Source organism: Larus michahellis, chromosome 18 (genome assembly GCF_964199755.1).
Source record: "Larus michahellis chromosome 18, bLarMic1.1, whole genome shotgun sequence".
NCBI classification, from domain to species: Eukaryota; Metazoa; Chordata; class Aves; order Charadriiformes; family Laridae; genus Larus; species Larus michahellis.
The window spans coordinates 8,927,068-8,999,156 of NC_133913.1; positions in this window are offsets into that span (position 1 = coordinate 8,927,068).

A 72,089-nucleotide genomic window follows, 5' to 3' on the forward strand; every position below is an offset into this window, starting at 1 on the left:
TCTGAGAACGCAGAGGAATGGTCTTCAGAGACCAACAGCTCCAGCAGGGCCTCCTCCGCGCAGACACCCCTGGGCAGCGACATCTCCTGGAGCACCATCAGCTCCCCAAAGAGCAACATCTCCTCTGAGAGCGACATCTCCCCAGAGCGTGACATCTCCCTAAAGAGTAACATCTTCTCTGCGTTCAACATCTCACCAGACAGCAACATCTCATCAAAAAGTGACACCTCCTCAGGGCGTGACATCTCCCTGGAGAGCAACATCTTCTCTGCGTTCAACAGCTCGCCAAAGAGCAACGTCTCCTCAAAAAGCAACACCTCAGAGCATGACATCTCCCCAGCGTTCAACATCTCCCCAAAGAGTAACCTCTGCTCAGAGCGTGACATCTCCCTAGAGCGCGACATCTTCTCTACATTCAACATCTCCCCAGGGAGCAACATCTCCTCTGAGAGTGACATCTCCCCAAAGAGCAACATCTTCTCTGCGTTCAACATCTTGCCAAAGAGCAACATCTCATCAAAAAGTGACACCTCCTCGGGCTTGACATGTCCCCAGAGAGCAACATCTCTGTGTTCAACATCTCCCCAAAGAGCAACATCTCTCCAGAACGTGACATCTCCCCAGAGAGCAACATCTTCTCTGCGTTCAACATCTCGCCAAAGAGCAACATCTCCTTGGAGTGTGACTTCTCCCCAGAGAGCAACATCTTCTCAGCGTTCAACATCTCCCCAAAGGGCAACATCTTCTCAGAGTGCGACATCTCCCCAAAGATCCACATCTCCCCAGAGCGCAACTTCTCCCTAAAGAGTGGCATGTCCTCAGAGCACAACATCATCTCCTCAAAGAGTGACACCTCCTGCAGCAGCGACACCTCCTGGGAGAGCGACGTCCCCACCAGCCCCTCTGCTGTCCCCCACAGCCAAGTCCTCGGGGACGCGGCCGGCCACCTTGCAGTGCCCCACGAGGTGCCCCTTGAGGAGGCCCTGAGGCTCTTTGACTGCAACCCCAGTGGCACTGGCACACCTGCCCCGCTTTGCCACGTCGCCTCCCTCTCGCTGCCCGAGGAGCTGCTAACGCCCAACTACAGCACGGAGGAGACCATGGAGGCTGTCAGCATCCTGGAAGAATTCCTCTCCAGGACAGAGTCCCATGAGCTGTGCGGGGACATGGGGATGGAGCTGCTGCCAGCCCAGCTCATGGCAGCAGAGAAGCGGGGGACGAAGCGGGGGACGAAGCGGGGGACGAAGCTCCCCGTTGCCACCACCCAGCAAGCGCAGGGCTCTGGCAGGCAGCCCAGGGTTGGCAGGGGGGAAGAGACACCCCCCGTGAGGAGATGGAAATGATGAGCGGCAGAGAGAGGGTGCATTTAGGGGGTGAGGGGCAGATTTAAGGGAGGGGACTGTATCTGGGGGGGGTAGTGTGTTTCGGGGGGTGGGGAGAGGGACATGTTTAGGGGACGGGGGGTTAGAGTAGCTTCGATAGGACCTTTTCTCCTGTGTTTTTCCATTAAAAGTTGTTTCTACAGCCCCGATCCATGCCTGTCTGGGAGGGCAGGGAGCACGGGGAACAGTGGGAATGGGCCCCCACCAGGTGCCACAGCCCTGCTGAAAGGGTATTTTAATTCATACTTGTCCCTTGTTTAACTTGGACATGCAAGCAGCTCAACATTTTCTGACTTACTTCTCCCTGTATACACATGACACTCTCCTGCAATCAGCCTTTCCTTTTCTCCTGACTTGGCCTTTCCCAGCGAGTTCTTGGCTAGTGGTTTTCTTCAAAGCTGCTTTAGTGCCATCTCACACCAAGCACCCCACACTTGTCACCTCACTCTGTCTTTCAGTCTGAACTCCCACCCACACACCAAACACAAGCACAGACTTTGCACTCCAGCCACTCTCATGAGCACCAGCCCCTGCTCGCTGCATTAGCAGCACAGCCTCCTTAATACACCCACCAGGAACGTGTGGCAGCACCAAACATCTGCAGTGAGCTTTGTGCTGGCTACAGCCCATGCCAGAGAACAGGGGGCTTTCTCCCACGGCTCCTCCATCCATCCTGCAGCCTGCCCACAGCAGGAAGAAGGCACAACGGCCTCAGCAAAGGAGGAGCAAAAAACAGTTCCTCCCATGGGCCACCAGCAGCCGAAACACAAAGCCCTCTCACACCTCTGCTGGGCTGAGCTTGAAAATCCTCCCAAGGGGTAACGTGGAAAACCCTGTTGCCAGAGCAGCCACAACAGAATTCTGCCCACGGGACAGCTTCAAGCACATTTACACCTCTGCGCAATGGGAGACGGCTGAGCCCTGAGCAACCAGGCCTTGCATTTACTGCTTCAAAAAACCCCACATTAAAAAAGCCCACACCAAGCGCCCTGCATCTCTGCAGAGAGCTCCACCTTCTCCAGCTGAGAGCCAGCAGGAGGCAGAAGAGCCAAAGCCCCAAAGCACAGAACCCCTCAGAGGTCACCAGATGGGGGCCTCTAGGGGGGTTGTTCTGTCTCTCGAGCCAGGATGAGCCCTGCTCCCCCGGCACAGCAGCTGCTGCTCACCCCGAACGCCTCACAGGTCAGCACCCAGGAGGTGCCCGAAAACACAGGCCCTCAGGAGCCACAACACGGGACGACACCTCTCCCCGGTGCAAGGCCCACACACCGGCCGCGCCGCGCCGCCCCTCCCCACACGGACAGCCCCTCCCCCGGGTGTCCTGCCCCCACGGCCAGGCCCTTCCTGAGGGCCGCCCCCAGCCCACAGGCCCTGCTCCCCCGCAGAGCGCTCAGAGCCTCCCACAGCCGGACGGACACTGACCTCAGCGGCGCTGCGACCCCTCACACAGCCCGCCCGGCCACCGCCCCCGGCCCGGCCACACACAAACCCCGGCCCCGCCGCCGCTCTGAGGCGGCCTGGCCGCCACCGGGCCTTTTATACCCGCCCCGCACACGCGCCCCCCTCACGTGGCCAGCCCGGCCCCTGCCCTCATCCCCGCGTGCGGCAGCATGGCGGCGGCGGCCCCCGGTGAGTGCTGGCCCACGACGGCCCCGGCCCCGGCCCCGGCCCTGCCCCGCCGGCCCCCCGGTACGTGCCCGGGCCCCCTCATAACCCCCCCCGGTACGTGCCTGGGCCCCCTCATAACCCCCCGCTACGTGTCCGTGTGAGAAATGCTCCTTATCCAACACCAACGGCTCAGGCCGTGAACGATACAAAGCACGTTGTATTTGAACATTCCCACAAGAACGGGTGACCTAACAAGCAGGCACACTTTTGGTTCTTGAAACACATGTTTTTATTTCCTAATCCCTGGTCGAATTTTCCCTCCCATTTCCCATTGGTTGGGTACTCCGGGGTTCACAGCCTCTCCGGAGCGCCTCAGATCCTTCCCGGATGTCCTGCCCTCTCTTTACTTCTCCTTATGTTACACCTAGAGGGATTATCTGACTAGTTTATTTCTTTCCTTTTTGGTAAAAGATTGCTCAATGTCATTAGCCCTGGTTAAATGTTTGACTCCCCTTCTAGACACTAATCCAGTAGGAATCAGTTTGTCCTTTTGTCTGTGTGATAAGAGATGTTCTACAAGCCTTTGCTGAAGCCTCTTTGTCTTAGTCATTCCCTTATTGTGTCACCTCTGATGGAAACGGCTTTTCTCCTCTGAAAAAGCAATACCTGCCTTTCTTACAACTTCTCCCTTTCCTTTTTCATAATCTTATTGTCTTTTGCATTTCTAGGGCATGGTTCCATATGAAGCCTCTAGACCTGACAGCATGATGTTACATTCTTCTTCTTCTTGAGAGGTTTTATTTTCTTCTAGATGAAGCATTTTTCCAGGGTATGGGGGAGGGTCTACTTCCATTCGTTTCGTTAGGGCAGTTTCAATCAATCACTGAACTAATCCTCGCACACAGGGAATGATACAGCATCCTACAGCCACTAACATTCCCGCTACCATTAAAAGAGAAGTTAATATTGATACCACCATACCTTTCCATTTCCCAAACCAGGAATCCAGCCAACCTGTCCGTGAGGTGTCTGTTCCAGAGTTCTCAGCTAACTCATCAGCTAGACTGGTGAGCCCTGGAAGGGCTTTAGTTATAGTACCGTCTGGAGCTGGATTGTTTGGGATGAAGGTACAGCGCCGATTCCCTAACATTACACACACCCCTCCCTTCCCCGCTAAGACCATGTCCAGGGCGATCCTATTTTCCCATGCCATTCGGCCGGTTGCATCCAATTGTTCCGCTATTCCCTTTTAAAGTATCTCTGGTATAATTAATAAAACTCTGTTGGTTATAGTAAATGTAATTTATCCAATCTACATTTCTGTTTATAGTTACCCACCAGAAAAAGACAAATTCGAATCCTGGTCCTATCTGATTCCTTGCTTTGTGTTCATCTGGGACCCCTCTAGGGACTCCAATGGGATCTCTCTCTAGATCCGTTCATCAAGGGATACACCTCAACTTCTTTTTACTCTATTGCCTGAGCTCAGGGATCCTGTTCCTTTTTCAAATGCTAGGGTGAATGGTGTTGCCAATTGTACCATTCCACATGTACCTTTCCAGTTAGCCGGCAACACAGATCGCAAAGTCCTCCCTCCACAATACCACCAGAGATCCGCCCGAGGCACTCGTAACGCTGAGCCGTTTCCTTTCACATCCTTGGTCACATTCAGAGTTTCAGTGCACAGGGTAAATCTCCCCCCAGGTTTGGCAGCATTCACGCCCTGCCGTGAGAGGCACGCTGGACGGTTCCCAATTGCTGTGGAAAATTTAACGTCTCTAGACTCCAAGGCAGGAAACAGTAAGGAAAGTGAATGACAAGTCTCATTTCCCCAGGCGGTCTTTTCTTGGTATAATGCTATCATACACCACATCCCTATGGAATCTTTCGTCCACCCTAAGGGAAAAGGGACGATCTGTGCTGGGGGCCTTTCTGAGGCACAAGCAGACCAATTGCTTTGGTTCAAACTACTAACAGTATATTTTACCCATTCTACCCAAGCATTTGTCTCACCGTACCCTGTCTCAATCCCAAATGTTTGTCTAAGACCTTTAATCTCAGCAACCGTTACCAAAGCTGGATCATTCGGTGGTTCCCACTGTTGTATTACTGGGAGTTTAGTAGTCATAGTTGTCCCTTCTGCTTAACTGCTATTTTCCAGTACGTCTATTCTAAATCTTCCCTTTGGATCTCTTCCAGACACATCTGCTGCTATTCCATACATTAGGTTAGCCGTATCATCCCCCTGGGTTACAGTAATCCACAGAGGATTACATTCAAAAAGGCCACGCTCTGGGGAAGGTGGTCCTTTGTAAAAATGTATTTTCTTTTTGAGAGGGTAATAATAAGAAGGCTTGATCCACTTATCAATGGCCCACCCTCCAATTTGGGTGGTCCACCACAACTTCACTCCATCGGTCACAAGGTGCAGCCTCGTGATATCCCTCTGTGACCCTCCAAATTTCTGGGCACGGGTACTTGTTTTCACCACTCAACCATCTTTGGGCCTCTAGATCCCCACACTCCAGTACTTGTCAGGCATCAAAGCGTATGGTCTGTGGGGTATTTCCTTTAGTGATATTTATGATAAGTCTAACCGGCTAATCTGGGTGTGCACTTCGTATGTGATCTAGGTGTACAACACCGCCCCTATGACTAGCATCATCACAAAATGCTTCTTAAAATTCATGCCGTACACAGATTTATATCTCCCGACTGGATCATCCTGCCCCAACCCATGGCTTATTGTCTCTTTAGGGTTACTCGCAGCGGGCTGTCAGTAGAATGTACAGTCCACTGTTCTACCGGATCTGTTGGCGGGGGTTCAACTGGTCCTTTTAGCCGAGCGTAGTGAGTCCAACCCCTGTTGGCCGTCCTCACTTCAGTCCCAGTGGTCAGTAACACTTGGAACGGGCCTTCCCATTCTGGTTGGAGCTTGGTTTCCTTCCAGGATTGGATCAAGACCCAATCTCCCGGTCGAAAGGCATGGACTGCAAATTCCAATGGTGGTGTTTGGGCAAGAAGTCCTTTATTTCTGAGGAGAGAGAAAGAAGACGACAACCCCAGTATACAGTTCTTCTCTGTTACCCATATAAGGTAGTTCAAAAAGCATCTCACAGGGCGAGAGACCTGTATCTTTTCTAGAAGTCTGGACCCTCAACAATGCTATTGGTAAACATTTAGTCCATGGTAATTTGGTTTCTAAAATCAGTTTCGACAATGGTCTCTTAATGGTCTGGTTTGTCCTCAACTTTTCCTGATGATGGGGGATGCCAGGGGGTATGAAATTCCCACGCTATCCCTAAACTTTCCGCAATTCCTTGAAGGATTTTAGAAGTAAAATGACTGCCCTGATCTGAGTTTATATTCTCCACTAACCCGTATCTGGGAAGAATTTGTTCTAGTATTATCTTAATTACCCCTGCTGCAGTAGCTGACGCCAAGGGGTAGGCTTCCACCCATCCAGTAAGATGCTCCACCAGGACTAAAAGACCTTTTCGCCTGCCTGTTGGTGGCAGTTCAGTGAAGTCTACCTGTATACTTTGGAACGGTCTCAAGCCGGGCTCTCCTCCTCCTGAAGACTGCTTTCTCAAGGCTTCCTTGTTTGCTTTCTTACAAATAATACATCCCTCACAAATTTGTTTGGCCATTGTCTATATGCCAAAGCATCTGTACTTCCACAAAACTATTCGCACATTGCTTGTGTTCCCCAATGGCTTCCCTGTTGTAGCACCGTCACTATTTCTCTCATTGTTGGTTGACCATTTCCCTTCCATCAGGCAGAATCCATTTACCATATTTCTCCACTGCCCCTGCTTCTGTCATTGCTTCTCCTGCCCCAAGGCCGCCTCTTTTGCCACCTTGTCCACTAATCTGTTTCCCCTTGCGGTAATTGAATTGCCTCTCTGGTGACCTTTAACATGTACAACTGCTGTTTCACTTGGTATTAATATATTAGCTAACACCTGCTTTCTACGTTCTTCGTGTAAAAGCTCTTTCCCTTTGCTGTTTATTAGTCCTTGTTCTTCCCAAATTTTACCAAAGGTATGCACTACCCCAAGGGCGTAACAAGAGTCTGTATATATCGTTCCTTCCCCTTTCTCCAGTTAATTTAAGTGCCTGGTTTAAGGTATACATCTCACATGTTTGAGCGGACCACGCACTAGGTAATTTTTCAGATGCTTTTACTTGTTGGTGTCACGTTAAAAGGGCTGTAGTTTCGATACTTGTCTGTCAGAGTCCCAGGACTTTCACTGATTTACTATCAGAGTCCCACCAAAGGACTTTCACTGAATCAGATTCACAAATCATCAAAATTAGTTATTTTATTGAGAGCAACAGAACAGATTCGAGATTGCCGTTGATAAATTCGCTAACTACAATAGCGTTAATTACTTAAGGTTAATATTGCTAGCAAAAATAATGATAGTACAACAACCCGGGGTAACATTCCCCAGAGGGTGAAAGGCGCAGCGCTTACCCAGAAAGGCGTCCCTGCCTGGGGTGGAGGGAGAGAACACAGCCCATGGACTGGTCCGTCAGGTATCAAGTTTCTTCTCTCCCAATTTAACAGTCATTTTCTCCATCCTTTTATCCCCAAAATTACAAGGTTTCCCTCCCCTAGGTGACGTGTAGTATGATTTGGGTGGAGAGATGAGTGCTATAGCCATATATGTTTAGCATGATCTCTAAAATCTTCATTAGCATATACAGGGGTGTCAACTTTAATATGCATTTCACAGGTACGGAGGCAAAGGTCAATTACCAGACATGGCAGCCTCTCAAGGAAACAGAGAGCTACACAAGGTCTCTGTTATCTTGATTTTACTGTCTCTGCTGACGAAATGCAGGGCTGTCCTGGCTCCCCAAGACTACCCCGTCATTTATGTATCCTGTGAGAGCCAGACAAGTCTTCACTCCCCTGGGCTGCACAAGAGATAGCAAAGCCAGTCTGAATTGCTCTTTGAGCACAGAGACTTCACCTCATTATCCAAATTCCACAGTTGACTCACTCCATTTACCACCGCATGTCCATGACACCTCTTTCCTTCTATCACTCTTGAAGAACCGTCTACGAACAAATGGAAGACCCCCAGATAGGGGTTCTTCCCTTAAGTCAGGTCAAATCTTAGTCTGGTACTCAATTTACATCTAAGCATTCGTGTGTAAGTTCTTCATCCTTTGCCTCTCTCTCTCTCTATATATATATTTTTTTTTTTTCACAAAAAGCTAGCAGGGTTAAGGCAAGGGCTGGTAGTTAAAATCAAATCATCCTTTTCAACTAAAATTCCTTCATACTTCAGTATTCTTGAATTGGTTAGCCATTTTCCCGTGGTTTGGGCTAAAATGGTTTTTCCTTGGTGAGGGGTGCTACCTTCTATCATTCCCCTGGCCACCCTCCGGAGACCAGATCTAAGAGTTTAGATAAATAGGCCACTGGCTGCCGCTTATCCCCCCCCACTCTTGAGTTCCTAACGCAGCCCCTTTGTCTACAGTTAACAAATAGTTGAAAAGATTTCTCCAAAGAAGGTAAGGCTAAAACTGGAGCTCTGATTAGGCTGTTTTAAATCTTACACTAAATCCTCCTCTTCTGTCCAAACCAATACATTTGGTTCTTCAGCTAACAGTTTGGAATATAGTCCTTTAGTCTTTTGAGCACACCCCTCTATCCACAGTCCACAGTACCCAGTCAGCCCCAAAAATTTTCTCAGTTCCCTCTTGGTCTTTGGCAGAGGTAAGTCTACTATTCCTTTGATCCTCTCAGGATTTATAGGATTTATTTTTTTCGACTCCCTTCACTGACTAGATGTCCCAAGTACTTCACTTCTGTTTCCACGTATTGCAATTTTTTTATTATTTTTTCTTTTTTGAGACCATCAAACCTTACTGTCCCAAAAAGTTCAGTAACTCATTCGTGGCTTCTTTTACCCTGCCTTCTTCCTCCCCAGATACCAGTAATCATCCACACACTGAAGCAGGGCTACTCCCAATGGAGGGCTGAATTGTCCAAGCACTTGTTCTAACACTTGCCAAACAAATTAGGGGATTCTGTAAATCCCACAATGATAACACCCTACCGGTGAACCCCGAGCTGCTGGTAGGAGTGGCTGGGGCAGTCCTCGTCCCGTTATTCACCCCTCTTCCTCGCCCCCAAGTAACAGTCTAAGGGGTCCCACTTTGGGGATTCAATTTCTTTGTCGATTGAAACATCACCGACAGTCTGGGCTGGGAACATATAAAATGGATTTGGGCGTCCCCGAATCCTGAATCTATGCATCTTGACCCAGCAAAAAGCATATTCACCTTCTTCCAATTCCTTATTATTCCTTATTATTCGCATACATGTTTAAAGTCTGACAGACCCAGTCTTCATCAGATCCAAATTTGGGCCAAAATACACTAGGAGATCTTGTGGGTTCTTTGGTCCAAACAAATTCAAATGCAAATGCAAATGCAAACATGTCCCCCCTGGGACACCTCTGGGATCCTCTAAGACAGACACAGGACCCCTAGGACACCCCTGAGACCCTTCCCAGAATGTCCACGGCCCCTCCAGCTGCCCCCGGCCCCACCGGGATGCGGTCCGAACAAAACAAATCATTTTCTTTTTATCTTTATCCCTTGTACAAGAAGAATCATTCCAAAACCTCAACATTCTCCCCTAAAGGACTGTCTGGGGGAAAGTTCCCGGGGTCTTTCTTATTTTCCCCTTTTTCATTCCTAGGCCTAGAATCCTTATTTCCCATTCTGAACACAGACTTTCCTTACACCCCTTCCTTTCGCTTCGTCCTTCTCCAGCTGCACCCCTCGCAGGAGTACAGAACCGTGGATCCGGACTCCACACTCGCTTCGTACCGCAGTACATCTCAGTCACTCACACACGAGTCTCTTAGAACGTCCCGACCACCAAGGCAATACTTTAACAGTCCAATTTTCCTTACCTTGGTCCGTGCACGGAGTTGCCTGGTCATACTCTCTGTGCCTACTGCACCTATCCCTTCTCCCCCTGTGCTTCACAGAGTCTGCTGTCCAACTGGGTCTCGAGATCTTAGTCGATTCCTCCCGGAATCCCTGCCAACGATCCACGAGACCGTTGAAATCAACGGGATGCGTCTTCCCATCCTTCGGCGACAGGGACTCCCAAGAAGATGACTTCGGCTCCCGGACGAGCCACCAAATTGTGAGAAACAAGTTCCGGTCCGAATGAAATAGGCTCAGGCAGAATCCTCTGTGAAGCACATTTTTATCCACGTTCTTGCAAGAGCGGGTGACCTAGCAAGTAGGCACACTTCCAGTTCTTGAAACACACCTTTTTATTCCCTAATCCCAGCCAAATTTTTGCCTCCCCTGTTTCCCATTGGTTGGGTACTCCAGGGTTCACAGTCTGCCCGAGGCGCCTAAAATTCTTCCCCGGTGTCCTGCCTCTGTTTACTTCTCTTTATGCTACACCCAAAGGGATTATCTGACTAGTTTCTTTCTTTCCTTTTTGGTAAATGATTGCTCAATATCATTAGCCCTGGTTAAATGTTTGACTCCCCTTCTAGTCACTAATCCAGTAGGAATCAGTTTGTCCTTTTGTCTGTGTGATAAGAGATGTTCTACAAGCCTTTGCTGGAGCCTGTTTGTCTTAGTCATTCCCTTATCGTGTCACCTCTGATGGCAACGGCTTTTCTCCTCTGCAAAAGCAATACCTGCCTTTCTTACCCCAGGACTTGGCACGAGGATTTGCCCAAGGCCTCACACCAGGGTTTGTTCGAGGGCTCTTCAGGGGCTGGGGGGAAATGAGGGGGCGGGGGAGGTGGGTGGCGGGGGATCAGGGGCACAGGGTGGGGTGGGCGTTGATGCGTGGTGGGTATCGCACAAAGGTTTGCACGAGGGTGCGTCAGGGGCTGAGGGGGCACTTGATGGGGTGGGGGAGGGGTTTGGGGGGTTGGGAGGGGGCAGGGGGTGGGGGTGAGTAGGGGGGGGAAGTGCGTGAGGGGGGCTCGCATGAGGATTCACACAAGCCCTTGCAGGATTCACACAAGTGTTTGTAGAGGGTGGGGGAGGGGCTTGAGGGGGGACACGTGTGAGGGGGGTGGTGAGTTCACACGAAGGTTTGGGCGGGTTGAGAGGCTGGGGGAGCATTCCCAGGAGCGTTTGCACACGGGTTTGCACGAGGGTTTGCACAAAGTTTTGTGGGGAGCTGGAAGATTGGGGGGTAGGGGTGGGGTCTCACAGGAGTGTTTGCACAAGAGTTCATAGGGGGCTGGGGGGGTTGAGGGGGTGAGGGAGGGATTTGAGGGGGATTTTGGGGGGTCGGGGAGGGGGTGGATGATGGTAGATGAGCGTTTGCACGAGGATTTGTACGAGGCTTTGTAAGGAGTTTGAAGGGGTGGGGCAGGGGGTTCATGGTGGATTCGGGGGTGGGGGGAGAGGTTGGGGGTTGGCACATGAGGGGGTCGCAGGAGGATTTTCACGAGGGTTTGTAGGGGGCTGGGGGAGGTTTTTGGATGGAATGTGGGGGGTGTGGGTGGTGGGTTTGCACAAGGGTTTGGGGGGGTTCAGAGGCTGGGGAGGGGGGATGGTGGCATTTAGGGTATTTTGCACATGGACTCGCACAAGAGTTTGTAGGGTTTGTAGGGCTGGGGGTGTTTCAAGGGTGGGGGAGAGGGTGGAAGGGGAGATTTGGGGTGGGAGGGGTAGGACGTGGGGTACGGGGGGGGCTCACACAAGACCCTGCACTAGGGTTCGTAGCAGGACTGGTGGCGTGGGATTGGGATTCTGCTCGAGGCCTCGCACAAGGACTCACATGGCAGTTCCTAGGGGACTGGGGGGGTTGGGGGAGGGGCTTAGAGGGGATTGGGGCAGGGTGGGGTGGATTTGGGGGTGGGGGAGGGGTGTGGGAGCTGGGGGTGAGGCAGGAGGGGGGCTCGCCCAAAGATTTGCACGAGGGTTTGTAGGGGCTGGGGAGGGGGTTGAGGGGGGACTTAGGGCGTGGGGGAGGGGGGAGTGGGATGGACGGTGGCCCATGAGGGGGTTTTGCAGGAGGATTCGCACGAGGCCTCGCACCAGGGTTCACCGGGAGCTGGGGGTGTCGGGGGGTAGGGGAGGGGGCTCACACGAGTGTTTGCACAAGGGCTTATAGGGGTCGGGGGGGCTTGGGGGGTGGGATTTGAGGGGGAATTTGGGGGGTGTGGGAGGGGGCGGGTGATGGTGTGTGAGCGTTCGCACGAGGGCTTGTGGGGGGTGGAAGACTGGGGTGCGGGGAGGGGGCTGAGGTGGGGTTTAGGGGCTGGGGGAGTGGAGGTAGATGTCACACAAGGGGACTTTGCATGAGTGTTTGCATGAGTGTTCGTAGGGGTCTGGGGGTGTTGTGGGTAGTGGGGGGGGATTTGGGGTGTGTTGGGGGTAGGTGGGGGGGGTGGGGCAGGAGGGGGCTCACACAAGACCTTGCACGAGGGCTTACAGGGGGATGATGGTGTGAGGTTGGGATTTTGCACGAGGCCTCACACGAGGGTTCACGGGAGGCGTTTTGGGAGGGGGGGGCAGGAGGTGGGTGGTGGCGCATGAGGGGGCTGGAACGAGGCTTTGCACAAGGATTCGCACGGGGCCCTGCACGAGGGTTCACACGACAGTTCATGGGGTGCTGTAGGGGGAAGGGGCGTGGGGGAGGGGTTTGAGGGCAATTTGGAGGGTGAAGGGGGGGTTCAAGGGGGATATAGGGGGTGGTGAAGGAGGAGGCTTGCGCGAGGGTTTGCATGAGGTTTGACAGGGAGGGCTGGGGTGGTGGGGTAGGGGCGTGAGGGGGCATTTGGGGGCGGGGGAGGCGGTGGATGTCGTGCAGGGGGGTTTTGCCCGAGGGTTTGAAGGACAAGTTCCCCAAGGGCTTGTGTTAGGGAGAGCGGGGGGTGTTGGAGGATGTGGGGGACAGGGTTGAGGGGGGATTTGGGAAGGGGGGAGGGGGTTTGCACGAGGCCTTGCATGCTGATTCACACAAGGGTTCACAGGGGGCTGCGGGGGTTGGGAGAGGGGAAGTAGGGAAGAGGGGGAGGGGCTGTTGGGGGGAGGGGAGAGGGAGGTGGGCAGGGTGGGGGCTGTCACAAGGGTTTGCAGGGGGGTTGGGAGGGGTTGGAAGGTGGGGGAGGGGCTGGCAGAGATTTGGAGGTGGGGGAGGGGTGGATGATGGTACCTGAGCGTTCCCACAAGAGTTTGCAGGAGGGTTCACAAAAGGGTTCATAAGGGAGTGGGGAAGGGTGGGGGTGGGGGAGAGGAGAGAGGTTTGAGAGGTGAGGGAGGGGGCGGTGGCGCACGAGGGGGCTCGCGGTAGTATTTGCGCGAGGGCTCGCACGAGGGATCCTGCAGGGCTGGGGGTTAGAGGTCTTGGGAAAGGGGTCGAGGGGGGATTTGGGGGGGTGGTACAGGAGGGGGCTGGCAGGAGGATTCGCACCGAGGCCTTGCACAAGGATTCGTGGGGGGATTGGGGGGTGGGGGACGGGTTTGAAGGGGTATTTGGGGGTGAGGAAGGGAATGGATGTCGCGCGAGGCATTTTTGCACGAGGCCTTCAACAAGGATTTCCACGAGGGCTTGTTGTAGGGGGCTGGGGGGGAGCGGTGATTTGGGGGATGAAGGAGGGGGTTGAGGGGGGATTTGGAGGGAGGGGGAGTGCCGGGGGGGTGTGTGTGCAGGGGTCCGGAAGGAGGATTCACACGAGGGTTTCCACAAGGATTCACACAAGGGTCCCTGGGGGTGGTTGGGGTTTTGGGGAGGGGTCGAGGGTTGGACTCGGGGAGTGGGGCAGTGCACGAGGGGGCTTGCACGAGGGCTCGCACAGAGATTCACACAAAGATTCACACGAGGCCTTACATGAGGGTTTGTGGGGGGCTGGAAGATCGGGGGGGGCGGGGTGGAGGCGGGGGATGTGCAGGAGGGGCCACAATCCAACTCACTGATCTCCTGGGTCCTCCCAAACCTCTGGGTCCCCCCTGAACACCTCGGTCTCCCCAGACACCCCTGTTCCCAACCCCCTGGGTCCCCCCAAAACCCGACTCCTGGAACACCTGTGTCCCTGCCAAACCCCTGGGTCCACCCGACTCCCGGTCCACCCCCAGACCACCATCTTCTGCCTGTCCCCAACCTCCTGGGTCTCCCCAAAGTCGTGGGTTCCCCCAAACTCTTGAGTTCCCCCACAGTCACCCATCTCCCTCCCACCTCCCCAATCTCCTGTGTCACTCCAAGCCCCTTGGCTTCTCCCATAGACACTCACTTCCAACCTCCTGGGTCTCCCCAACCTCTTGTATACCCCCAAGATCCCACCTCCTCCATCTCCTGAGATCCCCCTGAAATGTCGTCACCCTCTTGGCTGACTGGGTGGTGAAGAAGGTGGGGCTGAAGGCCAACCAGACGATGCAGGTGGTGTACATGGCGAAGCCGATGGGTTTGGCTTCACTGAAGGCCTCAGAGACCCCCCGGGCTTTGACAGCATAGACGGTGCAGGTCAACATGAGAAGAAGGGCATAGGCCAAGCAGCCCAAGGTGCCACCTTTGGCTATGTCACACCTAGGGACACTATGGGCATCTTCAGGGTTGGGGGTTCAACCCATCTTCTAGTTGATGAGGGAGTGAGGAGAGCAAAGGAGGAGACAAATGGGAGCAGCCATCAGTTAGAGGCTGCTCAAGGTGAAGGTGATGACAAGTTGGGAGATGGGGCTGATGAAACGGGGAGGGGTCACCGACCATTTGTCAGGGGCGGTGGGGGGGGAGGACAATCAAGAGAAGAGCATGGGGTGCCCAGATGCCTGGGTTCCTTTTCAGACACATGGATCCACCCTCAAACATCGAGATTCCTCCCTACAGGAGGAGGAGGAACCAGCCCATATGCCTCCATCCCCTTGGTTTGCTTGAGCCTCACATGCTTGGGTCCCCTTCCCGGACACCCGGGTCCTCCAGAACTCCATCCTACATCCTTCCTGACCCTCCACCCAAACTCTTGACCCACAACCCAAAATCCTCCCCACAACGTGGACTCCTGGGTTCTTCTTGATCTCCTGTGTCCTCCAGAACTCTTGGTTTCCCCCATAACTCACCTTCCTTGAAGACAGATTAGATGTGGTTGGTCTTGGTAAGGAGCATGGGGTAGGTGGAACCCCATCCTACGTCCCTCAACCTCAACTCATGGGTTTCTCCCTGGACTCCTGTCCCCCCCGGGTCTCCCGTGTCCTCCAAAACCTCCGTGTCCCTCCATGACTCACTCTGCTTTAAGATTCTGTAGATCATGTTGGTCTTGGTGAGGAGTGTGGCGTAGGTGAGGCTCATCCCCAAGCCCAAGAAGAGTTTTGGTAGGGCGCAGGTGCCCACCCTGGGCATCCAGGAGGAGAACACTCCCTCTGGACATCTCACCCTATGTGGACATCCCACCCCACCCATCACGAGGACCCAGAGGAAGAACCTCCCCCAAGGAACCCAGATGACCATGGGAATCCACCAGGACACCATGGAGTCCCACCAGGAGATCCAGGGGAAGCACCTATAGGGTCACAGGCATCCAGGAGAAAACTCCCCCATGCACATCCCACCCCACCCACAGAGGACCCACATGTCCAGGAAGAGCACCCAGCTGACCATGGGGGGGCCCACCAGGAGAACATGGAGGGGCACACATGGGGACCCACATGACCATGGGTGGACCCACCAGGACATCGTGGTTGGGAGGGACACCCATGGGAACCCAAATGACCATGGGGGCACCCATAAGATCATGTGGGGGCTCCCATGGGACCCAGTTGACTACAGAGGGCTCCCAGAAGATCATTGCAGGGGGCTCCCATGGGGACCTAGGCATTCAGGAGGTGGCACCCAGTTGACCATGGGCCCACTCACAAGACCCTGGAGGGGCACCCATGGGGACCCAGGCATCCAGGGGGAACTCACCTGCAGGCTCAGCCCCTGCACCCACTGTCCAGTAGGTGCTGCTGCCATTGCCACCCCAGAACTATAAGATGTCATAGCACCCTGGGGCGTCCCCATTCTCATTGAAGGTCACCGACCCCACCACGCTGCCTGCACGCAGGGCTGACACCCATGGCCAGAGCAGGCTGAAGGTGCTGAGGGCCAGCAGGAGCAGGATGGCAGGGCTGGGAGGGGGAGAGAGGGGGCTTATGGGGGCACCTTGGGGGGGATCCCATGATGGGGGGGAGGCACACCCCACACGCAATGGAGGGCGCCTATCGGGGCGGGGGTGGCACCCTACTAGTGGGGGGAAGGGGGGGCTGGCACCCATGGCAGGGGACCACCCTATGGGGGTGTGGGGAGAGGGGTGGTGGCACCCTATGGGATGCGGGTGGCACTCTATAAACATGGGATGCCGGACCTGACACCCATGACAGTGTGGGGCTGGCACCCTATAGGGCAGCGGTGTCACTCTATGGGGTATGGGGGCACCCTATAGGGTAAGGGGGGTACCCATAGGGATGGGGAAGGTGGTTACACCCATAGGTATTTGAGGGGGTCCCTAAGGGCTGGGGAAGGGGACACTGGCACCCTATGGGGGAAGGGGCATCTAAGGGGTGGGGAGGGGGCTCTGGCACCTATAGGGGTGGGGGGACACCCTAGAGGGACTTGGGGGTCCTGGATGCCTGGTCCCCCCCCCATCCTGCTCCCCTGGGTCACTGCTCCTGGTTGCCTGGGTCCCCTGAGAGCTGTCACCAAACACAGGGCAGAGGTCACCCCCTCCCAGATGCCTGGGTCCCCTCCGCCAAGCTTGACCAAACTCCCGTGATCCTCTGCCCCGCCCCCCAATTAAAAGCAGCTGTTAATTACTTGGGGGGTGTTATTAGGGGTGCCCCCACAACACCTCCTGGGGGTCCTGCCGTGTGTGTGGGGGCCCTAATCCCTGCCATGGGGCTGACGGGAGATTGGGAGGGCTACTGGAACATTGAGGGGACCCAGAGGGGGTCTAAGGGGACATGGAGGGGTTGAGGGGACATTGGGGGTGGCTGGGGGGACACTGGTGGGGTCTAAGGGGACATATGGGGTTCAGAGGATACTTGGGGGAGTATGGGGGGGCTGAGGGGACATTGGGGGGGTCTAAGGGGACCCAGTGGGGACTGATGTGACATCTGGGGGGCCGAAGGGGCATGGGGGAGCTGAGGGGACATTGTGGGGCCTTGGGGGAATGAGGGGCCGCAGAGTGAGTTAAAGAGGACATGGCGGGGCTAAGGGGACATTGGCGAGGGGCTACGGGAGGCTGAGGGGACATTGGGGGGTGTCCAAGGGGACATTTTGGGTGGCTGAAGTGACATTAGCGGGGGCGAAGGGGCCTGAGGGCAGCCAGAGGGTGTTTAAAGGGACACGGGGGTGTTGAGGGGACATTGGAGAGGCTGGGCAGACGTTGGGGGCGGTGCGGCTGAGGGGACACTGGGGCGCTGAGGGGGACCCGGTGGCGCTGAGGGGGCTGTGGGTGCTCGGGGGTCTGAGGGTACCCGGGGGACGTGAGGAGGGCCCGGGGCGGGGGTGAGGGGACGCTGGGGGACCCGGGGACGCACCAGCCTGAGGACGCGGAGCCGCCGCCGCGCGCCGCTCCCGCCGAAACGCTGCCACGCGCTGCCCGCTGTGGCCATGCCCCCAGCAGTTAACGGCGGCCTGAGCCACGCCCCCACCCCGCGGCCCCACCCCCGCTTTGCGCTTTCCGGCCGCTTTCCGGCCGCACTTTCCGGCCTTGTCGCGACAGTGGCCGCCGGAGTGCGGGGGGGGACTCGGGCGTCCGCGGAGTGAGTCCCCCACACACACTCAGGGGAAACTGAGGCACGCACAAGCCTTGAGGGTGGTGGGGGGGCGTGTCCTAGAGGTCCCCAGGCATCCGGGCGACCCCCATCCCCCCTCAATCAAGGCGGTGTTGGTGCATGAGCGGCTGTTAGGAATGTTACAGTAGCTGGAGACAGCATTAGGAGCATTACGGGAGTGGGGCACCAGCAGAGGGTTAGGCTGAAGCCTGATATGAAGGCTATTAGCAGCTATTGTGAGCAGCTATTCGGGGTGTTACGGTAAGCAGGCCCCAATATTCGGGGCATTACGGGAGCTAGACCCCGCTATGACGGTAGCTCGGAGCATGGTATCAAGGCTGGAGCAGCTATAAGGGGCCTTATAGTACCTGGACCCCAATATTAGGGGTGTTAAGTTACCTAAAGCCTGCTGTTAAGATCATCTGGGTGCCTGAAGAAGCTATTAGGGGAATTATGGTATCAGGTTCCCAATACTGGGAGCGTTATGGTGGCTGTACCCCACTTTTAGGGTGTTGCATTAAGAGGCAAAATGGTTTTGGCAGGAAATAAAACCCCTTGCGTTCTAACACTCCTCACCGAGGCGGGAGGCCGGGTGCAGCTGGGTTTAAGTTCTGAGTGATGCCCAGTTCACCACTATCAGTCCAGTCACGTTTAATATATTAAACTGTTATGATTTGGAGACACTAATAGTGGGCTGCGCCTTCAGTCTAGTCGTGCTCATGAACCAGCACGGCCACTCTCGAGTCTTTGGTCGTGTTCAGTGAGAAACCAAAATGACCAGCTACTTAAACAGTGCGGTTTATTTAAGCAACAGATAGAGAGGTTCAGCCCGTTGACTGGTCCCAGAAGCCAAAGGCAGTCTGTGATGGAGTCCTCCTTGACTTGTTCACGATGGTGTCTTCCCTCATGCCGCCCCTTTCTTGGGCTATTTTTATACTATTTTTTACCTTCAAGGTGGAGTTCGAGTGACTTCAGTGTCGTGGTTTAGCCTCAGACGGCAACAAAGAACCACGTGCCGCTCTCTCCGGCCTTCCCAATACAGGAAGAATCGGAAGAAAAAGGCAAGACTCTTGGGTTGAGACAAAGGCAGTTTAACAGAACAGCAAAGGGAACAAGAAACACCAACAATAACACGGATAGAGGAATATACAAACAGGATTATGGAACCACCGCTCCCTGACCAGACGCAGGCCGCCCCAGCCCGCTCCAAGTGGCGACTTCCTGCCCCCCCTTCCCAGCAGCTCAGGGTGGGCATGGCTCACATGGCATGGAATACCAGGAAAAATTAACCCTATCCCTGCCGGAACCAGGACATTATCCACCCCTTAGTCCATACCATCTATGGTATGGCCCAGATCTTACAGGTTCCAATGAATTGCCACCACTTTCCCCTGTCATATATATACACACACATATATTTTCATGCAGATATAATGCCCTTAGTTTATGGGCCATCCCTCCAAGGTGTCCGTTGAGTTCTTTTCATCTTTGATGGAGCTTTGGGCTCCATCTGTCAGTCTCTCAGGGCAGGTGAGATGCTGGGTGTGCTGGCCTGTTGCATGCTGTATTGTCGGAGCTTGTGACGGGTGCACCCGGTGTGGCTCATGCCCACAGTCCGTGGGCTGAAGATGTAGATCTTGAGGAAGTTGCTGGGCGCCAGCTGCTGAGGTCAGTTCTTATCCCATCACCCCCGTGCCTTACTCGTAGTACAACTGATAGCAGTTATAGCAATGAGGACATACAGTGGCAGTGTTACTTAACAACACACAATTTGATTCATTGGCTATTCTCACCCAAAATCAGATCCCCATGAGGTACACATCGGACTTCCCCATCCTGCCGCATCACCCACCAAGTGCACCCAGGTCCTTGGGCAAAAGCAGTCCCACGGATGGGCTTGCCTTTGCCTGAGGCAGGACTGACCCAGACTGTCTTCCCTAACACGTTCTTCACGTGCACTACGGGGACTTTATCCCCTTCTACAGTACGTGGAAGTTTTGATTGGGCAGGGCCCGCACGATTGGTGGATCCCCTGGGGTTAACTAGCCAGGCAGCCTTTGCTAAATGTGCATCCCAATGTTTTAAAGTCCCACCACCCATTGCTCTCAGTGTAGTTTTTAACAATCCATTGTATTGTTCTATCTTCCCAGAGGCTGGTGCGTGACAGGGGATGTGATGTACCCACTCAATGCCATGCTCTTTGGCCCAGGTGTCTATGAGGCTGTTTCGGAAATGAGTCCCGTTGTCCGACTCAGTTCTCTCTGGGGTACCATGTCGCCACAGGACTTGTTTTTCAAGGCCCAGGATAGTGTTCTGGGCAGTGGCATGGGGCACAGGGTATGTTTCCAGACATCTGGTGGTTGCTTCCACCATTGTGAGCATATAGCGCTTGCCTTGGCGGGTTTGTGGCAGTGTGATATAATCAATCTGCCAGGCCTCCCCATATTTATATTTCAGCCATCGCCCTCCATACCAAAGAGGCTTCAAACGCTTGGCTTGCTTGATTGCAGCGCATGTGTCGTGGTTTAGCCTCAGACGGCAACAAAGAACCACGTGCCGCTCGCTCGCGCCTTCCTAATACAGGAAGAATCGTAAGAAAAGGCAAGACTCTTGGGTTGAGACAAAGGCAGTTTAACAGAACAGCAAAGGGAACAGGCAAACAACAACAACAACACGGATAGGGGAATATACAAACACGATTACGGAACCGCCGCTCCCCGCCGCTCGCCGGCCGGACCCGGGACGCCCCAGCCCGCTTTTAAGCAGCAACTTCCTGTCCCCTCCCCCGGCAGCTCAGGGTGGGCGTGGCTCACATGGCATGGAATACCAGGAAAAATTAACCCTATCCCCACCGGAACCAGGACATTATCCACCCCTTAGTCCATACCATCTATGCCATGCCCAGCAGGTTCCAATGAATTGCCACCACTTTCCCCTGTTTTATATATATATATATATATACACACATATAATGCCCTTAGTTTATGGGCCATGCCTCCAAAGTGTCCGTTGAGTTCTTTTAATCCACGGCTTTGGGCTCCATCTGTTAGAACAGTCTCTCAGGGCAGGTGAGATGCTGGGTGGTGCTGGCCTCTTGCATGCTGTATTGTCGGAGCTTGTGACGGGTGCACCCGGTGTGGCTCATGCCCACAGTCCGTGGGCTGAAGATGTAGATCTTGAGGAAGTTGCTGGGCGCCAGCTGCTGAGGTCAGTTCTTATCCCATCACCCCCGTGCCTTACTCGTAGTACAACTGATAGCAGTTATAGCAATGAGGACATACAGTGGCAGTGTTACTTAACAACACACAATTTGATTCATTGGCTATTCTCACCCAAAATCAGATCCCCATGAGGTACACATCGGACTTCCCCATCCTGCCGCATCACCCACCAAGTGCACCCAGGTCCTTGGGCAAAAGCAATCCCACGGATGGGCTTGCCTTTGCCTGAGGCAGGACTGACCCAGACTGTCTTCCCTAACATGTTCTTCACGTGCACTACGGGGACTTTATCCCCTTCTACAGTACATGGAAGTTTTGATTGGGCAGGGCCAGCCCCATTGGTAGATCCCCTGGTGTTAACTAGCCAGGTAGCTTTTGCTAGATGTGTATCCCAATGTTTTAAAGTCCCACCACCCATTGCTCTCAGTGTAGTTTTTAACAATCCATTGTATTGTTCTATCTTCCCAGAGGCTGGTGCGTGACAGGGGATGTGATGTACCCACTCAATGCCATGCTCTTTGGCCCAGGTGTCTATGAGGCTGTTTCGGAAATGAGTCCCGTTGTCCGACTCAGTTCTCTCTGGGGTACCATGTCGCCACAGGACTTGTTTTTCAAGGCCCAGGATAGTGTTCTGGGCAGTGGCATGGGGCACAGGGTATGTTTCCAGACATCTGGTGGTTGCTTCCACCATTGTGAGCATGTAGCGCTTGCCTTGACGGGTTTGTGGCAGTGTGATATAATCAATCTGCCAGGCCTCCCCATATTTATATTTCAGCCATCGCCCTCCATACCAAAGAGGCTTCAAACGCTTGGCTTGTTTGATCACAGCGCATGTCTCACATTCATGGATGACCTGTGCAATAGTGTCCATGGTCAAGTCCACCCCTCGGTCACGAGCCCATCTATATGTCGCGTCTCTTCCTTGATGGCCTGAGGAGTCATGGGCCCACCGAGCTATGAATAGTTCACCCTTATGTTGCCAGTCCAGATCCACCTGAGCCACTTCAATCCTAGCAGCCCAATCCACCTGCTGGTTGTTCTGATGTTCCTCCGTGGCCCTATTCTTCGGTACATGGGCATCTACGTGGCGTACTTTCACAACCAGATTCTCTATCCGGGCAGCAATATCTTTTGCCGCTGCGCTGCCAGTTGCCCTGCTTCCACTGCTGTAACCACACCCACAGAGCATTTGCCACCATCCATGAGTCAGTGTAGAGATAAAGTACTGGCCCTTTTTCTCGCTCAGCAATGTCCAAAGCCAGCTGAATGGCTTTCACCTCTGCAAACTGGCTCGATTCACCTTGTCCTTCACTGGCTTCTGCAACTTGTCGTGTAGGACTCTACACAGCAGCCTTCCACTTTCGATGCTTTCCCACAATCCGGCAGGACCCATCAGTGAACAGGGCATATTTCTTCTCATTTTCTGGCAGTTTATTATATGGTGGGGCCTCTTCCGCACGCGTCACCTCCTCCTCTGCTGACATTCCGAAATCCTTGCCTTCTGGCCAGTCCATGATCACTTCCAGAATTCCTGGGCGACTGGGGTTTCCCATTCGAGTTCGCTGCGTGATCAGTGCAATCCACTTACTCCATGTAGCATCAGTTGCATGATGTGTGGTGGGGACCCTTTCTTTGAACATCCAGCCCAGCACCGGCAGTCGAGGTGCTAAGAGGAGCTGTGCTTCTGTACCAACTACTTCTGAAGCAGCTCGAACCCCTTCATATGCTGCCAATATCTCTTTTTCTGTTGGAGTGTAGTGGGCTTCGGATCCTCGGGATCCCCGACTCCAAAACCCTAGGGGTCGACCTCGGGTCTCCCCTGGTGCTTTCTGCCAGAGGCTCCAGGTAGGGCCGTTCTCCCCGGCTGCGGTGTAGAGCACATTTTTAACATCTTGTCCTGCCCGGACTGGCCCCAGGGCCACTGCATGGACTATTTCCTGTTTGATTTGTTCAAAAGCTTGTCGTTGCTCAGGACCCCATTTAAAATCATTCTTCTTCCGGGTTACTTGATACAGAGGGCTCACAATGAGACTGTAATCTGGGATATGCATTCTCCAAAAACCCACAATGCCTAAGAAAGCTTGTGTTTCCTTTTTACTAGTTGGTGGAGACATAGCTGCTATTTTGTTGATCACATCCATTGGAATCTGACGGCGTCCGTCTTGCCATTTTATTCCTAAAAACTGGATCTCCTGCGCAGGTCCTTGACCTTACTTAGTTTTATGGCAAAACCCACTTTCAGAAGGATTTGGACTATTTTACTCCCTTTCTCAAAAACTACTTCTGCTGTGTTTCCCCATACAATGATGTCATCAATGTATTGCAGGTGTTCTGGAGCTTCACCCTGTTCCAGTGCAGTCTGGATCAGTCCATGGCAAATGGTGGGGCTGTGTTTCCACCCCTGGGGCAGTCAATTCCAGGTGTATTGGACGCCCCTCCAAGTGAAAGCGAACTGAGGCCTGCACTCTGCGACCAAAGGGATCGAGAAGAATGCATTCGCTATATCAATCGTGGCATACCACTTGGCTGCCTTGGACTCCAGTTCGTACTGGAGTTCTAGCATGTCTGGCACGGCAGTGCTTAGCCATGGCGTGACTTCATTCAGGCCACGATAGTCTACAGTTAGCCTCCACTCTCCATTAGATTTTCGCAGCGGCCATATGGGACTGTTAAAGGGTGAGTGAGTCTTGCTGATCACTCCTTGAGCCTCTAGTTGACGAATCAGCTTATGGATGGGAATCAGAGAGTCTCGGTTAGTGCGATATTGCTGCTGATGCACCATTGTGGTAGCAATCGGCACCTGTTGTTCTTCGACCCTCAACAACCCCACAACAGAAGAATCCTCCGAGAGACCAGGCAAGGTAAACAACTGTTTAACTTCCTTCGTCTCCAAGGCAGCTATGCCAAAGGCCCAACGGTACCCTTTTGGGTCCTTAAAATACCCTCTCCTGAGGTAATCTATACCAAGGATGCATGGAGCCTCTGGGCCAGTCCGAATGGGATGCTTTTGCCACTCATTCCCAGTTAGGCTCACTTCCACCTCCAGTACAGTCAACTCTTGGGATCCCCCTGTCATCCCAGAAACACAAATGGGTTCTGCCCCTCTATAGCTTGGTGGTATTAATGTACACTGTGCACCCGTGTCCACTAGAGCCTTATACTCCTGTGGGTCTGATGTGCCAGGCCATCGAATCCACACCGTCCAATAAACCCGGTTGTCCCTTTCCTCCACCTGGCCGGAGGCAGGGCCCCTCTAATACTGGTCATAGTGTCCATTACTCACTTCTTGCATAAATGACTTGGAAGTTCCCTCAAGATGATCAGAAGCAAGATCAGGCCTTCTGCTCTGTCTGGGGAATGGCCCACTGGAAACTGGGGTGGCACTTTTCCTGGAGGGATCCCCTTTTGTGGTTGTCCTTCCTTGCAACTCCTGTACCCGTGTCTGCAGGATCCAAGTAGGTTGTCCATCCGACTTCCTCATGTCCTCTCCGTGGTCACGCAGGTAGAACCACAGGGTGCCTCGTGGTGTGTACCCTCTGTACTCTCTCTCTTGAGTGGGGAAATGCCTGCTTCTAATAGCTGAGACGCTGGCCCGTGCAGGTGGGGAGTAGGAGATATTCTCTTCAAGTTGCTGGACCTTCTGCGACAGTTTCTCCACAGCCGAGACAAGGGGGGAAGAGAGACTTTCTTCATATCACCGGAGCCGGCCAGCCACCTCATCCACCGTTGGTCCCTCTTTGCCTTTCCATTCCATTACTGCCAGTGAGTTGGCATATGACGGTGGTGCGCTCCGTACAAACTTCCGCTACATGGGCCTTGTGCATTGCACCTCATCAGGGTCTATGGGTAAGTCTGCATTGTCCAAGTCATAATAAATCATCTCCCGCACGGCTAATTCTCTCAGGTACTGGATACCTCTTTCCATGGTAGTCCACTTGCTTGGTTGACATACAACATCCTCACTGAAGGGGTACCTCTCCCTCACGCCTGACAGGAGTCGTTTCCAGAGGCTGAGGGCTTGGGTCTTTTTCCCAATTACCTTGTCAATGTCGCCTTCCCTAGACAGGGATCCCAGCTGCCTGGCCTCCCTACCCTCTAATTCCAGGCTACTGGCCCCGTTATCCCAGCACCAGAGCAGCCAGGTGACAATGTGCTCACCTGAAAGTCGGCTAAAATCACGGAATCACGGAATCTTCAGAGTTGGAAGGCACCTCTAGAGATCATCTAGTCCAACTCCCCTGCTAGAGCAAGATTGCCTAAAGCACATCCCTCAGGGCTGCATCCAGGCGGGTCTTGAAAATCTCCAGAGAAGGGGACTCCACAACCTCCCTGGGCAGCCTGTTCCAGTGCTCTGTCACCCTCACCGTAAAGAAGTTTTTCCGTGTATTTGAACGGAACTTCCTATGTTCTAGCTTGTGCCCATTGCCCCTTGTCCTGTCACTGGGAACCAATGAAAAGAGCCTGGCTCCGTCCTCCTTAAACCCACCCTTTAGATACTTGTAAACATTAATCAGGTCCCCCCTCAACCTTCTCTTCTCCAGGCTAAAGAGTCCCAGCTCTTTCAGCCTTTCCTCGTAAGGGAGATGCTCCAGTCCCATAATCATCTTGGTTGCCCTTCGCTGGACTCGGTCCAGTAGTTCCCTGTCCCTCTTGAACTGGGGAGCCCAAAACTGGACGCAGTACTCCAGTTGTGGCCTCACCAGTGCAGAGCAGAGGGGGAGAATGACCTCCCTCGACCTACTGGCCACAGTCTTCCCTATGCAGCCCAGGATGCCATTGGCCTTCTTGGTGACAAGGGCACACTGCTGGCTCATGGATAATTTGCTGTCTACTAGGACCCCCAGGTCCTTCTCCTCAGAACTACTTCCCAGCATGTCTGCCCCTAACCTATACTGGTGCTTAGCATTCTTCCTCCCCAGGTGGAGGACCTTGCACTTGCTTTTGTTGAACCTCATTAGGTTCCTCTCTGCCCAGCTCTCCAGCCTGTCCAGGTCACGCTGGATGGCAGCGTGGCCCTCTGGAGTGTCAGCCATCCCTCCCAGTTTGGTATCATCAGCAAACTTGCTGAGGATACACTCTGTCCCATCATCCAGGTCATTAATAAATATACTGAACAAAATTGGTCCAAGTATTGACCCCTGAGGGACACCACTGGTTACAGGTCTCCAACTGGACTCTGTGCCGCTGACCACAACCCTCTGAGTTCTGTCACTCAGCCAGCTCTCGATCCACCTCACCGTCACCTCATCTAGCCCTTACTTCCTCAGCTTCCTAATGAGGATGTTATGGGAGACAGTGTCAAAAGCCTTGCTAAGGTCAAGGTAGATGACATCTAGGGCTCTCCCCTCATCCAGCCAACCCGTTATAACATCATAGAAAGCTATCAGATTGGTCAGGCATGATATGCCCTTGGTAAATCCATGCTGACCACTTCCAGTAACTTCCTGTTCCTCTACGTGTTTGGAGATGACATCCAGGATGAGTCGCTCCATTACCTTCCCAGGGACAGAGGTGAGACTAACCGGTCTGTAGTTCCCTGGGTCCTCCTTCTTGCCTTTTTTGAAGAATGGAGTGATGTCAGCCTTCCTCCAGTCCTCAGGCACCTCTCCTGTTCCCCATGACCTTGCAAAGACAATGGAGAGTGGTCTAGCGATAACATCTGCCAGCTCTCTCAGCACTCGCGGGTGCATCCCATCAGGGCCCATGGACTTATGAATGTCCAGCTTGGCCAAGTGGTCTCTGACCCGGTCCTCCTCAACTAAGGGAAAGTCTTCCTCTCTCCCGACCTTCCCCCTTGCCTCCAGGGTATGGGATTCGTGAGAGGCAGCTTTAGCAGTGAAGACCGAAGAAAAGAAGGCATTCAGTAACTCTGCCTTCTCTGTGTCTTCCACCACTAGGGCACCCGTCTCATTCATCAGTGGACCTATATTTTCCCTAGTCTTCCTTTTTCTGTTGATATACTGGAAAAATCTCTTCTTGTTGTCTTTAACTGCAGTGGCCAAGCTGAGTTCTGATTGAGCTTTGGCCCTTCTAATCTTCCCCCTGCATAGCTTTGTTATATCTTGATAATCCTCATAAGTTGCTAAGCCCCTTTTCCAGAGAATGTAAACCTTCCTTTTTTTTCCTGAGGCCCAGCCAGAGCTCTCTATTTAGCCAGGCTGGTCTTCTTCCCCGTCGGCTCGTTTTTCGGGACACGGGGATGGCCTTCTCCTGTGCTTCTAAGAGCACCTGCTTAAAGTATGACCAGCCTTTCTGGGCACCTTTGCTCTTCAAAACTGCCTCCCAAGGGACACTCTCAACCATGCTCCTAAACAGGTTAAGGTCTGCCCTTCGGAAATCCAAGGTGGCAGTTCTGCTGGCTCCCCGCCTCGCTTCACAAATATCAAAATCACCAAAATCTTTTTGCATATCCCGCAACTCACTCAAGGATAGGGATCGAGTGATTATCTCTGGTTCTGCCTCTTCCTCCTTCTCTCGTGATGACCCTGGTTCATCATCATCTCTTACTAAGTGAACTGATTTCTTTGTGTACTTCTTCTTCTGTATGGGGGCAACTGATACCGGCACAGGTTGGTTCCCTGGTTCAGTGGCAGTGGCTGCTATGGGGGTTGGAGTAACTGCAGTGGCTGCCACAGGAGTTGGAGTAACTGCAGTGGCTGCCGCAGGGGTTGCAGTAGCCGCAGTGTCCGTCGCAGGGGTTGCAGTAGCCGCAGTGTCTGTCGCAGGGGTTGCAGTAGCCGCAGTGTCCGTCGCAGGGGTTGCAGTAGCCGCAGTGGCTGCTGGTCTCGTTTCCATCTCTTCCCCCTGAGGGTGCTGCATAATTCTGAGCAGTGCCTGGTAGATACTGGCCAGGGCCCAGCACAATGCGGTGAGTTGTGCCTCTCTAGAATAGCCACAGCATTTTCCCTTCAAATATTCTACCACTTTATCAGGGTCCTGTAATCGTTCAGGGGTGAAATCCCAGACCATTGGAGGTGAGAATTTCTCTAGGTACCTGCCCATGTTCTCCCACATGCCGTGCCACCCCTGGCTATCCAACCTCAGAGCAGATCTCCGGGTGGTAGTCTTAAATAGTCGCTTAACCCTAAACAAGACCTGGAACGTATTCAGGAGACATAACACTAGGAACACGCTGGTTTGAGTATCCCAAGGATATTCAAAATTCTCAAAAGTTGTCACACCTGACCCGAAGGAGAAAAGGGAGGCAAAAGAGCTGGGGAAAGTGCCCCCCCCGTTTCCCCCACAGACTGGGTGTAATTATTAATAAATTCTGAGAGACGGTGTCCAATGTACGGACAGGACAGCAAAACCACATAAACACCCCAAAATAGCTGTCTGAACAGTGATGTTATCATATCATAAACAGATATCGCACAGGACAGCAGAATGATAATCCTCATCCCTCTTCCAGACACAGTAAACAGCATTGCAGGGAGTACGTAAGCCATATAGGAATTTATATAACACAGCCATGAGAACAAACCAAGCAACATGGTGACCAGCGACTATTTACCTAATAAAATAAATGCATACAAAAAAAAATATCTGTTTTTCCACATTCTAGTTGGATTCTGTCGTTATCTCAACCCTTCGAGCCCCACGTTGAGCGCCAAAAAGGGCTGTTGTGGTTTAGCCTCAGACGGCAACAACGAACCACGTGCCGCTCGCTCGGGCCTTCCCGATACAGGAAGAATCAGAAGAAAAGGCAAGACTCTTGGGTTGAGACAAAGGCAGTTTAACAGAACAGCAAAGGAAACAGGCAAACAACAACAATAACACGGATAGAGGAATATACGAACACGATTACGGAACCGCCGCTCCCCGCCGCTCACCCCGGGACGCCCCAGCCCGCTCCAAGTGGCGACTTCCTGCCCCCGCCCCCGGCAGCTCAGGGTGGGCATGGCTCACATGGCATGGAATACCAGGAAAAATTAACCCTATCCCCGCTGGAACCAGGACACTGGCCTCTCACAATTACATCCTTTCCCCAACTCCGATAACCGCGTTCTGTACCAGGAACCAAAAGATGTTTACGCCTGCTCCTCTCCTCCCATCGCTGGTTGGGGATACAGTTGGTGATGGGACTCTTACAATGTGTGTCGCTCACCAGATGCTGTCAGAACAGGAGATGAGAAAGGAATATCCTCTCTCTTTTCTACGCTGGCTTAAAATCTTTAATCAATGCCTTCACCTAGAGCCTAAGAGACAGAGAGCTTGAGGAGTCATGCAGAAAACTAGTTGGCCTGGGGTGAAACTGGGGAGACCATACCGGTAAAACCTACCGGGCAAAAGACTGGAAAATAGACCGTCAGGATAAAAGGGGAAAAGAGGGCATCCTGGTTCCGGTGAGGACAGGGTTAATTCTCCCCAGGGTCCGGCAGGGACACAGGTATTCCATCCCAAGTGAGCCATGCCTGGTCTATAGCCAGGAGCTGCCTGGGGAGGGGGCAGGAAGTCACCTCTTGGGAGCGGGCTGGGGCGCCCTGGGTCCGGTCGTTGAGCGCTGGTTCCATAATCGTGTTTGTACATTCCTCTGTCCGTGTTACTGTTGTTGTTTTCTTGTTCCCTTTGCTGTTCTGTTAAACTGCCTTTGTCTCAACCCATGAGCTTTGCCTTTTTCTTCTGATTCCTCCCCATGGTGGGGGGAGTTTGAGAGAGTGGCAGGTGGTTCTTTGTTGCCGTCTGAGGCCAAGCCATGACAGAGGGACTAGAAGGTTCAGCTGAAAATAGCTGGGGATGCCTGGGGGTGCCAGTCCAGCAGCCCTGTACCTGCCAGCGCAGCAGGACAAGAGACCTGTTGCCCTGCCTGCACTGCCTGGCTTTGACCAGCTCCTGGAGTCAGGCAGACCTGGAGTGCTCCCCAACATCAGCAAAGCGGCACGCTGGAGAGGACAGAGGAGGGATCAAACCTCGCCAGCCAACAGTTCTGTCGCTGTCTGAGGCCAAACCACGACACACGTCATCTGCATCTCTTTTCCTCATCTGTTTTCGGCCGGCCCGAAAACAGGATCTTTGGTTGTCTCAGCTCTAGCAAAAGCAAAGGATTTGGAAAAATGATACAAACAAGTTTCAGAGAAAGCAGGAGAGCGGAAGAGGCAGAAATGGTGCTGTGTCTCGCTGACCTGGCATTTCAAAGGAACTTTCCAGGATTTTTTCTTTTTTCTTTCAATCGCTGCCAAGCACAAGTGAAAAAACAAACACCTGCGCTTTCAGTAGAACTGAAAACAACAAGGCTCTTGAGTCTAATTACTCTTTTTTCCAGCACCAATTTGTTTGGGGGTTTTGTTTTAAAACCTCAGTGAGCTCTGATGTGGGCATAGCAAACCGTCCCCTCCTCATCTTTAGAAAGAATGTTACATTGAAGGAAAACTGTTTGTATAAGCTCTAAATGACATGTTTCCACTGTCAAAGGTTGTAACATTTTTTAACTTCTTCGCCATCCTCGTCTTCTTTCCCTTCCCTTTCTTCTGATGGCACTATGACCACCATACGTCAAGATAGTATTCACACAAATCCTATGTGGGACAGTAACGGAAGATTGGTGAGGAGGACTGCAAATACACTCAAGTGACTCGCACCTGGGGTGCGAGAAGGAGAAGGAAGAGACATCCCCCATGTCTGTGGGAGAACACAGGTCACCTGAGGGAGTGGGTTTTGAGTGCACTTAGGGGACTTTTGGCCAATGGCCATCTCTACAGTTTTGGCCATCTCTACAGTTTCAGCCATCTCAACAGTTTCTGGCCTCTCACAATTACATCCTTTCCCCCACTCTGATAACCTCGTTCTGTACCAGGAAGCAAAAGATATTTACGCCTGTTCCTCTCACAGAATCACTGAATGGTAGGGGTTGGAAGGAACCTCTGGAGATCACCTAGTCCAACCCCCCCTTCCAAAGCAGGTTCAACTACAGCAGGTTGGACAGGATCATGTCCAGGCAGGTTTGGAATCTCTCCAGAGCAGGAGACTCCACAGCCTCTCTGGGCAGCCTGTGCCAGGGCTCTGCCACCCTCACAGTAAAGAAGTTTTTCCTCATGTTCAGATGGAATTTCCCGTGTTCCAGTTTGTGCCCGTTGCCCCTTGTCCCATCCCAAGGCACCACTGAAAATAGCCTGACCCCATCCTCTTACCACCCGCCCTTTACGTATTGATGAGCATTGATGAGATCCCCTCTCAGTCTTCTCTTCTCCAGGCTGAACAGCCCCAGGGCTCTCAGCCTTTCCTCAGCAGAGAGGTGCTCCATCCCCTCAGTATCTCCGTAGCCTCCACTGGAATCTCTCCAGCAGTTCCCTGTTCTTCTTGAACTGGGGAGCCCAGAACTGGACACAGATCTCCAGATGTGGCCTCACCAGGGCAGAGTAGAGGGGGAGGATGACCTCCCCCCACCTGCTTGGCAATGCTCTTCGTAATGCTCCCCAGGAGACCATTGTCCGCCTTGACGTCTGTCGTGGTTTTGTCCAAATTGGCCAATGACCAGCAACAGATGCTCCCCCCCAGGCTCTTGTGCACGGGGAGGGGGGGGAGACATAAAGAGAGATTTACGAGTTTAGAAGAAACTAAACTACTTTAATGAAATATTGATAATAAGATAAAAAGGAAAATAATGAAACAGATACAGTTTATACAAAACCCTATTAAGCTCCCAGGATGACGTCACCGGCAGGCACTGGGGAAGTCCCAGACTGGACTCAGCAACGGATGGGAACCGGGTTCCAGAGTTGGAGTCAGGAACACATGGATCGGGATCAAAGGCAGATAACAGACAGCATCCTCCTCGGATGTCAGCCCTTGAAGAAAGAGACTGACCCTTTGATCCCTCAGCTTTCACACTGAGCATGGGGCAGATGGGATGGAATACCCCTGTTGGTCAATTTTAGGTCACCTGTCCTGTCCGATCCTCCCCGCAGGTGGGACCCCTCTGCGCTTTTCCGCTTCTGACCCTCTAATGGGGCAAATAACAAAATTAGCTGACCTTGGTTGTTACAGCAATAAGTATAAGCAAGAGCCTCTGTGCACACCATTCCTTGGACCAAACTGTCTTATCACTCGGAATGAACCCTTTCAGACACAACGTGCCGTTAATTTCAGAGAGTTAGAAGAGGCCTAGCTAAGAAGTAAAAATTACTGAACAGAAAGTTGGTTCTGTTTTACCTCAAAGCAGAACATTCCACCCCTTATTCCATACCATTTGCGTCATGCTCAGATCACTAATACTTTGTCTATCAAATGTATCCATATACCATATATATATATAAATATAAATAGATAGATGCAGGTTACTCAGTTATGATTTTATCAACAAAAGTTCACTAAGTCCATTTAGTTCATAACTGTAGAGTTTCATCTCTCATAGCAGAATCTCAGGGTAAGAAAGATGAATGAAATTCTCAGGGATGAATGAAATTTAGTGTGGTTCGTGCCCATGGGTATCATGTCCATCTCAAAGGGTTGTGCTGGACGTCACTTGATGAAGCTGGTTCAGGTTTCATCACCACTGTATTATCCTGAAAAACACTTATAGAACACTGTTAGTATCCTATAACAATATCATACAACTCAGAATTGAGTCTTCTCACCCAGAGTTACATTTCCTTGGGGTACACATTGAGTTTCTCCATTCTCCAGCATCACCCACCAAGTACATCCAGGTCCTTCAGCAAAAACAGTCCCACGAATGGGTTTGCCTTTGCCTGAGGCAGGAAAAACCCAAAGAGTTTTCCCTAACATATCCTTTCATGCACCACAGGGATTTTATCCCCTTCTACAGTATGTAAAAGGTCTGACTGAGCTGGACCAGCTCGACTGATGGATCCCCTGGTGTTAACTAACCAGGGAGCTTGTGCTAAATGCTTGTCCCAATTTTTAAAGGATCCACCACCCATTGCTTTCAGAGTAGCTTTTAACAATCCATTATATTGCACAACTTTCCCAGAAGGTGATGCATGATAGGGGATATGACCTACCCACTCAATACCATGCTCTTTTGCCTCATTACTTATAAGACTGTTTTTGAACTGAGTCTCATTTTCTGACTCAATTCTTTCTGAAGCACCATGTCGCCACAAGACTTGCTTTTCGAGGCCTAGGATGGTATTTCGGACAGTAGCATGGGGTATGGCGTAGGTTTCCAACCATCCAGTGCTTCCTTCCACCATTGTAAGCACATAGCGCTTACCCTGATGGGTTTGAGGGAGGGTGATGTAGTCTATTTGCCAGGCCTCCCCAGATTTATATTTCAACCATCGTCCCCCATACCACAAAGGTTTTAACCTTTTAGCTTGCTTGATTTCGGCCCATGTTTCACAATTGTGGATAACCTGCGCAATAGCGTCCACGGTTAAATCCACCCCTTGGTCACAAGTCCATTTATATGTTGCATCTCTTCCTTGATGTCCTGAAGTGTCATGGGCCCACTGAGCTAAAAACAGTTCACCTTTATGTTCCCAGTCCAAATCTGTCTTGAAAATCTTAGCAGCTTGGTCCACTTGCTGATTGTTTTGATGTTCCTCATGGATGTTGACTCATGGGTACATGGGCATCTACATGGCGTACTTGCCATAATTCAGCAGTCCAGATGGTTTTACCTTTGCGCTGCCAGTTGTTCTGCTTCCACTGCTGTAACCACCCCCATGGCCACCATCCATGAGTCAGTATAGAGATAGAGTACTGGCCACTTTTCCCATTCAGCAATGTCTAGGGCCAGCTGGATGGCTTTTACCTCTGCAAATTGACTCCATTCACCTTGTCCTTCAGTCACTTCTGCGACCTGTCGTGTAGGACTCCATGCAGCAGCTTTCCACCTTCAGTGTTTTCCTACACTACGACAAGATCCATCAGTGAACAGAGCATAGAGTTTCTCATTAGGTGAGAGTTTGTTATATGGCGGGGCTTCCTCAGCACAGGTTACCACCTCCTCAGGTGGCATTTCGGAGTCTTTGCCTCCATGCCAGTTTGTGATCATCACTTCTACAATTCCTGGATGACTGGGGTTTCCTATTCGAGCTCACTGTGTGATTAAGGCAACCCACTTACTCCAGGTAGCATCGGGGGCGTGATGAGTAGAAGGAACTTTGCCTTTGGACATCCAGCCCAGCACTAGCCATCGGGGCACCAGGAGGAGCTGTGCTCAGGTACCAATTACCTCTGAAGCGGCTCCAACTCCTTCACATGCTGCCAAGATTTCTTTCTCAGTTGTAGTTGGCCTTGGAGCCTTTATAGCCTCGACTCCAGAATCCTAGGGATGCACCTCAAGTATCCCCTGGTGCGTTCTGCTAGAGGCTCCAGGTAGGTCCATTGTCACCTGCTGCAGTGGAGAGAACATTTTTAATGTCCTGTCCTGTTCCGACTGCTAAGAGCTACTGCATGCACGGTCTCTTCTTTACTTTGCTCAAAGGCCTGTCGTTGCTCAGGACCCCGCCTAAAATCACTTTTCTTTCCAGGCCCTTCATAGAGAGGTTTCACAATCTGACTATAACCTGGAATGTGCATTCTCCAGAAACCCACAACACCTAAAACGGCTTGTGTTTCCTTTTTGCTAGTCGGTGGGGACATAGCTGTTCTTTTGTTAATCACATCCATTGGGGTCTTGCCATGACCATCTTGCCACTTGATTCCCAAGAACTGGATGTGTCCTGCAGGTCCCTTGACCTTACCTCTTTTTATGGCAAAACCCGCATTCAGAAGGATCTTGGTTATTTTCTGACCTTTCTTGAAACCTTCCTGTGTATTGCAGGTGTCCTGGAGCCCCAGCCTTCTCCAGTGCAGTCTGGATCAGCCTATGGCAAATAGCAGGGCTGTCTTTCCACCCCGGGGGCAGTCCATACTGGATGCCTCTGCAGGCGAAAGCAAACTGTGGCCTGCACTCTACTGCTAAAGGAAGAGAGAAAAATGCATTAGCGATGTCAATTGGAGCATACCATTTGGCTGCCTTTGACTCCAGTTCATGTTGCACTTCTAGCAGGTCTGGCACAGCAGCACTCAGTGGTGGTGTGGCTTCCTTCAGGCCACGGTAGTCTACTGAAAATCTCCCATCTCCATCAGACTTCCACTTCCATTCTCTCTTCACTCTGCTTTACCTTGCAACTCAAGCACTCGTGCTCGTGGTACCGGGGTAGATTTTCTACCCCGTTTACTCCTGTGCTCTCCACAGTTGCAGAGGCAAAGCCACAGGAAATCTCAGAGCGGGTCCTGCATCTCTTGGATCAGATTCGTGGGAGGGCGTTTTTAATTAATGATCGAGACACGGGACGGTTCAGGGGAAGAGTGGAATTCTTCCTCCACCCCAGAAAATTTAACAGTTTATAATTTTTCTTAGCTATTTCCTCATTTTCCTTGGCTGTTCTCTCAGTCATTTCCTCGATTTCCTCAGTCATTATTTCCACACCTGCCAGAGGAAGGGGACAAGAGGGACTGCTTTCATATTGCCGTGCCCTGTGTAATAAATAAAATCATGTTTGTTAATCAAATCAGGCTTTCTTAAAGGCTGGTGAAAAATTACAATGTTTTGACTCTTCACATACTTAAATCACAGGCATCCGGTGTGCTATCTGGTGCACTTTGACACCTCAAGGCCTAAATCACAGGCATCCGGTGTGCTATCTGGGGCGCTTTGACACCTCAAGGCCTAAATCACAGGCATCTGGTGTGCTTTAACACTTCAAAGGGAAGAGCTAAGTTGTGCGATAAGCTGAAAAGAGTCTCCCCAAGGACACCGATAAAGATGAGGAGCCTTCAGCCTCACGACCATCAGGAGGCAGGACAAGACTGACCCCCTAGCAACACGTCGCTCAGACACAGAATATACCAGGACTGACACATATACGGGAACCAGAAGAGTATATAATCAGCTACTTTCGGGAAGTGGGTGTGCGCCGTTGGCGGAGCAAAGACTCCCCGGCCGCCCAGCGCTGTTTTGCTTGTTGCCGCTTGCTTAATAAACTAATTTGATTAATTGCACTGGTTCCTGCCAATTATTGGGCCACAATCTATAACAAATTTGGTGCCGTGACTCGGATAGAGGCAATTCGGCTGTAAACCTCACGGGGGAGCGCCCCGCTGAGTAAGTGGCCCCTGTTGGAGGTTTTTACACCCAAAACCTCTACCGATGAACTCAAAATTCGGCAGCAAGCAAATAAAAGCCGGCAACCCCGTAAACTTTGTGCACGAAGACCCGAACGAAGACTCAGGAGTGAGTAAGTATAGGCCGGTGATCCGTTCGGTTGGGGTTGGGTATCCCGGAGTGTGCCTGTGTGAGACGTCCACTTGAGGACGAAGCAAGTGTGGACCCCTTAGTAGTGCGGTTCCCATCTCCCGTGAGGGACTGGGCCATGAACAGGGGGAAAAGATTGTGTGTGTGTGTGAAGGCACTCCGGAAGATGGGACAGAAGAAAAGCAAGCCTTCTGATCCCATGGGTGGGTCGGTGCCTAAGGTTAGGTTACCCCAGATACCGCCAGACAGTCCGTTAGGATTAATGATTAAATATTGGGATGATTACCCTTCTAGGCAGGGTAAGGATAAAGCAAAAATGATACATTATTGTATGGAAGTTTGGGGTGGGAAACAAATTAGAAGTGACCACCTGTATTGGCCCGTTTTTGGGTCCCTTGAAGATTGGATATGCCAGGCTTTACATATTTATGTTAATTCTAAGGAACCCTTTAGCCTGGAGGAGAGTGAATATGCACACTTGTGGATAAGGTCAGAGACTACAGTAAATCTATATCACTTGAGAGAGAAGAAACAGGGGGGTAGGAAAAAACCCAATTTGTAGCTAAATCATGGACGGACATTAGAAAGAAGCTGGAGAAAATGGAGGATTGGCAGGATAGGTGTTTGGATGAATTGTTAAGGGAAGCCCAGAAAGTGTATGTCGGCAGGGAGGAGGAAATACGTAAGAAACAAGCCAGAATGCTGGTAGCTGCAGTCAGAGAAGGGCAAAGGACGTCAACCCCTGGAAAAGGGTTTGAAGCTCGCCAGATAAGACAGGAGACCCGAAAACCTTTAAGAGGGAGAGAATGGGGAACTGTGGTTTGTTTTTATTGTGGAAGAAAAGGGCATGTTAAAAAGGACTGCAGAAAGAGAATGATGGATGAGAAAATGTTCAAAGAAGACTAGGGGTGTCAGGGGCTCTATTTGCTGGGAACCCGAGAAAAAAAACAGAGCCCTTGACAAAACTAAAAGTGGGTCCCCAGCAACAAGAAATTGAGTTCCTAGTGGACTCGGGAGCAGAAAGATCTACCGTTCAAAAATTGCCCCAAGGATGTAAAATATCCTCGGCGACTATACAGGTTATTGGAGCAAAAGGAGAACCTTTTGGAGTACCTGTAATAAAGGATGTGTTTTTTGAAACCCATTCTAAGGTAGGGGTGGGGTCCCTGCTACTCATGCCTGAAGCAGGCTATAATTTATTGGGCCGAGATTTGATGATTGAATTAGGAATTGGCTTAGAAGTGAAAAATGAAACACTAAAAATTAAACTGTGTCCCTTACGAGTAATAGATGAAGAGAAAATAAATCCTGAAGTCTGGTACACCCCGGAAACAGTAGGTAAGTTAGATATTGAACCCTTTTCAGTAACAATAAGGAACCCAGAAATACCAGTCAGGATAAAACAATACCCCCTTCCTAGAGAAGGGAGGCTAGGTTTGAAACCTGAGATCCAAAGATTACTTGAAAAGGGGTTGCTAGAACCCTGTATGTCTCCTTTTAATACTCCCATCCTGCCTGTAAAAAAGCCGGATGGAAAATATAGGTTAGTACATGACTTACGAGAAATTAACCAGAGAACAATAGCTAGATTCCCGGTGGTGGCGAATCCACACACCCTCCTGAGTCAAATAGGGCCCGATAATCAATGGTATAGTGTAATAGATCTGAAGGATGCATTCTGGGCATGCCCTCTCAAAGAAGATTGCCGAGATTACTTTGCTTTTGAATGGGAAGACCCAGATAACCATCGGAAACAACAATTACGGTGGACGGTATTGCCCCAAGGGTTTACCGAATCTCCGAACTTGTTCCGACAAGCCTTAGAACAAATCCTGAAGGGATGTGAGTTAAGTGAAGGAGTCACACTGGTCCAATATGTGGATGATTTGCTCCTAGCTGGTGATAGCGAAGAAAAAGTGAGGCAGGAGAGTATTAAGTTACTAAATTTTTTGAGTTTACAAGGATTGAAGGTATCAAAATCAAAACTACAATTTGTTGAGAAAGAAGTAAAATATCTGGGACACAGATTAACCAAGAGAACTAAGAAATTAGACCCCGAAAGGGTGAATGGCATATTGTCATTACCGGCTCCTAGAACTAAAAGACAGGTTAGGCAATTATTAGGTCTCTTTGGCTATTGCAGGCAATGGATTGAGAACTATAGCAAAAAGGTGAAGTTCCTCTATACCAAATTAACTAAGGATGGATTATTGAAATGGTCGGAGGATGATGATAAACAATTAGAAACACTAAAAACTGATTTAGTAAATGCCCCAGTTTTGAGCCTGACAGATGTAAAGAAACCATTTTATCTATTTATCAATGTTGATGAAGGGACCGCATTTGGGGTATTAGCACAAGAATGGGCAGGAAGAAAGAAACCTGTAGGATACTTATCTAAACTCCTGGACCCCGTAAGTAGGGGTTGGCCTACCTGCCTTCAAGCGATAGTAGCCGCAGCCCTTTTGGTAGAGGAAGCCCATAAAATTACCTTTGGAGGAGAATTGAGGGTATTATCACCTCACAACATCAGGGGAATTTTGCAACAAAAAGCTGACAAATGGATAACAGACGCCCGGCTCCTAAAATATGAAGGCATCCTAATCTCCTCTCCCAAACTGGAACTCGAGGTAACAAGCGTGCAGAATCCAGCACAGTTTTTGTATGGGGAGCTGAGTGACAAAATAAATCACGATTGTCTTTACAACATTGAGGAGCAAACAAAAATCAGACCAGATTTAGATGAGGAAGAACTCGGAGAAGGAGAAAAGCTATTTGTAGACAGATCATCCCTGGTAGTTGAAGGAAAGAGAAAATCAGGATTTGCAATCATTGATGGAAAAACATTTAGTGTAATAGAATCAGGACCTCTGAGTCCTAGTTGGTCTGCACAGGCTTGTGAACTATATGCTGTATTAAGAGCCTTGCAACTTTTAAAAGGTAAAATTGGAACCATATATACGGATTCAAAATATGCCTTTGGCGTAGTGCATACTTTTGGAAAAATTTGGGAAGAAAGGGGTTTAATAAATTCTCAAGGAAAAGGATTAATACACCAGGAATTAATAATCCAGGTCTTACAAGCATTACGAGGACCAGCGGGAATAGCCGTAGTACATTTAAAAGGACACCAAAAAGGATTAAGCCCATTAGTCAGAGGAAACAATCTTGCTGATCAAGAAGCAAAAAGAGCGGCATTAATGGTGATCCAGACTAAAAGAACTCGGGAGGACTGTATAACTTGTGGAAAGGAATCAGACAAATTCCCACGTTATGAGTGTTGGAAGGATTTTGGAATCAATGCTGTCCCTTGCAGATGTCTAATTTATGATGGATGTGACAACCCCAAGTATAGCCATTGCCATCTACACGGAAAAATTCACTCAATCCTGAGTTTTACAGTGCAGGAAAAAGATAAGCTGACTCAGATGGGAATCAGGGAGACAGAAAAAGGAAAGTGGAAACTCCCGGATGGCCGGGAAGTTCTCCCAAAACCTCTGGCTTTGAAAATCATGCAAAAATTCCATGAGAACACCCATTGGGGAACTCAGGCGTTAGTGGATCAGTTTGCCACAAAGTATATGTGCATTGGTGTATACAATATAGCAAAGAGAATAGTTAGCGAATGTATGACATGCAAAAGGGTCAATAAACATCAGTTACGGGAAAAAGCCCTGGGGGGAAGAGAACTGGCTCACAGACCATTTGCTAAAATCCAGCTAGACTTCACTGAACTTCCAAAGGTGGGACGATATAAATACTTATTAGTAATCATAGACCACCTAACCCATTTTGTGGAAGCATTCCCGACAGCTAGAGCCACTGCTCAAACCGTAGTGAAGACTTTGCTGGAAAATATAATCCCTAGGTATGGATCCATTGAGGTAATAGACTCTGATAGGGGCTCCCATTTTGTTTCAAGAATAGCAAGGGAAGCTCTCTCCTCTTTGGGGACAAAATGGGAATATCATACTCCCTGGCATCCACAAAGCTCGGGAAAGGTAGAAAGAGTAAATGGGGAAATAAAGAAACAGCTCACAAAATTGATGTTAGAAACTAAGATGTCATGGGTAAAGTGCCTCCCCTTAGCACTATTGAATATAAGAACACAGCCCCGAACTGATGTAGGAATTTCCCCCTTTGAAATGTTATTTGGGATGCCATAGGATTTAGAAATTCCGCAGGACCACCCCCAACTTGAAAATTCACAAATTAGACCTTATATAATTCAACTCATGGCTAGGAGAGTAAAGCTGCGGAATAAGGGCTTAGTAGTACAGAGACCCCCCTTGGATGTAGCCATGCATAACATAAAGCCAGGAGACAAAGTGCTAATCAAATCATGGAAAGAGTCCTCATTAACCCCCCGTTGGGAAGGGCCCTATCTCATTTTACTCACCACAGAAACAGCCATCCGGACAGCAGAGAGAGGCTGGACTCATGCGAGCCGCGTAAAAGGACCATTAAAAGACTATTCTTGGGAAGTGACAAGCCCGCCTGGAGATCTGAAGATTGCCTTCAGGAGGTTGTAAATGGACACACATATAACTGTGGTACAAGTGAGCGACTACAGCATATCGGCGGGGTACGGTTACGGTGATACAGGGGACATAAGAATCAAGTGTGACATTCTGAGCTGTAACTGTTATCCTTTTTATTTGTTTTATTTGTAAAGGGTGTCGAGAACGGAGGGGGACCCATTGGCGTTATGGGATACCCCCTCGAGGGGTTTGCCAACCTTGTGGGGACAAAGAGCGTGAGCTCACCAAATTGGCTCTAGACATAAAAATATTTCATGGTGAAATCCAGGAGCAATCTAGTGAATGGCGGGAGATATTTGCACGGGGTATTAAACCCGAGTACGATTGCTATCACCCTAGCGAACCTGCTCCATTTGTAATTGACATTATTAAAGTGTGTTGTCGCAAGACACTTAAAGGGGTTCAGTGCGATTCACCTGAAATGCACAGAAGCAAGCGACTAAAAATTGCATTTATTCTCCTGAAGACTACCCCTGCTGCTGAGAAGATGATACCCCTCGTGGCTCGAAGCAACCGAGTCGACGAGCGAGGCAGAGGAGTAAAAAGCTGTGGAGAACAGAACCCACAGAGTGGGACTGTACAAAGCCACTGGGAGGACTGCCTCAGTGTTAACCAAGGGAATTGCACGAAATGCCCCAGGAGGAGTGATAGCATTGAAAAGGACTGGGTAATTGGAGTGAGTGTTCAAACTAAACTTATTAACCGGCCGGGTTTCCACCTTTCTCGCCACATTCTAATTCTAATTTTACTAAATCTTGTAGGTGTCTTATTGTTTGCACAGCAAGGGGGGTTGTGTGTTGCTCTGGATGAGGAATGCTGCGTATATGCAGATCACACTGGAGTAGTTAGAGACACCATGACAAAACTACGAGAAGGATTAGAAAAAAGAAAGAAAGAAAGAAAGAAAGAAAGAAAGAAAGAAAGAAAGAAAGAAAGAGAAGCACAGCAAAATTGGTATGAATCTTGGTTCAATTATTCCCCATGGATGACTACGCTATTGTCTACCATCGCGGGACCTATGATACTATTAATTTTGGGATTAACATTTGGCCCTTGTATATTGAACAAAGTAATTGAAATTGTAAAGGGCAGACTGGAAGCTGCCCATTTAATGCTTATCAGGGCTAAATACGAGCCATTAGATAAGGAACCAGCAATAGGAGTAACATTAGCTTTAAGTCACGCTGAACTCCAAAGATTTGATGAACAAAATGGTAAATAAAAAAAAAAAAGGGGGGGGATTGTAATAAATAAAATCATGTTTGTTAATCAAATCAGGCTTTCTTAAAGGCTGGTGAAAAATTACAATGTTTTGACTCTTCACATACTTAAATCGCAGGCATCCGGTGTGCTATCTGGTGCACTTTGACACCTCAAGGCCTAAATCACAGGCATCTGGTGTGCTTTAACACTTCAAAGGGAAGAGCTAAATTGTGCGATAAGCTGAAAAGAGTCTCCCCAAGGACACTGATAAAGATGAGGAGCCTTCAGCCTCACGACCATCAGGAGGCAGGACAAGACTGACCCCCTAGCAACACGTCGCTCAGACACAGAATATACCAGGACTGACACATATACGGGAACCAGAAGAGTATATAATCAGCTACTTTCGGGAAGTGGGTGTGCGCCGTTGGCGGAGCAAAGACTCCCCGGCCGCCCAGTGCTGTTTTGCTTGCTGCCGCTTGCTTAATAAACTAATTTGATTAATTGGACTGGTTCCTGCCAATTATTGGGCCACAATCTATAACAGTGCTGACCTGTGAGGCGTTCGGGATGAGCAGCAGCTGCTGTGCCGGGGGAGCAGGGCTCATCCTGGCTCGAGAGACAGAACAACCCCCCTAGAGGCCCCCATCTGGTGACCTCTGAGGGGTTCTGTGCTTTGGGGCTTTGGCTCTTCTGCCTCCTGCTGGCTCTCAGCTGGAGAAGGTGGAGCTCTCTGCAGAGATGCAGGGCGCTTGGTGTGGGCTTTTTTAATGTGGGGTTTTTTGAAGCAGTAAATGCAAGGCCTGGTTGCTCAGGGCTCAGCCGTCTCCCATTGCACAGAGGTGTAAATGTGCTTGAAGCTGTCCCATGGGCAGAATTCTGTTGTGGCTGCTCCGGCAACAGGGTTTTCCACATTACCCTTTGGAAGCGTTTTCAAGCTCAGCCCAGCAGAGGTGTGAGAGGGCTTTGTGTTTTGGCTGCTGGTGGCCCATGGGAGGAACTGTTTTTTGCTCCTCCTTTGGTGCAGGCCGTTGTGCCTTCTTCCTGCTGTGGGCAGGCTGCAGGATGGATGGAGGAGCCGTGGGAGAAAGTCACCTTCCCTCTGGGTGCTGGGGTCGTTCTCTGACATGGGCTGTAGCCAGCACAAAGCTCACTGCAGATGTTTGGTGCTGCCACACGTTCCTGGTGGGTGTATTAAGGAGGCTGTGCTGCTAAAGCAGCGAGCAAGGGCTGGTGCTCATGAGAGTGGCTGGAGTGCAAAGTCTGTGCTTGTGTTTGGTGTGTGGGTGGGAGTTCAGACTGAAAGACAGAGTGATGTGACAAGTGTGGGGTGTTTGGTGTGAGATGGCACTCGCTGACCTCTGCTTCCTCCCCTCTAGCTGCCCCATCTTCCCCATGTGTTTGCGACCCTGGTTGCAGCCTCTCCAGCTCCATAGTCATAGAATCGGGTCATACGGAGGTTGGAAGCGTGTCCAGGGGAGCGAGGAGCTGTGAATCCTGTGTTGCGGCTGCCTGAGCTGGAAGGCTTTCATGGGCGAGTACAGTGCTTGGATGGCCAGAGCTGTCGCTTGAACATCCTTCAGCAGCACTAAAGCAGCTTTGAAGAAAACCACTAGCCAAGAACTCGCTGGGAAAGGCCAAGTCAGGAGAAAAAGAAAGGCTGATTGCAGGAGAGTGTGATGTGTATACAGGAAGAAGTAAGTCAGAAAAAGTTGAGCTGCTTGAATGTCCAAGTTAAACAAGGGACAAGTATTAACGAAAATTCCCCCTTCAGCGGGGCTGTGGCACCTGGTGGGGGCCCATTCCCGCTGACCAACCCTGTGCTCCCTCCCCTCCCACACAGGCACGGAGCGGGGCTGGAGAAAGAGCTTTTAATGGAAAAACACAAGAGAAAAGGTCCTAACAAAGCCACTCTAAGCCCCCCTCCCTCAAATGTACCTCCTCCCCTAAACGTATCCCTCCCCCCACCCACCCCCAAATACAGTACCCTCTCCTCAAATGCCCCACCCTCCCTTAAACACATTCCCCCCTGCCCCCGAATACACGTGCTGGGAACACTGGAGGACGCTTGAAATCTTCCAGAGATGAGGGAATGGCTCCTGAGGTAATGAGGGGGAGCCAAAGGGGGAGGAGTCAAAAGGGGAGGAGAAAAGAGGGGAACAGCAGTGAATAGCTCAAAGAAATTAAGGTGTGTTCCTCTAAGAAGGTGACATGGCTGACAGACCAGCTAAAGTGCCTCGACACCAATGCATGCAGCACGGGCAACAAACGGGAGGAGCTGGCAGCCACCGTGCTGCTGGAAAGCTGACACCTAGTTGCCATTACTGAAACCTGGTGGGACGAATCCCATGACTGGAGTGTGACTATCCATGGCCAGCAACAGGGGAGGAAGAGGGGGCAGAGGGGCTGCCCTCTGGGTCAAGAAACGGGTAGAGTGTGAAGAGCTGTCTCTGAAGAATAGCCAAGAGCAGGTTGAAAGCTTACGGGTAAGAATTAGAGAGCCAGGCAACAAAGGGAGCCTTGGGGTTGGTGTCTACTCCAGGCTGCCCGATCAAGGGGAGCCTATTGACGAAGCCGCCTTGCTCCAGCTACAGCAGCAGGCATCATGCTCACAGGTTCTCGTCCTGCCGGGGGACTTCCGCCGCCCCGACAGCTGCTGGAAAAGCAGCACGGCAAGCTGGAGGCAATCCAGGAGACTCCCAGAGCTGAGTGCCTTGAAGATAACTTCTTAAGCCAGGTCACAGACAGCCCCACCAGAGGAGCGGCCATACTGGACCTGAAGGGCACCAATGCAAATGAGCTGCTAATGGGTGACATCAAGATTGGAGGCAGCCTGGGCTGCAGTGGTCGGGCGCTGGTGGAGTTCACAGTCCTGAGGGGTGTGGGCGTCAGGGGGAAGAGTAAAGTCAGGACCCTGAATCTCACGGAAGCAAACTTCCAGCTCTTCAAAAGCCGGTCAATAGGACCTTCCAGGACACTGATGAAAATCTAGTTCCTATGAAACTGATAGAAATGGCACTTGCAGATTTGCAAGAGGGACGTGTAAGTTCAGGGAACAGGGAACACAAATTCACACCAGTGCGCACGCGTGAGTTCAAAAGTTTTAAGCAAAGTCTTAACTGTCAGTAACGCTGATTTTATTTAGAGAAAAAAAATCCCTTCTGTCCACACTTCCACCCTTCCTTGCCCAGCAAGACTACCACGTGCTGCCTCCTGCTCTGCAGGTCATGGGCAACCCATTTCAGAACGGCCTCGAGCACGGCCTCTTCTTTCACAGGGAGCTCATCCTTCTCCAGCAGGCGTTCCAGCTCATTGAAGGAGAGCGCCACAAACTCTGTGGACACCTTGGTCACCTCCTCAAAGTGATGCAGGATGAACTCGTGGGCTGCTTCTCGCAGGTCAGGACAGTAGTAGTAGCCGGTGAATCTCCAGATGCCAATGCAATTTTCCAAGCACAGCTGGGATTTTAAGAACTCGCAGCACAGTCTGGCGATGTCCAGGACGTTGAACTGGTCTGCCACGATTAGCAAACTTTCAACGTTGTCATCCGTGAGCGGCACTGTCCCGGTGTAGGCGTATTCCATGAGGAGCCTCATCATTTGTGAGGAAGTGCTGGGGATTTGGTAGACCTTCCTCTCGGCATTGCTCCAGCTGCTGGAGAACAAAGCCCTGAAAAAAACAAAGCAGTGCTGGGGAAGAAAGCGGCCTCGCCGTGTGACACCCTGACCCCATTATCCCCTGTGCCTCCTTCCCCGGGCACCAATTTGGGCACTAGCAGTAGCCATGCTGGGAGGCCATGGAGTTTGATGAAGGAATGTTTTAGTAGCCGCTTGTTTTAAGAAGGAGCCACAGGGCGAGTGGGCACCTTGCTTCAACGAGAAGAGCAGAGAATAACGGTGTGTGGGGAAGGAAAGCCTCCCGCCCGGCAGCAGAGCAGCCAGGCTGGCCATGCTCTCAGCCCTGCACCGTATCTGGGGCTTCGCCAGACACCACTTCCAGCGCTGCTGTTCCATCTGAGTTTGTGGATGAATTTTGGTGTCTGGGGAGGTACCAGGACTAGGGGGAACTGCTGGAGGAGAGTTGGAGTGCCGAGGGAAGCGCTGGAGATACACGAAGGCACAGTGTGGCACAGAGCAGGAAATACTGTTTGGCCCCATCCCCTCCTCCTTCAAGCACTCACCTGAAGTACGGACTGCAGCTAGAGAGGATCATCTTGTGAGCAATGAATTCAATGCCGTCCACGCTGATGATCCCATCGCCCAGCTTCCCTTCTGGGCAAAGCCCGTGGAAGGCGGTGCAAGCCACAGCGCTCATCTTCCTCTCCCTGGGTGAGGAGGAGTATGCGGTGCGAGCCAAGCTGTCACCCACCTCGACGCCTGAGGCACTGGGAGATGCTTCTCTCTGGGGTGCTTACAGCACTTTGTCCTTGCCCTCCCTCCAACATCAGAGTGGAACCCCTGCCTGTCCGGTGGCTCTGGAACATGCCCCATAATGACATCACAGGCGTGGGGGGGACCAGGACAGGCCGTGAGCCCCTCCACAGCCCCTCTGTGGGGCCGAGGTCTGGGTCCCCGTGGTCCATGTTGCCATGGGGCGGAGCCATAGGGTCCCTGGGCTCTGTGAACTTCCACACAGGAGAGGAAATAAAAGATGGACACAGCACTAGGCACCATCTATAAAAGACTCCAAGCTTTTAAAAGAATGCGAAGAAGGGGATAGAGACATTTGGGAAACAGGAAAACAGACAGAGAAAGCAAGCTTTCCAAACAAGTATCAGCGTATACTGCTCATTGTAACACTTTATTGCCATGACCATCTACCCTAGCTAGAAAAGAAAAATGCTTGCCAGCCACGCGTTGGAAGCTTGGTACCTGAGAAACACTTGTGTTTAACAGAAGCTCTCTCAAGAGCTAGCGCTTTGGAGCAGCAACGCTACCAGGTTCAAGGTCCACATCTCCTCAGTTCACATGCTTAAGTCAGTTTTGCAAAGCCAGCCAGCTGAATGGAACCTAAAAGTGCAAACCGCCTCTTTCCACCGATGCCAGTAAAAATGCCACAAATACAGCAGTATTGGAAGTTTTGTTGGAAATGCAGGAACTGCAACAAAATGCTAATCGTCTTCCCATTTAGTATTTGCATTTTCAATCCCATACAATAAGAAAAAATGCAACGCCATTGGCAGTGTCCATAAAAGACACAATTCTAGCAGATAGGACCACATAGGAAGATATGTAGAGCTCAATAAATCTTGGGGGGTTCCCATGGGTCTTTTGGGATTCCCTAAGAGGGATATTGAGGGTTTTTTGGGTCCTGTAGGTGGGATTTATAGAATCATAGAAAGGTTCCGGTTGGAAGCAACCCTGAAGATCATCTAGTTAAAACCCCCTGCCCTAGGCAGGAACACCTCCCACTAGAGGCTACCCCGTTTTCACAGGTTGCCCCGGGGAATCCATTACCCCTTGTCCTATCATTACACTCCCTGATGAAGACAGCCTCCCCATCCTTCCTGTAGGCCCCCTTTATGGACTGGAAGACTGCTATAAGGTCTCCTCCGTGATTCTCTTCTCCAGGCTGAACAACGCCAACTCTCTCAGCCTGTCTGAATTACTTTTTCTATTAAATTTGTTTCTCTTTCAGCCCTCGTGTTTCCGTGGTTTTTTCCCCGTTCCCTTTCCCAGGTGGGGGGGGGACATCAGGTGATGGACTCCTTGTCTAAATGACAAGAAACTGGGGGATGTGCAGAGCTGGCCTGCTCCAACATCTGCTCCAGCAGGCTCGCCTAGAGCAGGTTGCCCAGGACCACGTCCTGCTGAGGCTCGGCTCTCTCCTCGGAGCTGCGCCATGCGCTCAGAGCCAGGGCAAGACGTAGGCAGGGCTCGGTGGCCAGCAAGGGCTAAAGGTCCTTACGCAGCCACCCTCCCCTGCAGCTTGCTGTCCCCTGCGGCCAGCCGTCCTCCTGGCACACTGCTTGTGGGGCAGTTTCCTCAGCCCCCCCCAACTCATGGCAATGCCAGGCATTCCCTTCCACGCTGGGCACCGTAAATGCCTCAGCTCACCCAAAAAACTTTGGAAGCGGCTCCAGGAGCAGCTGGAGTGCTGAGGCTGTCGTGCATCCCAGTGGGATAGAGGGGATGCCCGCAGCGTGATGGAGGAGGAAGGGGGAGTCCTCTCCCCCTCGCTAGGGAACAATTTTGCTCACAGGCTGGTGTGGCTGAAGCCTGGCCGGCAGCTCAGCGCCACACAGCTGCTCCCTCGCTCCTGCGCAGTGGGGTGCAGGGGGAGCGTCGGAAGGGGGAAAGGGAGAAAACTGATGGGTTAGAAAAAAAAGCCCAAGGAAAACAAGGGATGCAAAAGAAAGCAATTGCTGACCAGCAAGCGAGTGATGCCCAGCCAGGCCCTGACCAAGGGCAGCCCCCGCCAACATTCACCCCCCACACACACTTTCATTGCTGAGCACGCTGTGGTAGGCTGTGGGATTGTGGGCTGTGGGTTGGCCTCAGATGTCCCTGCTCTGTCCCCTCCCAGCCTCTTGGGCACCCCCAGCACGCTCGCTGGCTTGCAGTCTGAGGAGCAGAAAAGCCCTCGGTGCCGCGGAAGCACTGCAAGAACTAGCGCACCCCGGGGCTCTCCGGGCTCTTTTCCGCACAGCTGCAAAACAGAGCCCCGCACGAGCTGCTGGGAAGAATTCTCATCGTTAAGCTCGAGAGACGCTCAAGGTTCAGGACTTGTTTGGCACCCTTTTAGAACCCTCCCGGCCTTCACTCGCCTATGGCAGCTCTTGAGGCTGCTCTCGGTTCTGCCAGTCCCCCTGGAGCAGGAGGGTCCCAGCCGGACCAGCCTCCAGACGTGCCAGGCCCCGCAGACCTGGGCAAAAGGCCCGAGCAGAGAAGAGCTTCCCTTGGGGCGGAGGATCTGCTGGCCTCAGCTGGCAGAGGAGGAGCTCAGGCAACACTTCAGCAAACTGGAGATCATAAAATCATAGAATCATAGAATCTTCCTGGTTGGAAAGGACCTTTGAGATCATCGAGTCCAACCATACACACACACAAAAAAAAACCAAAAAAGCAACCTACAATCTCTGCCACTAGAGCACGCCCTGAAGTGCCAAATCTAGACATTTCTTAAATACCTCTAGGGATGGCGACTCAACCACCTCCCTGGGCAGGCTGTTCCAGTGCCTGACCACTCTTTCAGTAAAGTCATTCTTCCTGATATCTAACCTAAATCTCCCCTGCCGCAGCTTCGGACCATTTCCTCTGGTCCTGTCATTATTCACCTGGGGGAAGAGGCCAACACCCACCTCTCTACACCCTCCTTTCAGGTAGTTGTAGAGGGCAATGAGGTCTCCCCTCAGTCTCCTCTTCTCCAAGCTAAACATGCCCAGCTCCCTCAGCCTCTCCTCACATGACCTGGTCTCCAGACCCCTCACCAGCCTGGTAGCTCTCCTCTGGACACGCTCCAGCACCTCAATGTCCCTCTTGTACAGAGGGGCCCAGAACTGAACACAGCACTCGAGGTGAGGCCTCACCAGTGCCGAGTACAGAGGCACGATGACTTCCCTACTCCTGCTGGCCACGCTATTCCTGATACAAGCCAGAATGCTGTTGGCCCTCTTGGCCACCTGGGCACACTGCTGGCTCATGTTAAGCTGGCCGTCCACCAGCAACCCCAGGTCCTTTTCTGCTGGGCAGCTTTCCAGCCACTCTGCCCCAAGCCTGTAGTGTTGCTTGGGGTTGTTGTGACCGAAATGCAGGACCCGGCACTTGGCCTTATTAAACCTCATACAGTTGGCCTTGGCCCATCGATCCAGCCTGTCCAAGTCCCTCTGTAGAGCCTTCCTACCCTCCAGCAGATCAACACTCCCACCGAGCTTGGTGTCATCTGCGAACTTACTGAGGGTGCACTCAATTCCCTCATCCAGATCATTCATAAAGATATTAAACAAAACTGGCCCCAAAACTGAGCCCTGAGGGACACCACTGGTGGCCGGCCACCAAGAGGATTTCACCCCATTAATCACAACTCTCTGGGCATGGCCATCCAGCCAGTTTTTACCCCAGCGAAGAGTACGCTTGTCTGTGCCAGGATTCGCCAGCTTCTCCAGGAGAATGCTGTGGGGGACAGTGTCAAAGGCCTTGCCAAAGTCCAGATAGAAAACGTCCACCGCCTTCCCCGCATCCAGAAGGCGGGTCACATGGTCATAGAAAGAGATCAGGTTGGTTAAGCAGGACCTCCCTTTCCTAAACCCCTGCTGGCTGGCCCCAATCCCTTGGCTGCCCTGCACTTGCCGTGAGAGCTCACTCGAGATGATCCTTTCCATGATCTTTCCTGGTACCGAGGTCAGGCTGACAGGCCTGTAGTTCCCTGGATCCTCCTTCCGACCCTTCTTGTAGATGAGCGTCACATTAGCCACCCTCCAGTCATCTGGTACCTCCCCTGTTGACCAGGATTGTTGATAAATGATGGAGAAAGGCTTGGTGAGCTCTCCCGCCAGCTCCCTGAGTACTCTTGGGTGAATCCCATCCGGCCCCATAGACTTGTGTGCATCTAGGTGCAGAAGCAGATCATTGACTACTTCCTCCTGGATTATGGGTGGCTTGTTCTGCTCTCCATCCTTATCTTCCAGCTCAGGAGGCTGAGCACCCTGGGGATAGCTGGTCTGACTATTGAAGACAGAGGCAAAGAGGGCATTAAGTATCTCAGCCTTCTCCTCATCCTTGGTTGCAACTTTCCCCCCCGCATCCAGTAAGGGATGGAGATTCTCCCTGGCTCTCTTTTTGTTGATATATTTATAAAAACTTTTTCTGTTGTCGTGTCTTTGTCGTCCTCTTCATCTTCTTTGTCATTGAGCTTTATAATCAGGGGAGGGTGAATTGGTAATAAAATATTCTTTTGATTTCTGAGTGATTCTTGATGACGCAGCATCCCTTCTTGTACACCCTGCTGCAATGGGGCATCTGCAGATAAGAACAGTATATTTATTTTATTAGGAGGGAACAAGAATATCATGTCCAAGTTCAGACCAGCAGGTATAGTTTTTAAATCATTATCATGTTGAAGCAATCATTAAATAGACAGATTGCGCCTTTTAGGAAAAATCTTCTGTGAAGGCTGACAAAAGAGCATCCTCCAGCTACAGAGAGGAGGAAAAATGATGGGTACTCGCTCCTTTGAATGGACAGATGAGGCACTGCTGAATAAAGCCTTTTGGAAAGAGGATCGTTTTGATCATTCTACACTATTTGAAAAAAGCTGTCTGTCTCTTCCAGGTGGTGGATAGATTAATCTGAGGCCCAAAACTCCTTTTTTCCAAGCCCTTTTAAGATATTTACAGCACAGGGAAACACGATTAGCAATAGCTGGGCTGAAGTAAGTAGGTGAGTTTAAGACCCCACCTGCGAAACTCTTTTAAACATGCTGAATAATAGGCAGGCCTCTGTCACTCCTCATGGCATCAATTTTGAAGAAGTTAGCAATGCTAAGCACAGGATTACCTTTTTTTAGCTTGTAGATTTTTTTTCTATCAATTTTCTGCATCACAACTCTCTTTACTAAGTACAAAATGTAAATTTTGAGAAAGACTATGAAGTTCATTAAAGTAATTTACACTGAAGTTCAAAGAAAATCGGAAAAGATATTATTTTCCTTAGGAATTTATACCTACCCATAATATTTGCAACAAAACTATTTCAGTATGGGGGTGGCATTTTCTGAGAGCCAGGAAACACAATGGACTGAAAATAAAAATGATGAAAAATGGTGAGTCTATTTGTATTGTTCGAGATGACCAATTTGCAGCTATAGATACAATCAGGATTCTGTGCATTATATTAAAAATATCAGAGTTGGGTATGTTTTCCATTTTTAAAGAAATTAGATGAAGCATGGGCATTGTCTTTTATTCAGTTGCTGTTATTCTTGTGCATCTCTTGCTTGCCTATAAGGAGCATGTGTATCATAGTAAACCCATTTTAACAACACGCCGGCAGAACAGATTTGTTGTATCACATGCCAGAGAAAGCAAGATACAACACTTTAACTTGATAGAGCCTTTTTTCAATGTCCAAAATAGGGTGTTATTAGCTCCTGGCAGTGTAAGCCAAATCAAACTTAGATTAGCTCAACAAGATTTCTAACTATTAAAATGAATAAATGTACTTCTCATATTTACAATAGTATTGTGGAGCACGCGGACTTTGAATTTATACATACTGCAGTATAAAGAAAAAGGCTTGGGTCCATTTTCTCGTTGGACATTGCTCTTCTACAGCACGCCCTTGTCCACAGTGCCTCTTGGACGTAGTCTCTGACTCACACCAGACCCAAAAACGGGGTGCTTGGTGTGTACGACAGCACAAGGTACCAGGCGCCGATGCTCTGGGTGTGGGAACTGCACTACAAGCAGTATGGACACTCGCAGGAAGGGCACTCAAGCTCTTGCCTTGGTCCTCTGTGATTAGTTCGGCTCAACATGCCCAGGTACGACAGGCTACCTTATCCTGGGGGAATTTCAGGAACGCAAGGTGTTTGCTTCTGACTAGTGGTCTTTCTGGGCTTCTCTTACAACATCTGTCTACAGCTCTGGAGATAAGGCCCAGGAACAACTCTGGTTTAGTCCACTTGTTCATGCATCTATGACAAGTCATGCTGACTTGCTCTCACTCTGACTTCCGCCCGATTTCTGACCTGCCCTGGACTCTTACCCTGTCTCAGGTCAGACTCTTGGTAAACAAGAGCTCCTCTTAGAAAGGACTGAGGAAAAAAACCCAATTTATAACATGGTGGTTTTTTCCATAAATACTCTGATTTTCAGATATCGTACTGCCTTGTACGCTGTTACTCTACTTAATAGCTTGCATCCAATGTTCTAGCCTGAAAACTGTATTCAAAATGGTGAACTGGAAATACACCTGCACACACAGCACTGTAATCTGATGTTTTCTATACAAGGGGGGTCTCATCCACCTAACATGTTGTGCTCTATCAACAATACCTGTTGATAGAGCTCTACCAACCTCCTCCCCACTCCACACACGCTACTTTTCATTTCTCTGAAATGGTTACCTGCCTGCTCACCACTTTTGACTACTGGAGAGATGTAATCTAGCAAATACCCAGGTAAAGCACCACTTTTGCTCTGCGGATCTTAGCAACCTAAATTGCCATTTGTGACTTTATCTTTCATGTCACTGATAGTAAAGAAGATCTGTAACATGAACGCTAAAAAAAATTCATATGGCAACCCTATTCAAATGCCAGTACAGTTCCTTTCTTTGCCTTCAACTTGCTGGGATAGCAGATCATACCTGGTGGATTTGCCATGCTACATTTCTTGACCTTGATGCATACGAGGTAAGCGTGGGCAGTAAGCATCAGAAGGACATTTTCCTGTATTTACTTACTCTCATGAACAACTTCTTGAGAAAATATTTTTACTCACTCTTACTAGGTGGCAAAAAAAGTCCATTAATATAACAAGGTTTGCTATGATGGAAGGCACAACTGATCCTCACGCAGCCTAAAGGTTGTCTTTCCCAGAAACAGGAGATGTTGCTATACTTTTACTGCAGGAGAAAACAGTTTTCAGATATTGCAAGTACAACAATAAAAACAGACTAAATGGTGACATGGACAGGGGGATCGAGTGCACCCTCAGCCAATTGTTCGATGACACCAAGCCGTGTGGCACGGTTAACACGCTGGAGGGAAGGGACGCCATCTAGAGGGAGCTGGACAGGCTGGAGAGGTGGGCCCGTGCAAACCTCATGAAGTTGAACCAGGCCAAGTGCAAGGTCCTGCAGCTGGGTCACAGCCATCCCAAGCACAGATCCAGGCTGGGTGGAGAATGGCTGAAGAGCAGCCCTGAGGAGAAGGACTTGGGGGTGCTGGTGGACAAGAAGCTCAATATGAGCCAGCAATGTGAGCTCGCAGCCCAGAAAGCCAACTGCATCCTGGGCGGCATCAAAAGAAAAGTGTCCAGCAGGTTGAAGGAGGTAATTCTCCCCCTCTGCTCCACTCTGCTGAGGCCCCATCTGGAGTACTGCGTCCAACTTTGGAGTCCTCAGTACAGGAAGGACAAGGACCTGTTGGAACAGGTCCAGCGGAGGGCCACCGAAATGATAAGGGGGCTGGAGCACCTCTGCTGTGAGGACAGGCTGAGACAGTTGGGGGCGTTCAGCCTGGAGAAGAGAAGGCTCTGGGGAGACCTTATAGCAGCCTTCCAGTACCTGAAGAGGCTCCAGGAGAGATGGGGAGGGATTCTTTATGAGGGAGTGTAGCAATGGGATGAGGGGTAACGATTTTAAACTGAAAGAGGGGAAATTTAGATTAGATATTTGGAAGAAATTCCTTACTCTGAGGGCAGTGAGACACCGGCCCAGGTTGCCCAGAGAAGCTGTGGCTGCCCCATCCCTGGAGGTGTTCAAAGCCAGGTTGGACGGGGCTTGGAGCAGCCTGGGCTGGTGGGAGGTGTCCCTGCCCATGGCAGGGGGGTTGGAACTGGATGATCTTTAAGGTCCCTTCCAACCCAAACCATTCTATGATCCTATGATTAATACATGGTGTACTGCTGTGAACACAGCCAAGAGGTTTCTTCACAGTGACAGAATCTGCACCTGGAACTCCCCTGAGGAAAATGACCTTGTGGGTTAGTTACACTAGATTCCCATGCCCTAGTGGTTGCCTTAAATGAGAATTGCCTCTTTTAAAACTTTTCGGTTTTAATTAATGGGGGAGATGATTCAGTAGTCCAGGTATAACAGTACGGCAACAAATATAAACTTGGGTTTATATCCTGGATATGAAAGACATCCCAGCTGAGAGCTGTAAATGCCAGTTTGCAGGTTATTTCTTAATGAGTTTTGGAGTAATGTTTTAGAGGAAAACAAAGTCACACTTGAAAATATTTGAATAGTTGAAGGCAAGTTTCACCCAGTTCCAGACATTATCAGACGGGTCGAGGAGCAGCATCTGAAAAACACGCTGCTTTTGGACCATAGTCAGTATGACTGGGCCATCCTCTGAGACATGGTGGGGTCTGGAGCCAAAGCCCATTGCCCAGGCATTAATACCTAAATCCCTAGTGCTGAGATGGAGGCAATAACAAAGAGCCCTACACTCACCCCTGGATCTTCACCAGGTGGAATATAAATATTTCTTTGAAGAATAGGGCTTTGTTTTAGATAACTGATTTTGCAGAACGTCAGGTAGTCACTGTGAGCAGAAATTACAAACATGGTCTATTTATTCAGAATCAATATAATGTCAGATGAATAAGAAAGTGATGAGTGATCTTTATGCACGGTTTTTAACATGTGTGTTCCTTAAGTACCTGAGCCCAGTTCATGGGAGAAATTTTCCATAGTTTAGATGACCGTTAGCTCTTCTCACCACTTCCAAAAATCAGATATTTGATCTACAGATGCTGCCATAACCAGGCAGCATGACATACCAACTTCTAACTTTACATAATAAACCTCCCTTTCAATAAGGATATATCAAGAACATCAAGGATACAAATCACTCTAAAATCTACAGCACTTAGCTTTGCGTGGGGGGGATAAAAATGGAAATAGTGGTCATTCCCAGCTGCAGCCATTTTCAGCTCTTGTGCCTCACCTCTTGCTTCCAACCTCCACTCTCTTAATACCAACAGAACATACATTAAAATGTTAAAGCTATCAACATTGAAGCAAATTGTATTCTTATCCAGTAGTTTTCTTTCAAAAAGTACACCTTCAGAACCTTAGCTCTGCTTCTTTTTTCAAACAAAACTCCAACTGGCAGTGAAATACTCTCAAACGAAGGAGCGTTTGTTGACAGTGAGGCTCACCCTTGCCACTGTATTTGGCTCACCTCCCGGGACAGCCTCAACTCAGCTCCTGGGATGCCTCCGGAAGGCTCCTGGCCTGGCTCCACATGGCTCCTAGGCCACACTCCATTCAGCTCCTTGGACCAACTCAACTTGCCCCCATGTGCCGCCTCAGCTTGCCTTTTGGAGCCCGCTCAGCTCGGCTCCTTGCACCAACGTACCTTGACTGCTGGTGGCAGCTCAGCTCGGATCCTGAACAGCAAAGCTCGATTTTTGGGGACGCCTCCACTCAGTTCTTGGGAACGACACAGCTCAGCTCCAGGGGCTGGCTGCCCTCAGCATGCTCAGCATCTCAGCATGACTCTTGAGCTGACTCTGCTCAGCCCTCGCAGCAGCCTTGCCTGGTCTTCTGACACAAAGTCAGACGGACTCTTGTGGCCAGCTCTGCCCAACTCCTTGGCCAGCTCATCTTGGCTCCTGGGACGGCTCATGGAGGCTCCTACGTTGGCTCCGCAGGGTTCCTAGGGCTAGCTCAGCTCCTGGCGCTATCTCCGCATCCTTCCTTGTCCCCGCTGAGCTCGACTCTTTGGTCCAGCTGTGCTCTGCTCTGCTCCTAGACCTGCATCAGCGTCACTCCTGTGACGGACTTGCCTGGCCGTTTGTGGCCAGCGCAGCTTGATAGTTGGTCTCTGTTTGGCTCCGTTCCCGCGACTGCCTCACCTCGGCTCCTGGGACGTTGCCATAAGGCTCCTGGCCTGGCTCCGCATGGCTCCTAGGCCACACTCCACTCAGCTCCTTGGACCAACTCAACTTGACCCCATGTGCCGCCTCAGTTCAGCTTTGCAACCAGCTCAGATTGGCTCCTTGGACTAAAACACCATGACAACTGGTGGAAGCTCAGCTCCCATCCTGAGGACAGCAAAGCTTGACTTTTGGGGACGCCTCCACGCGGTTCCTGGGACCGACACAGCTCTGCTCCAGGGGCTTGCTGCGCTCAGCATGCTCGGTATCTCGGCCCATCTCCTGAGCTGACTCCGCTCGGCCCTCGTTGCAGCCTTGCCTGGTCTTATGGCACAAAGTCAGATGGGCTGCTGCGGCCAGCTTTGCCCAACTCCTTGGCTACCTTGTGGAGGCTCCTAGCTTGGCTCCGCATATTTCCGAGGGCCAGCTCAGCTCCTTGCGCTATCTCAGCCTCGTTCCTTGTGGCAGCTGTGCTCTGCTCCTTGGTCCAGCTCTGCTTTGTTCCTGGGCCTGCGTCACCTTCTCTCCTGCGACAGACTCGCCTGGCAGTTTGTGGCCAGCGCAGCTTGATCTCTGGTCTGTATTCGGCTCAGCTCCTGGGACTGTCTTTACTCGGCTTCTGGGAAACCTCTGTATGGCTTCTGGTCTGGCTCTTCATGGCTCCTAGGCCACACTCCACTCAGCTCCTTGGACCAACTCAACTTGCCTTGATGTGCCGCATTGGCTTTCCTTTTGGAACCGGCTTGGCCTGCCTTTTGGAATCAGCTCGGCTTGGCTCCTTGGACCAACCTACCTTGAGTCCTGGTGCCAGGTCAGCTCTGATCCTGGGGCCAGTGAAGCTCCACTTTTGGGGACACCTCCACTCGGTTCCTGGGATTGACACAGCTCAGCTCCGGGGGCTGGCTGTGCTCAGCATGTGTGGCATCTCAGCCCATCTCCTGAGATGTCTCACCGGGGCGTTTTTGGCTCAGCTCCTTGGACTAATTCACTTTAGTTTCTAGTTCTAGCTCAGCTCAGCTTTTAGGCAGCTTTGTTCAGCTCTTTGGATCATCTCCCAGCTTAAAGCAGTGAATACAAATCATAATACCTGAACATCAAATTGTTATATTCTAATAGCTAGTGAATGTGTAAATTCATTTGCATCCATAAACTGTCTTGGTACATTCAGTGCAACTAAAGAAACCCCCCGAAGTCACATTTCTACTTGGTCACAAATTCAGACTTACAGACACGGAACACAGTAGTGCAAGAGTAAATGATCAGATATTTTTTTTTATGCTATGTATGTTTCAATAATATGAAGTCTGTACTCCGTTTGTTTTCTTTACTAATCAACCACCAAAACTTGAAGGTAACTTTATCCAATCTGTTTATCCCTAGTATTACAGAGAGGTACCAGATAGAGCACTTGAGTTTATGAGAAAGAACAGTGATGGTCTAGACACTTCAAAGTGCAAGTTTACACAAGTGCATTAAATCAGTCCTCTAATAAAGAAAACAAAAATGTCAGCAGCATAGTCTTTAGAACAGTGTTGCTTCATGGAAGCCCAAGCACCGTGTTCAGATATCTACCATACTTCGCCATGAAAGTGCCAAAATACTGTGTTACGTGTGCTACATTTACTAAACAACAGTAGAAATGTCACCTGAAAACAGTTCCTAGGATTTTGTGTGACTTAGGAGTCCAGGGACCTCCTAAAGAAGGTCTTACTTGCCAGAATTTTCTTTAAGATAATCTTGAAGATGCTACAATATTTTAGGAAATATTTATTACATTTGAAAACTTGCTGAGACTCCATATACTCATTGATCTATATCTCCATGCTACTCTTCAGGAATCAGACACGCCATCATGGATATAGTTTACAAACAATTCATACATCATCCAAAGTGTCCCATGAGCAGAGGCAATTCAAAAGCTGCTGTGGAACTGATGTACAAACAGAAAAGTTCCTGCATCCTGCCACTGCTAGACAACCACCAGGCTCGCAATTACAGCCATGCACCTCCTGTAGATGAGCAAGTAGAAGGAAATGACCACACAATGGTTTCTTCATCCATCTACCTTGAAGAACATACTACAAGGTGAGTAACGGATTTTGAAGGCCTCTCCACCATTACAGCATACATTCATCATTCCCAAACTTTAACCACTCTACCAGTTGTTTCTGCAATATTTCCGGCTAAAGGAATAGAAAGCTCACCCGCCTGGTTAAATTTCAATGTTAGCACAGCAGTGCTGGTCTGTCCTTATCCCCAGGTACAGGTGTTTATTTGATCGCTGATGCTCATAACATCTACCCTCTCATTTTACAGCAGCATTACAATACGTGGGGAGGGTGTCATCCAACCAGAAATGGAGAATGCATTGACAAGGCAGCACAAAGCAGACATTTAAATTAACCCCCAAAGCACTCCCCAACCAAGTGGGAAAGGTTGGTTTTGAGGTAAGGCAGCAGGAAAGCCCGCAGCCCCGAGGTCTTTTGGGCTACGCAAGCATTTCCCAAAGAGCTTTAGAATAAGCCACAGTTTTTCCTCCTGCCTCTTTGGGTCTGGGACTCTAGACATATGGACATTTTGGAGCCTGGCGCGGCGCAAGTGGGAAATGGTGCTTTTGAGGCTGAAGGCAGCAGGAAAACCTGTAGGCCCAGGTTCTCTGGGGTCACGCAAGCGGTTCCCAAAGAGCTTTAGAACAAGCCAAAATTTTCCCTGCTGGCTGTTTGGGCGTGGGACCAATCTCCAGACATATGGGGATTTTGGAGTCTAGCGCGGTGCCAAGTGGGAAAGGGTGGTTTTGAGGCTGAAGGCGCCAGGAAAGCCTGCAGCCCCCAGGTGTGTGGGGCCACGCAAGCAGTTCCCAAAGGGAAGGGAAGGGAAAAGGACGGGAAAGCCCGCAGCCCCACTGTCTGTGCGTGTTTCGTGAAAAGGGGCCAAGCGGTTTTGGCAGAAAATAAGCCGCCCCTTTCGTTCTTACACTCCTCACCGGTGTGGGTGCCTAGGTGTGGCTAGGGTTTGTATTTTTCGCCAGTTTAGTATTTAGTCCACATTGTCCTCCCTTTGTCTACAGTCACTCAAGGTCGACGTACTCAACACTGATAAGAAAGATCACATGTGTTCTTGTAGTGAGGGATATCAGGTGGAAATCCTTCTCGCAGAGTGATCAAGTGAGTTAACATTTTCATCATAATCCAAAGTCTAACATGCAAAACAATTGTCTAAGCGAAGGACAATACAGTGAGTATTAGTAAAACAACAACAGAGTGAAGCATCTTGTTATAAAGTCCTGTAACTGTCGGTGACCATCCAAAAAGAGTATCTCCTATCCATGTCCTCCGCCTTTCTTGACTCTTTCCAACGCTTGGTGTATTTCTTCAACCTGATGATGGACGGTAATCAAAGTTGTCTGTCTATTTTCTTGGGCCTCTTTCAAGAGTCGCTTCAATTCATTGTGTTTTAGCAGCTTCTTCACCAGGGAGAGATTCATTCCAATAGGGGTAGGCAACAAATCTTGAATCAATGTATAATTAGATTGTAGCAATTGAAAAGACGTAACAGGAGCTTAATAATTGAAGTCGCATCCCATAACTTTGTGTTAGTAAAGTTCAGAAACAAAGATTTGAGTGATTACTATGTCATCTCTGAATACAAGACTACAGGGAGACCTCATGCTAACGCACCCTTTCCCAATATATACAAGCACAGTCTCTGGGGTTTCATCGGGATGTTTCTCAAAGTGACAAACATTCTGGTTGGTGTCAAGACAAAGGTCTTGTGCTTTGAGAGTATTACTCTCACAAATGAATCCTTGTTGATCTCGTGAAACGCATGCGTCAACATCAACAGTTTGCCATTTAGTCTCATTTTGTCGTGCCCAACCTCTGTGCTGTGTTGGATAGAGTATAGCTCCTTGGTGATTCAACCCCAGTGCGATGATTTGGTATATGGTGTATACTGAGGCATTGCGTACCGTTAAGACAAAAGCTGTGGCCTTGCTCTCAGTGAGATCATAGGTGAAATTAACCAGATACCACCTGGACTGAAATTTTTTCTCAAATTCAATTGCATTATCCCATATTACTTTTCGAATTTCGGGGGGCAAGGTGCCTTCTTCACCTTCGCTTATGATTGTGGCTGTCATAGATTGCATCCACAATTGGGCTTGGATACAACTAAGAGCCAAGGGAACATTGTTTTGGTGTGGGAATAGAGAGCAGCATAGGTCTGTTCGACCTTGATGAGATAAAGCTGCATCCTTGAGAGAGGGTTTGTGAGAACAGAAAACCAAGTAAGAATCAGTAAGAAACAGGATGTGAGAATGAAGTTGTTGCCCCTCGTGGGCAGACAGCAGAAACCAATAGGAAGAAGTAGAGAAGCGTGTGGCAGTCAACCTTCAACCTATCAGCAGAACACAACTTGCACATGGAGAGTGTGTATAGCTATAAAGCCTGTCAGATTGTTGCAATAAAGGTCTTTGGTCTGTACCCCGCCAGAGTCCATGAATCCATGCTCCACAAATGGTGCCCGAACAGGGACAAAAATCATAGGAACGTACGACCGGTGGAGCAGCCTGGCTGAACGAGAAAAAAGGCAGTGGGAAGGAGAGCTGCAGTCCAGACGAATAATCACCAGGAAAAGGTGAGCAGCCAGGGATGTGTGAGGATTGGATTGAAAATTTCCTCAGAGGAAAAGGCAATTGTATGTATATTAGGAAAGTTTTTAAGTAGAAGGGATATTCAATACGATGAAGGAACTTTTCAACTTTTACTGGCATGGCTAAAAAGCAAGGGTCTTGCCGCTGATTCTACAACGGCTTTCCAATTATCAAGTTGGGAGCAAGTGGGCGAAACTTTATTTGAGGCTGAAACAAAAGGGGATGCGACTGCCACAAAGGTTTTGACAACCTGGAGGTTGATTAAAGATACTTTACAGCAGGTAAAATCCGAACGAAATGCCACAGCAGCCGCCGTTGCAGCTGTGGCACCGGACAGCCCGATTACCACTCAGACAGAGGGGGGGAAACCTGATCCCCCAAACTGTCCGGCTGCGCCATTAGCACCCCCGCTAGATGTGACGTTGATACCGCCGCGGTCTCCTGTGTTACCGGGTTGGGGCGATTCCTTGCCAAGTCCGGCACCAAGTCCGGCGGTCACTGCAACTTATAATCCTGCTCAGCACTGGCAGAATTTACTTAAACAGGCATTACAGGACAGCGATATAGAAGCCACTACTGCCATCGCCTGTCCGGTACTGTTTAATCAAAATGGGACGAACACCTGGGAACCGATAAGGTGGGAGCTGGTTAGAGAAATGTGGAAAACGATTATGCAGCATGGACTAACCTCCCCTTATGCACAAGGACTATTAAATAACATTATGAAAGGACACATACTAACTCCATTCGATATCAAGCAGCTAGCCGAAGTTATTTCTACCCCAACACAGCGAGTTCTTCTTATGGGTAGGCGTATATTACAAGCCTTAAAGAATCCAGGCTTAATAGATATGATAGAAGCTTGCAACCAAGTGGGATCTATCTCTTATCAAACCAATTGGCGGCAAATTCTAGAGATGATACGGAAACAGGAGGATATCAGACAAGCTGCGAGCAATAACGATTCTGCTCCGTCTGGGGCAACTGCCGCACCTCCTAATTTTAAAGCAGACGATTGCCCCCTGGTCTTGCCGAGATCAGAACAAGCCGAAGGGAAAGGAGGCACTCAAGTTCACTCTACCCTATTCTGTAATAGCCCTGAGGATGATCCTGGGAGCCCCTTTGATCCTGGTCCAATAAATCCAGAGACTGAACCTGATTTATATCCACTTTTAACCCCAATTAAAGCTATGCCTGCATCTGCTCCAACTGCGGAGATTTTACAGCAACAGCGACGAAAGTTGTTATCGTGCTCCTCCGTTCTTAACCCTTCTCCATTTGCGCCAGGTACTGCATCTGTTCCTCCTTATCAACTGCTTATACGTGCATAGCCAGAATTGGGGTGTTGCGGTGTATTGTCAGAATGTCAGCAGAGAAGGACGGAGCCGGAGCTGTTTTGCTCCCGCCACCGCCCGCCTGGCCCCCTCCCCTCCCCAGTCATCTCCCTGAGATAGAAGTGATGTTTTTGTATGTCTGCTGTGTAAGTGTGTGTGGGCGCCAGCTTATACCTGCTGATCAGCATGTGTGCTACTGTTTGCTTTTTGTTGTGTACAGTGTCGTTAGGTGACTCCATTGGAGCAGGTGTTCTGCCCGGGGTGGTACTGTTCTCGTATGTAACTAGGGCTGACACTCCATCAAGTGAAGAAGTTCGTATATACACCATGTTTAGACGTAAGGCGAGCGCGCCCCAGGTAGGTACACCAGGATGGGCTGTAGAACCGATGGAAGTCCTGAAATATTGGGGGAGTTTTCACGAGCCGACACATTTACGCTCTTGAGAACGGCTCGTCCGTGGAGGGCGTATGGCTGGTTGTTTGTTGTTTGCCTATAAGGTCATGGTTCATCAGGAAAAGGAGTTGAGCCAAAATCTATAGGATGCTCTGTAGGAAAATGAGAAACTTAAGGAAAAATGAGAAACTGAGCTCTTGTTGCAAAGGCAGACTTTTATGTCAGTCGTAAGTGATGGGAAAAAAAAAAGAAAAAAGAAAAAAAGAAAAAAGAAAAAGAAAAGAAAAAGAAAAAAAAGAGAAAAGGAAAAATAAAGAGGGGGAAAGAAAAACCAAACAAGAACAATTAGATGGGAAATGTGCCACGTTAGCACAAAAGTATGCCATACGCGCTACGAGAAAGCGTCAGAAAAAGAGAAATAGGACACCAGATTCAAAGCAGTACCATAGAGATATGTTTTTGGTTTTTTCCTATATGTGTATATGTTTTTGCATGCCTTGGTAAATTACTCTGTTATACCCTGCGAGACTAAATGAACCCCAGCAGAAGCGGTCTCTTGAGCAAGGGGGTGGAATATTGGAAAGCAACAGAAGATCGGCAAGGAAGATTGTAAATACACTCAAGGGACTCGCACCTGGGTGCTGGAAAACACATATATCAGACCAAGTGTTATTCAGCCTCAGGTGCTGGCAAGAAAAATATTTGGATGACATAAGCCTGTGATGGACTCACAGACACCTTATCCAGCTGCTTGAGAATCTTGGCCTGTTGTGGAAGAAGATCAAAGCACAGTACCAGCAAGAACAGGGAGTCTGCATGTGCTCTAGCTAACAAGGACTCTTTTGCTGCCAAGGATTTGTGATAACAAGGACTCTCTTGCTGCCAAGGATAAGTTTAACAATGCTACTAGTACAGCTATTTCTGAGTTATTGCTAGATGTAGATAGTATTCGATATGCGACGCTGCAAAACAGAACTGCTACTGATTTTTTGCTTTCAGCTCACAGACATGGTTGTCAAGATTTTAAAGGACTGTATTGTATGAATCTAAGTGACCACTCCAAATCCATCCATGCCCAGTTGCAGGAACTGCGCCGACCGAACCAGCAACTTGTGGAAACCACTGGGTGAAATCTCTTTGCTGGATGGACTTGGGGGTGGGGTTGGTTGAAGCAAATTATTGCCTGTGTGGAAGGAATTTGTCTGTTATGTTTAGTATGCTGTTTGCCATGTTTAATAAGCATTATACGATCAGTTGTAGATGCCGCTTTGCATCGTACCCTTGTACGAGTTGTAGAATATGTTGCTCTAAAAACTGTGTATCCATGAGAACCTGACCTTCACAGAAGAAGATAACAAGAAGGGATTACAACAATGTAGTCATGTATCAGACAGCCGCTGTCAGCAAAGCTGGATCATGAGTTTGGTGAGACTCGCTGCATATGCTGGCCACGCGTGCAGCGACTCTAGCCTGTACTTCTCCACTCAATCCAGTGCAGGATATAAGGGGGCTGTCTCGGGTCAGAGAGGGGGAGAGAGACATGAGTGCACTTTGAAGATACAGGGGATGCCCTGAAGCACTGTGTCTGCCGCCCCCCCTCATAAGTTCTACGTTCATTAACCCCAACAGCTCAGAAGGCATTACAGCACGCACATTGCAGATAAGATATAGTCTACTACTGCTGCAAGACGCATTGAACACCTTCCTACAAGAATTTCAACCTTATGCCGTGGTAGGATGATGGGATGATGCACTCGCAAAGAGCCTGACTGCATTAGAGTGGGTATTTTTGCCACATACCTTTTCAAAAGCAGTAACTATGATGATTGAAATGTTACCACGATTGTTTTTCCAGGGTTGTTTGTGCTGTCAGCAGCTTTCTGGAATGGATCCAAGCCACATAACATGTCCCCATCAAAAAAGGATGACCTTGACCCTTGGTTATCATAAAGTCTTAACCTACAAATTGCCTTAGTAGATTATATTGGGCAAATAAATTATTCTTTCCCCTGGCACAGACTATTACAGTCACTTTCACAAATTCCTTTACAGCTGCACATCCTGCTAGCACCAAAGCCTCTTGCTGGCACCCGTACGGTGTTTGTAGATGGTTCAGGGACACAGTAAAGGCTTTTGACTTATTTCAACAGGAACTGTTAAATGTAGTGGCAGACTCTCAATATGTTACTGGTATTGTTCAAAGACTTGAAGGAGCATTTATAAAACAAGTAGAGAACCAATTGTTATTTAATCTCTTACTGCAATTAATGTTGCTTTTATGAAAAAGACAGTTTCCTTATTTTATTGTCCACATACGCTCTCATGTTTTAAATTTTCTAAACATGTCTTCTTTGTCATCCACAGCAGTAGAGCAACATTTCGTAAGAAATGTTGAATGGCCTGCACAACTGAAGGTGTATTATAAGCACCTTAAATCGGGGTGCATGCTAACCACAGATAATACTACAACAAATAGAAGTTGTGAGCAAGAAAATTCTGTAATGATTTGTACTTCTCATCCGTATGTTTGCTTCGGCTCAAAATGCAAGTATACAAGAATGTAATCAATCTTATTGTGTAAATTTAATGCAAGTAAGGTATAAAACAGCAGTAATATGGATAGGGGATCAGCAAAATGCATTAAAAACACATCTTTCTCTGTATTGTGATTGGGAGTACAACTCTCGAAAACTTTGTGTTACATCTCTCCCCTGGAATACGTTGCTACATGGCTAGCATGGTTAAACACCATCTCCAAGGTGCTTTTGACATGTTGTTGCAACAAAATATTCATCCTTTACATGATCAACTAAAAGCTCAAATACTAAAGATTCAAGACTTAATGAACCGCAATGTATTTGAAATATTACAAAAGGATTTCTCGTGGGTAAATCCAAAGAAATTGGCTTTCTGGGCTAAATTTAGGAATCTGGGTATTTATTGCCTTAGAAGGGTTCTTTTTGATTCTGTTTTTAATTGTGTTTAGTATATAACCGGCTAAGAGCGTCACGACAAGTAGAAGCATAAGTCATGGCGACCTTGTTAATAAATGGTCTGGTGTTAAACAAAAAAGGGGGAGATGTGGCAGGTCTACGAGCAGAGGCCTGCGTACTGCCAAAGATACAGTGAGCAGAGCACACAGTAACCACAGAGCCAAGAGAACAGTTCATACCTTCACTCCATCCTGTGACGACCATATAACATTCCCGAATCTCGGACAAAGAATAGGGCTAAGTATTCTTCCTTCACTAGGAACAGCAACGGCGTTAAATATGTTGAATAAAATAGGGTGTTGGCTGGCTAAACAGACCAATGCCACATCGTTAGCATTAAGTGGGTTATTAGCAGATGTAGATTCTATTTGGCATGCTACGCTTTAAAATAGAGCTGCCATTGATTTTTTGCTTTTAGCGTAATGCCACGGGTGTGAAGATTTTGAGGGTACGTATGTGTTGTATGAATCTTTCTGACCACTCTGAGTCTATCCATAAAAGTATCCAGCAATTGAAAAAAGGGTTTAATCAGCTACAGATTGACAATGAATGGGACTGGCTAAACAACCTGCTGCGCAGTTGGGGTATTTCTGGATGGCTATCATCAATTGTAAAAGCTGGATTGTTGTTGCTATTATTTGTGTGTGCCTTAATGCTTATTGTGCCCTGTATCTTAGGCTGCCTACAGAAAATAATGCAAAGAATGATTAATCAAGCTTTTGTAATAGAAAAACAAAAAGGGGGAATTGTGGGAATAGAGAGCAGCATAGGTCTGTTCGACCTTGATGAGATAAAGCTGCATCCTTGAGAGAGGGTTTGTGAGAACAGAAAACCAAGTAAGAATCAGTAAGAAACAGGACATGAGAATGAAGTTGTTGCCCCTCGTGGGCAGACAGCAGAAACCAATCGGAAGAAGTAGAGAAGCGCGTGGCAGTCAACCTTCAACCTATCAGCAGAACACAACTTGCGTGTGGAGAGTGTGTATAGCTATAAAGCCTGTCAGATTGTTGCAATAAAGGTCTTTGGTCTGTACCCCGCCAGAGTCCGTGAATCCATGCTCCACATTTGGGTTGTACCAAGTGCATCTGTGATCAGCTGATGGTCTTTTTCACCCGTTTCTTCCCACTGAGGCAATATATTCCATAAAAGCCATTGGTGATTTCCCAATGCTGATAGAGAGGACTGTAAGGGATGTCTTAATTTGTCTAGATCAGTAGTGGTTGTGACTAGTTTGTTGTCAAGTATCTCAGCATCTATACTATTTAAGACTCCCAGGCCTGTTCCTAAGATACCAGTCACATCTGTCTTCAGTCGTTGTGAAGTGGCAAGAGTTCGTCTGTGTAACCATGCTGACCATCCTGCATAAGATGTACTCAGGAATGGTAAGCAGGTGGGTTTGATCGCAGAGATATTAATCTGCATTGACAATTCTACTCGTTTGAGGGAATATGTGGGATTAAACAGTATCTGTTGTTGACCTGTGTGTTTAATATCATAAGGGCCAATGTTGAAAGTGTAAGGAGTTAGACTAATGGAGGGCTTAGAAGGTACACCTTTGAGAGTTTGTGGGGGTGTAGGTTCTGGATTCATTTCAAAAGGTTCAGATGTATTTGAGTCAATCATAAATTCAAATAACAATTCCGTGCCCCTGTAGCCCCAAATACAATATACTACGATAGGTTTGATAAAGGTGAAGTTGTGCCAGCAATCTGAATTTGGCTCCATAATTTTGTAACAATCAGTGTTGTATTTGTCCGGTTTGGTAGAGTCTACCTGGATGGCTTTAATTACAGTTGGCCTGTGGTGAGTAGACCCATTGATAAATCGGCAACCACTGTGTATTCTCTTTCCAAGGATGGCCTCGATTTTAGCCATTTGAAGTGATTCGTTCCATCTCCATTTATCTCTGGAATATACTTCACTTCCTTGTATAACCAGAGTGGAGAGATTTAAACCCCTTTTGTTTTCTGGTGTTCCAGTGCTTGCAGTGTACCGTGACAATGCATTATCCCAAAGCTCAGGTGCTACGTCTACCTTGAATTCATATAGCAGTGCTATTTCATCCTGTTGCCAACGACAAGTTACAAGAGCGGGTTCCACAAGAGTAAAATTATACCAGCAATCCCACTTGTTGGTGACACAGTGCTTTGTTGTCATTGAGCGTGGGTTCTGAGGGTGAAATATCTCTATTCTCATGGCCTTCTCATGGTTTGAGCTGTTGATCATTCTACACCCTACTCGGATTTCCACCCCTGCCTTACCTTTCAGGACTGGGTACCAACTATTCCAGGTCCATTCATGTAACACCTCATTTTCCTGTAGAACTACAGTGGCCAAACCCAGTTCTCCCTTTCTTGTATCTGTCATCGCATTGTGTTTAACAAAAGCTTGAGACCATGGCCACTCTGGGTCTCTTTGACTACAAACAACAGGGAATATAAAGGTAAAACTGAATAGCATCAATTCCATCTGCCAATCCGTCATTTTAGAATTTGGGCCTCCAGGTAGCCATACATAATAAAAATAGTATTATTGCCAGGATCAACGTCAGGATTCCCTGGAGACACTCAAAGTTAGCATAGGCCAATCCGTCTGTACAGTTCATCCAAGGTTCCTGTAAGACACAAAGGAAAAGAAAATCTGCTCGGTCTTATTCGGCCGACGGGGTTAAAAAGAAGGTGAGATCCACCGAGTGTTCATCTGGTGTATCTTCCTTGAACAGTCTTTGGCTTCCCATGCATAGGGATTTTTGGGAGTAGCTAGCACCATTGGAACCATCCCAATTTGAGGCATTTTCACTAGCACAGGTTGCCCAGGGTGAAATCTTCCTGGGTATTTTCCTGGTTCATTGGGAGCTTTTGGAGAGATAATATTGGCAGATACACAGAAAGCTTTCATCTTAGGACAGCCATCTCCACTCCATCTGTTATTTTATTGATAGATGGCATCATCCAATCACAAATGCCAACCAGGTTCATGAGTTTTTGCAAAACGCTTAACCAATCCCTTGGTGCGTTCAACAATGCCATTAGCCTGGGGATAATAGGGAGTATGAAATACCCATTGAATCCCTTCTTCTTTGGCCCAATCTTGTACCACCGAAGCGGTAAAGTGTGAACCGTTATCACTTTGGATTTCCTCGGGAAGGGGAAGTGTGCTGAGCCACCCTTTTAGGCCTTTCACTGTGTTGTCCCCAGTAGCTGATTTGAAACTGCTGGCCATACTGAGGCTGGAGATAATCTCCACTCCTACCAGGACATATCTTTTCCCACCTGATGATCTCAAGGGCTCAATATAATCAATCTGCCATGAATGCCACAACGTTTTCTTGTCCCGCATGTGTAAGGGAGGCGCCTTACTCGGATGATCTTTACCGAGTCGTAGGCGACGTTGTGAACAGGCAGTTACTACTTGTTCGCACAGCTTAACTGATACAAGCCACCCCCGGGCTAGACCTTCCTGATACAGGTCAGCATGGCCCGTGTGGCCACGCTTAACATGTAACCATTCAAGTAAGCGTTCCCATTCCCGACCATCATCTACAATATCAATTTGCTGCAGCCGCGTGAGGCTATCTACCTGTTGGTTGAACTGAGCAGTGATCGAGTTTGAACGATCATGGCCTTTTACCCAACCAATGTGCAATGTTCTCTGTCCTCCTATTTCTAATAGTTGCTTCCAAGTGTCCATCTCCCAAATCGGGACTCTATTCACCTGCCAATCGTTGGCTGCCCAGTGACCTATCCATTCAGTGGCACCTTTAAAAACAGCATATGAGTCAGTGTAAATGGAGATGGCCCCATGTTGTGCAGCTAGTAGGACAGCTCTGAGTTCCCCTACTTGTGCACTACCCTCCCCTGTTTCAATTGCTCTTTCTCCCGTTGCTACTTCCAGTGCTATGGCCTTGTATTTCCACTTATTGTTCTCACGGTGAGATGACGCATCAGTAAACCACACTCCTGTAAGATTACTGCCTTCCTTCAGAGGAGGTGCTTCTTGGATCGGAGATGGTCTGTTTGGTGGGGATTGGAACAATAGGGCACCATCTATATCCTTTTGGAGCTTGGATACTTTAACACTGCCTTCAGAGACTGGCATGATTTCATTAATGCCTTCTAAATAAGCATACCACTTTCAAACTGTGGGTTTCTGGGCAATGCCGGCTGGTGGTGTTGTCCCTTTACGGACTACATCTAGGAGGCGAAAAGGTCCCCGAATGATCACACTCTGTTCTTATCTGCTCTGTTCGGTGCAACGCTCGCACTAGGGACAGTAAACCCTTCTCCAGGTCTGAATATCTGCTCTCAGTATCATTCAAGGAGTGAGAGCTAAATTCTAATGGTCTCTCTGGTCCTGCTGGTCCCTTCTGCCATAAATTACAATGGGAACCATGTTCGCTGAACCCCCATTCTACTTGGACAGGGTCAGTTGGATGTATAGGACCAAGTTGTTGGAATAACCTTAGCTCCTTTATTAGTAATTGCAGAGCATTAGTATGTTGTTCAGTCCACTCCTAGGATTTACCCTTTTTGAGCAAACAATAAAGGGGGCGAGCAATGTTGGAAAAGCCAGGGATGTGTTTACGCCAATAACTTAAAGTTCCCAGAACCTGCTGTAAGTCCTTCACGCGGGATGGATTCTGTCCATGCTCTATTTTTTCCAGGGTATCCTGAGGGACAGAAGCAGCTCCCTTAATCCACCAGACCCCCAGGAATTTAACTTCCTGTGCGGGTCCCTGGCACTTTGAGTCTGGAATTTCCAATCCCAAATCTGATAATGTTTTTCGGATGTTTTCCATCATGTCTTGTACACTTTCTTGTCTCTCCCCCTATTAGGATGTCATCAATATATTGGTATACCGTACATCCCTGTGAAACAGGAATCTCTGATAGCACTTTAGCTAAAGCATTATGAGCAATGGTGGGGGAATGTTTGTATCCTTGTGGAAGTCGGTTAAAAGTATATTGGACTCCTTTCCACGTGAATGCAAACCGCACTTTGTCCTGCTCAAGGAGGGGAATCATAAAAAAACATATCTTTAACATCTAAGGCAGCCATCCAAGGATGGGCAGCTCCTTGTATCATTGTCACAATTTCCACGATATTCGGAACTGCGGCAGTGAGGGGTGCAGTGTTGGCATTCAACTTTCGGTAATCTACTGTGAAACGCCATTGCCCGTTTGGTTTCTTTACCGGCCACACCGGTGAATTATAAGGCGAGTGAGTCCTCTTAATGATGTCTCTTTTTTCTAAATCTGATACCACCCCGTCTGCTCCTGCAAGTGCAGCTGCAGGCAGTGGATACTGACGGACATTAGTGATTTTAGAGGGAGGTAAAGGTATGGAAGTTTCCAATAGACTCAATTTCACTGTGTCTATTCCTTTTTCGCGTCCTGCAAAACTCCACACAGTTCCATCTGGGAATTTCCACATTCACCGACACAGCACGTCAAATCCTAGGAGGTTAGTACGCGAGGCACCCACTAACACTTCCGCCCTAGTCATTCGCTGCTCTCCCAGCAACCAGAGGTTAATTTTTGCAATGGGGCATGTTTTTACCACACCATCAATTCCTGCGAAGTTGACTCTGCGTCTGGTGGGATTTATACCTAGAAGTTGTGCCGTTTCGTTAGTGATTGCAGACATTTGGGCTCCAGTATCAATAATAAAGTTTACCGACATCCTCCGGGGTCCGACAGGAATGGCGATAATAAGTTCGGAATCTTTATGAGAGAGTCATTGAATAGCTAGTACCTGCCGGACAGGGTGGCTCACTGCCCTCCCCGGGGATAAGAGTTTTTTGATTGGGGCTCTGACAAATCAATCAAATTACGCTCCGGTGCAGAAGGCACAATTTTCTCACTGCTTGGGGATTCTCTGGTTAGGCTTTTCTCCCCAGCTGAATGATTCTTTCTAGTTAGAGATTGGACCAGCGTACGGAGATCTCCCGTAGGGACACCATGCAAGAATTGTCGGGGTACCCCTAATTGTAGGGCTTTATGCCACAACTCGTTCCGGTCCTTATCAGGCTTAAACCTTTCCACCGGTTTGGGGTTTTGAGTGTGAGTTCGGACTTGGCGAACCTTTTGGGGGTGTTCGGAGGATTTTTCGCTAGTTAGGCTGGCCCAGCCCATTCGGTGCCCGTACTGGTCTATTTCCTGTACATATTCATTCCAGGTGGGCATGTAGCGACGCCGGCCCCGCCCACGAGCATCCCGAGCCTCTCGTATGCGATCTTGAGTGTGG